The sequence below is a fragment of the Rhyacophila brunnea genome, unplaced genomic scaffold, assembly GCF_057557595.1.
Source record: "Rhyacophila brunnea isolate RB1 unplaced genomic scaffold, BYU_Rbru_1.0 scaffold_67, whole genome shotgun sequence".
NCBI classification, from domain to species: Eukaryota; Metazoa; Arthropoda; class Insecta; order Trichoptera; family Rhyacophilidae; genus Rhyacophila; species Rhyacophila brunnea.
Genome location: NW_028233336.1, coordinates 446,764 through 518,852, shown reverse-complemented (window position 1 = coordinate 518,852; position 72,089 = coordinate 446,764).

Genomic DNA, 72,089 nt, shown 5'->3' with positions numbered 1-72,089 from the left:
TAAACTTTTTTAAATACAGAAAAGATGTATTTTAACGATTTATCATGAAAATAAACAATAAATATTTATAATGCTTTATGATTTTTCATAATAACAATCAAATATTACAATATTTTCTAATTTTCATCATCCAAATTACACAATAGCTAAAAAATGATGAATATTTTTTATAGATAATATAAATAAAAATATGAATACATAAATTAGAAATTATTCTTTATATTATCTAGATTTACTATTTACGGTTTCAATAAAATTTGAGATAACAGGAGAATTTTATTTATTTATATGTTAATTCTTAGACCTTATTGCTGTACAAATCTTTTAAAATTGTAGATTTCGTTTTTTGGAATAAACAAATACCTTTTTCTTTTTTTCACTTTCAGATTTAAGCTTAGCGCATTCTTTACCAAAAGCAGAAATATAATTATTTATCTGGGCCTTTATTTCTTTGACATTACCAATTTCAAAAAGATATTTTCTCGTAAATTTTCTCTTTTTAGGATTATTAACTTCCATGTTTTCTTCTAGATTCATTGATTCTGTTTCTTTATATAAAATGTTTACATTATCTGCCAATTCTCCCGACATTGTTTCTCTAAGCATTTAATGCATATTACAGTGACCGGTAGGCCAGAATTTATGATTTCTGATATGTTTTTCTTATCCTTAGATTCTTTTCTATTTGTATAATTGTCTATTTTTTCGTTTGTACACTCGTTTTTATTGATTCCATTGTTATTTTGTAATTCATTCATGCAAGATATTCTGGTTTTCGATTATAGATATATATTGAAGAAAATTCAAACAAATTATAAATTCATGTATCATAACAAAAAATCACATGATTCCATTGGTCTTTTCGATTTAAGGTATGATTATTTCGGACTCTATGAATAATTTCGTTGCAAAGTTTCATTATATACCTGTGGATTCCCAAAATTACTAATCCATTATTTTTGACTACCAATAGAATATTATGCAGGAATGAATCTTACTACTCGAATAAATATATATGATTTATTGGAATTTACATGTTTGTGATAAATTAAAAATGTTGTGTTGAAAAAATGTAAATTATAATAAAAACATGGCTTTTTTTTCTTAAATATATTTCGTATGCTTTGTATATCTAAGGTTTCAATGAAAGAATAACCTGTCCAACACAATTATATATTTTTATGCCCCTCGAAACTTAATTTTTGAATATTTAATGAAAGAAAAACCTGTCCAACCCAATTATATATTTTTATGCCCCTCGAAACTTAATTTTTGAATATTTAATGAAAAATATAGTCAGTCCAACACAATTATATATTTTTACAACTTCAAAACTTAATTTTTCAATCTCTTAATGAAAGATATACTCTTTCCTACTTAATTTAAATATCTTTCTACCCTTCAAAACTTAATTTTTATTTATTAAACATTTCTATAACATTCCCTCATTTTAAAATTATATTCTATTAAAATAAACATTTTTACAAATATAAGAACATATATAAATATAAAAAGCAGATTCCAAACGCGACAATAAATAAATATATCATAAAATTTAAATACCGTTTTGTTAAAAAATCGTATATGTGATTTACAAAATTTTATTTGTATAATATCACAAAATCACGTCAGCAGATCAAATTATATTATGATATCGTTTAATGATATACTATATTACCAATTAGATAAGTGTTGATTTTTTAAGATATTTATTTTTTATGTGCATTTTCTCTGGCTGGTAAATTTAACCCATGGTAATATTTATTTTCGAGTTTTTTCTTATTTTTTTTGCGGTGAATGTATGTTTAAAGGACTATAGAAAAAATTAATGTTTTAAAACATTAATTTATCCAAACAATGTATATTTTTAAAATATATAATTATTTTTTGTCAGTGAAAGATCATAATAATATAAATAAAACAACTGTCTAATGGTAAAAAATAAAAAAACCTGGATTTATAATGTAAAATGAATTTATATAATGTTTATAAAACCCAGAGGATTAAAATATTATAAGATTTATGGCAATCAATTGAATTCTAGCATAATTCTTTAATCGAAAAAGTTAAAAATATTTTGATTACAGCCGATTTATTTATTTTTATTTTCGCTTTTTGCGTATATATTTAATTTTTTACATTTAGATGTATAGAAGGTGCACAATAGAATGAATTATCTTATTTATAAATAAAAATTTTTTTACTAAAAGTACCTTCATGACCACCATATAAAAATATATAGGGCTAAAATGGCTTCTAGTATCTAATTTTATGTCGTTTTATTTCTTCGAAACATTAAAATGAAAACTTACATAAAATAATAGAAAATTTGACTTGATACCTAAATCATTTTTTGGATTTATAACAGCAATGTAATTTATTATTTAGTTTAAGCTTCGTAAAAAGACAAAAAAAAGTTTTAGTTTAAACCTGTTTCATTTCTTTAAGATTATTTATTGTATTCCGCATATTTTTCTCATAATCCGTAATTGTAGTGGAATATTTGGGCTAATAGTAAAACTTATCATGTAATATGAAAGTAAAATACAAAAAAAATTAATTTACTTTAAATTATTATCAATAAATTTAATAATTGGTATAGTTATTGTAAAACCAAGCGAAAAAATATAAAAACATATATTTATTTTTTAAGTTAAAAACTTTAGAGAACGGCAGAAAAATTTATCGAAAAAATTATATGAGACTTTAATTAAAATTTAAAATGTTTATTAGATATCTTATGCATGTCATGGAGTAAGTTTTGAATATTTAATGCGTAAAACCTAGAAATATAAGGCATACAGTAAGATTAAAATTCCTATAGAAGACATGGAAATTAACAATTTAAGAAAATAATGAATGCTAATTATATAAAAATTAGATATTCTTTCTAGATAATTTTCGACTATTGTAAACACAAAATCAACATATAAGGGTTGTAAATCTGAATCGATACCAAAAATCACATATCTGAAATATCTTATGCACAAAAAATTTGAACTATAAATGTAAAATTTGAGTTTAGCTATAATTAATTATGAAATGACCTAGTAATCTATCTAGTCAGAACAAGTAACACGATAATCGGCTTAGATTTACAAAACCAATGGATTATCAATGACCTTATACAGTTTAAAAATTGCACAATCTAATAGCTCAATACAGACATTTGATCAATATAGTTTCTCTTTTTATTACTATGAATATGAAATCGAAAAAATTGCTGAATATGATATTTAAAAGTAGTATACTGAAAAATTCCGCGAACCAATTACGATTTACATGTGTGTTTAACAACAAATGTTTTAAAATATTTGAATATTTCTAGGTTATTCATAAAATTGTGCAAGTTTTCACTTTTATATTTGACACAATGGATTTTATAGTTGTTTCTTTTTTTTTAAATAATTGAATCAAAATTATTTATATGCTTAACAATCGGATTAATTGGAAAATAATTGTATTCTCAAAATTTTATCGTTCATTTTTGCATATAATTTTTCGTAAATTGTTTTATCAAATAGTTTAACTAAATAATCACAAAAGTAGATGTAACGGTCGATTCAATATTTTTTTATAAATGGTAAAATGAAAATTCATGCCGATCTTTTAATTAGGTATCAATAAATTGATCACAAAAGTAGATCTAACGTACATTCAATATTATTTAATAAATGAGTACAATAAAAATTCATGCATATCCTTTTAATATGGTATCAATATAATAATCCGAAAGTAGATGTAACGGCCGATTCAATATTATTTTATAAATGTGCTCAATAAAAATCCATGCAGATCCTTTTGAAATAAGGTATGAAATTTTGGAATGTTTGAAGTCCGAGTATATACACAGTTAATCGTTAAATTCAATTCTTCCTTTAAATCAAATAAAAATAGTAGCTCTTATTGGTAGATTTTAAATGCTTTATGTAGTATTGAAGCCATTTTATCGGTAAAAAAAATATTCGAATTATAATATATGATTTTGATTTCATTAATCCGATACAATCTAATCGCAAAATTTATTTATTAGATAATTTATCACTCGCAGAAGTATTTCACCAATAATTATCAAAATCACCGGCTATGAAATTTAATTAACATTCCTCCCTTACTGAAAATCCATAATCAACATAAAAAATATGAGAACTTTATAAAATACTATTTTTATTTAAAAACTGCATTAAATTTTGCATTTGTACCACAATGTCATATATTATTAAATAAATCAATCTAAAATCAAAAAATTAATGCCCATCTATTTCTAAACTGCCTTTTATTATTAATAAATGAAAAACATATACAGAAATTTAGTTCTGTTTAACTCAATGTATTATTATATGTAAAAATTGGCATTTCACTTTAACTAGGTTATATGGATCAAAAAAATAATATAGCCAGTAATTATTATTTATTTATTTCATTAAAAATAAGAAGATCATCACATCTCAATCTCCCACGTTAAGTATTGAGCAAATGCCCTAAAGCACTTAAGGCCTTTTCATACTTCAATTGAGTATCAAACTGAAATTCTGCGGAACCTTCACTAAAATAGAGTGTAACAGAATTTGTAACAAAACTTTTTTTCTTTTCCTTTGGAGTTATCGTATAATCAGAATTCGTAAGATCAATTTTTCCGACAAAATACCCACTTGATTCGTTATAAACCTTGATAAAATAGCCTTCCCACACAATAAATCTTCTTTTCCACAGATGTGTCGCCACACAACAATTTTCACCTCGAATATTAACAAAACCAACATACCACCTATTCAACGAGTTTTTTCTGTATCTAAGCCAATGCGAAAGGGATGAAATATCATAAGGAAGATTAGCGTTCACATATTTAAATTCTTCATCTGAAATATACGCCATATAGCATGTTGTATGACTTGCTGTTGGCAAATTTTTGGAAAAAATATCTTTGAATGCTTTTATCAAATTATTCGTTCTGTACTTATACCAATTGAACCCTCTTATCGCCAATGTATTGTGGCAGTTTTGTATAAAATCGTCGTTTATAGTCAATTTAGAAACAAGAATTTTTCTATATTTGCTTTTTTTAGGGGTTAAGATTCCTATGGAAGGATCTAAAAATTTAACAAACACATAAAATTTAAGTTTAGAACTAGCATGGTTCAGTTGAAAAGAAAAAAGTTTGTCTATCTCAATAGTAGCATTTGGCCTATAAAGTTTGGTGTCATAGACTTCCTTTCCATGTATGATTCTTAGACCAACACCAGCAATATCTTTTCTTTCTGAATAATATCCAGAAATAGTTCCTAGATAAATAAAAATTTTGCCTGGAAATCTATTTATGCTTATTCTCATATCATTGTGTTTTACTGCAAGCCCCTCTGATACCGATGGTTCATTATAGAAGGAAACTATTTCTTGTAAAGTCTCACGGTGATTAACATCTTCACTGTGCAAAGCTGAATTTATTTCCATCGAAACTGTGTTAGTGTCAATCTGTCTTTTCAAAATTGAATCAGATGCATCAAGTGCTTCAGGTCTACCGTCCAAAAAATCGCCCGAAATAAATCCCGGACTATGATTGCCTGAACTATCAGATATAAATGTGTTCACAGGCGAGTTGTTGATATTTTCACGGGTGAAATCTACTTTGAGTTCTTTCGAAGCTCTCACTCCTATTTTCGAGTCTGCGTTGGACCCTTTGACCTCTTCAGCCTCTTCTATAGATTTATTTATATTGCCGCCAATGTTCTGTATTTGAGAGGAAATGTATTCTTCATTAGAACAGGAATCATTTTTTATTGTTTCTAAGTTATTTTCTAGAGCTATCGAACTTGGCTCGGATAAGTTATTGCTTAAATTAGATGGGGGAATATAGTTGTTCTCCAATGTCGGTTCTCTTGTATCACAAACCCTGCGATTTGATTCAACCTCTTCATTTGCTTCTATTCGTGACCAATTTCTTAACAATTTTTTTGTGCGTACATTGGTACATAAATAATATGGGTGAACTCCCTTTTTGTTTTCACGAACATGAATGCCGTTTTCAAGTATCATCTTGGTTAAATCATAATCACCCACCACAGAACAATAATGCAAACAATTATTACCATCACTATCTTCGCTATTCAAAACCTCGAGACTAGCTTTCTTCATAATGATGACCAATGTTCTCCAGTATTCGTCTCTTAGATCAAGACACTCGCATATACTCATGGTACTGCCCAAAATCTCTTTCTCTTTATCTTCTTTTGAAGTTGGCAATTTATCCTCTTCGATGATTATCTTTCCCAATAGATATTGAACAGTATTAATATTCTTTACTGTTCCTATATTTGGAATGAAAATATCTTCCTCAAGTTTTTGGTTAAGAATAGACGTCACAATCTCTTTTTCCTTTGCTCTCTCAAGAAAAAGTATTAGCTTCTTGTGGTTTAATTCGTCCAACATACTGAATATCTCTTTCATCTGGATTTTTGATTTCGTTACTTGATTTATATTTATCTTGAGATATGAAACTATGAATGTGAAACAGTTCCCTTACAAATTAAAAAGTTTGCATCAGATTTTATGATTCTAATTTGTTTAGGTATTTTGAAACAACCAATTGTTATTACATTCTTCTGCATATATATACCAACCACACATCTATATCCCTTTTAACTACCAATCATTTAGAATATTGAGCCAATATAATTCGCTGTATTAATATCTATTAAATTAGCTTTGTTGATTTTGAGATACCAAATTTTATGAAATAGAAAGTTACATCATAATTTATTGGTTTTTAATCAGAAAGTTGTTCGTGTGTTTTCTTAGGATATCCAATACAAGCATTTATATTCAAAATAAAATTGTTCAATCTAATATTCATTAATAGAGATTTCATGTTAAATAATACATCAAACAATTCTAGTTAATCACATACAGAAAAAGAATGTATATAACATGTTATAGAATCTTCTTAGAAGAAAAACATAAAAATTTATCCAGCATTTGTGGGCAAATCCATTATGAGAGCATACATACATTTTAGAATTATATAATTTTATGAATATAACCCCTTCCGTTAGCCCTAAGTTTTGTCTTCAAGACAAATAATATCATAGTTTAGTTATCTTGATATAAGAATATAAATAAAACAAATACTATACCCATGATTCAATTATCAATAAATTCATAAAAGAAAATTCCATGCGAGAAATCGGACTTTTGGCCTAGATATAAATTACAAAAAAACCACTTTTAAGCAAGGTTTAAATATAGATAGCATATAACTTCAAAATAACGAATCTTATCTCATAAAAAATCAAAACAGGCTTTAAATGTGATTTAAAGAGCAAAAACACATCAACTTTTATTTGATAAATACATATTTATTTCTATATTATTGTAAAGAGAATAATTACAAACCTTTTATTTAGAGCCTATTAAAAACGTAATTATATCAAACTGTACATTAAAGAGCGTTGAAATTTAAAAACCAATATGCGATTAATTTATAAAATAAAAACCACATGTACCTTAAGTTCTTACTGGCTTATTTTAATTATAAATGTGGTATCACTTCTTACTTGTATTTTAAAATATGTGTCTTCTCAATATAACTATAGAACATAGGGTATTCGTTTTGACTGATGTCCCGAGCCAGTGTTATGGAAATCAAGCATTTACATTATTTTACCGATAATAACCTCAGAAAAAAGGTATTTTTTACAAATTAATTGTTTTTAACACTGCCTCTTGGTAACAAAGAACCAAATAAAACTAGTAAACATCAAATGTAAAGACACTGATTTTTAAACACTTTATTGGGGATTATAGGGCAGAAAATTTTGTGATTACAGTTAAAATGATTGAAACAGTGTATAATTGTGCGTTGAAGAGTTTTTTGTATATAAGTCAAAATATGGTTGAACTAGAAATTCCAATATACTTTCTGTTGAGACATAAATCAAGAGTGCTTACACGTATATTATAACCGTGGTAATTATTTAATGTTTAAAATATTTACACATCGGACTCCGTTTGTTAAAAATTTCATAATTAAAAAAAATTGCTGTAATTTTTTTTACTAAGTGTTGTAAATTCAATCTTATATGCTAAGGCCTAAAATTAATTTAATGGATAAGAAAGCCTAAACTATCTACTTGATTAAATAAAAAATATAATGGAATCGTTTCAAAAATAGATAAAAACATTAGATGTATTAGATTTCTAAAAACCATCATAAATAACCAATTAAAAAGCAAAATAGTAATTTTATAAGTTTCCAGGTGCTATATTACAGAGAATGTGACAAACTTTGAATTAACATATTATGATAGATAAAAAGAAAATATTGTATAAATGCATTTATAAAGTTTATTAAGAGCCTTAAAAAAAATTGATTTCTCATCAGATTCTCGGCTAATAAGGTGTAAATGCGTTTACAAACTTTTTTATACGATAAAATAGCAGAATATCATGTAGGCGTAGTTGTTTTAGTGGCCTTTTTGTAATTGTAAAGGGCTCGAGCTTCCTGATTCTTTTCCGTGGTTTTTTTGGTGCAATGTTCTTCAAGCTAGCATTTTAGATAGTTTTATCTTCATTCTATATTTTAATTTTTTCTTGATCGAATCTAGTTTGTATGGATATATTATCTTAGTGAAACACTTTTTATTGACATTCTGGTAAAAAAAACATTATTTTTTGAGTTAAAAATAATTAAACCATTATGAAAACAAAAAAAAAAGCGATTTTATGTAAATTGACAAAATCTGCTTTTATATAGAAAATTTTACCACCAAATTTGTGAGCAGAAATAAAAATCATATTCTAAAGCGAAAATATTAAGCAGAATTCAAAAAATGAATGCCTTTAAAAAATGTTTATTCGACTATCAACCAATAATATTTATTTTAACGGCATAAATTATTACATAGAGTATAAAAATCTGTTATGAACTTCAAGTTAAGCCGAATTATTTTATTAGATCTACAATATAAGATGATTCTGATTAACTATATAAATATCGGAACATAATTAATATTTTCTTTCGACTAGATCAATAAATACAAACTTACACCATTTAATACATAAAGTAGATTAATACCCAGACTTTATACAGAAGGAACATTATAAAGTTTTATTTTGCGGCGTTGAAAACATACCATTTTTTATTGCGACTTTATGGGTCAAAAAAAGCTGATAGCATTAATATGAAGATTATGCTCCCTAATTATATTATAAAAATTATATTTTTATTTGAGGCTAAATTTATGGTTATAGTTTCAGTTATTGTTCTCAAGCACACTTATATTTATTTTCCTGCACACATAGTGTATTTATAATTTAATCTCTTCTCTTCGAAATCTTTTTCAATACCTCTATTCTTTTCGAAGCCATCAATTCAAGGGTTTTTTAAATACAAAGTTTTAAAATAGGCTCGCTCTGGTTTGGACATCATCTTCTTTCTTGCGATCTTCAATATTAATATGTCATGGTCCTTTTTCAAGTTATAAATAATGGAATATTTTATGTATTGCACTTTTATATTAATGACAGCTCAGATGCTAGCAGATACATTATAAAAACATGAATAATATATTATTTGCGTGCTCTTAAGTATACTATTCCTATCCAAAAAAAATATAGGTAAATTTTTGGCGAATATCGAAAACTTTCAATTTTTTTTTATAATTTACTATTAGCGTTTATACTTTGAACATATAAAGAATATAGCTGTCTATATGAAAACAGGAATCTCTGAAAAATTATGAGCACTATTATATAAAAAAAGGATTTGTAAGCATTAGACTATAATAATAGTAATTTTGTTTAAATCATATTTTTTGCATTAAGTTTGATCTTTTTATTTTTAACTCACAAACAAATTAATTAAAAAATCAATCATCATAAAAGTTTATTGGTATTGTTTGTTGTTAAAAGATGTGATTCTTATTTATCGAATGTCTTTTTCAAAATATACCGTGAATAAATCCTAGATATTTTTGCTTTAGGTTTGTTCGTTTGACTCATTCAAAGATTGGCTACTACCTATTCTATTATAAAGTTCTCGTGCATTAATTTTAGTTTTTACTAAAGTATTATATTTTCTGTAGATCTATAAAAGCATAAATAGGCTCTTTGGAGGAATGCAAGGCCATGTATTTAAGATTAATCGCATATATTGGTTTTTATATGATCAAAATAGTAAAGTATTTATAAGATAAATGCATTTATACGAATTCAAAGCGTATATTCTCATATATATACCGTATAAATAAATAAGAATGCAAAAATAACCATAAATTACATCCTGTAAAATTTCAACTCATTATTGATCAACCTCATTTGGGCTAGAGCTATTTTGTTTGTTGAATTTAGAATGCCAGTCTAAATGCTTAAATGCACATGAAAAAATTTTAATGAAAAAAAAGGTTCTGTTTTGAATTTCATTAGACTCATCTACCAAGCATAAATATATACAGGCCGAATAGATTTTATTATATCATGTAGATATTTCAACATGAATTTATTTGAAAAGACTCGGGTTCAAATAATAATTTCAAGAAAATGATCGAAATATTTGAACCCGAGTCTTTTCAAATAAATGTAATTTTATCTGAATTTTTTTATACTTCGAATTTTTATGCCAAATAAAATTGTCAAAAGTGTAATTAAATGGTTTTTTAGTCATTATTTTAACATAAAAAAATAAATTAACAAGATTAATATATTTAAATTCCCACACAATAATTTTAAAAATAATTTATAAAAATATATAAGATGAATACCACCATTTGAGTTTCCTATATGAATCGTGAAGCTTTGAAATTTGCATCTCTTATAATTACACTTTCATTTATCTTTTTTTATAAATTCTAAATGCGAAACCAGCATAATTTTTTAGTTTTATGCTCTGATTTGAATCAAATATAAGGGGATAAAAAATTTGATATCATTGAATTTTGTATAAATAAAAACGAGTGCACGCTCTACGGTAAGAAAACATAATAAAATATATCTTCAGTTACAATACTTCAAGTGTTTTCGCTAAAATTTTTATAATATAAGATGTTTTATAATTTTTTTCTGGTTTATTCAATATTTATACCCAGATAATTTATTTATATCAACAATATTTGGCTGTTCTTTTTTTTTAATTCATCAGTATTATTATCAGTAAAATTTAATTAAAAATTATCTACATGATGGAAAATTTTTTTTTAAAGATTATGTATTTTATTAGGATAGATACATTAAATGAATATACTGTATATTTTTGTAAACGGACAAAATATCGAAATTTGTAAATTAAAAAGCCTTTTTGATTTTTGGAACACTGGTAAATAAAAAGTATAAAATCGATGTGATATCATTTAATAATCCCAAGTACATTTTTTATAATCATAAAAGTTTATAGAATAATGTGATTATTTAATATTTATCATATGGATATAAATATTTATTCTTCTTACTCTGTAATAAGAAACTGGTATCTCTCTAGAATCTAAAAATCACACTTTACATCTCAATGTAATCAACTTACAAGTACAAGATAAATCAGCAAATAAAAATAACTACATTCTTGGAAGAATTATAATATGTTTTCGCCTGAAATTAAATTCAAAATTACAAAAATTTATTTTATTTATTTAATATAGCTATGAGAAATTTGACGCTTTTTATGTGAGTTCATGTTCCAATATCAACAATGAGAAAAAAATAAATCACCATTTGTCATATTATTTTATATACATGTGATACAGTGATAAGATTGGCTAAAGGCTACATAGAGCAATTTTTAATGCCGTCAAAGGCTGGAACGTATAAAAAATAATATAATGATACAACTACTGTTTATTTGACAATTTATATAGGTAAAGCATGAAAAATTAAGATATGTGACAAAAAAATTCATATTAATGTGTTTAAACATTGAATTATAAAGTTCTGCTCTGGAGACTGTTATAAATTTTTTTATATTAGCGGTATAAATTTTTTATTCACAAAAATCATATATAAAGACCCAAATAAAGATGTATATTTTTATATATACCATGTAAAATATAATTTTTCTTCTTTAACGAATAATATACTTTCTTCAGATTGTTACGATAGATTTGCAGTTTATAAATTAGATTTTGCCAAATAAAAATTACAAATATTCTCAAAATTTGGGCTTAAGATACTATTTGCGCATTTAGTTTAAAGTTTTATTAAAATCGACTTTGTTATAAGGGTGTAATTTTAAATGAATACCTTCTAAAATATTATGCCTGTGGTAATTAAATGTGTATGAAAAAATATTATAATTTTTTGAAAAAAAAAAGTTCCATATTATAATCAAATCAAAATAGTTGAATTTGATTTTCGTGGCAAAATAAACTTCACCTTATTTAATTTAATTATATTTAAAATTTTACTAAAAATTTTCAATACATATAATATTTATAAAAAAACTACCTAATTACATCAAAAAAGTCTAGTCTATTTTATATTGTAGTTCTATACCGATAATTAGATAAAAAGATAAAAAACACATTTAATAACATATACTGACAAATAATTCTTGCTTTATTTTTATGTTTTTCACAATATTTCGTTAACACACGATATTTTTTGCCTTTAAAATTTGCCGCTTTTTTTTTATCAAAGCAAGAATTGCGTGTGCATTAAAATCTCCTTTTTTTTGTAAAAGTTATTCTACGGTGCAAAATTAGATCAAGATGGATCATGTAAACATTTTTACATACAATAATAAAATTTAATAGTGATGATGTTTCTATTTGCCCTTTTTACGCCTACTTTTGTTATTTTACAAAGATTCACCACTCGACATCTCTAAAATTGCATTTTTTTTCTGTCAAAAAATCAAGAGCTGATTCAAGTTCAGCAACAATTTTCATATATTCATTTATTTTTTCAGTCTTTTCTTGTTCTAAATAATCACAATATTGCTCTTTTTTTAGAAATTTCGTAGTGGTTTTATCCAAATTTTGTTCTAAAATCTTAGTTTTAGTTTTCATTTCATTAATTGACTTTTCTAACATCACGTTTTGCTCTTCTAAATGTTTGCAACTTTTTTGCGATAGTTTTTGACTTTCGACTAAATCTTTTTGCTTTACTTTCAATAATTCATAATTTTTTACGGTATTAGCATTTTCTGAATCTAAGCGCTCATAATCTTTTTGCAAAATGCTGAATTCTTTTTCAAGGTTAGCACAGTCTGAATTTTTCGTTTCAATATCTTTTTTATATTTTTCATTTTGATTTTTTAATAGGTTTCTTTCTTCAGCAATTGATTTACTCTCTTGTGTTAGACTTTCGTAATTTTTTTTTAGTTCTTCTTTTTCTTTTTTCAGTCCAATTTCTCTTTCTTCTGATTTTTTTTTGCTTTACTTTCAATGATTCATAATTTTTTACGGTATTAGTATTTTCTGAATCTAAGCGCTCATAATCTTTTTGCAAAAAGCTGAATTCTTTTTCAAGGTTAGCACAGTCTGAATTTGTAGTTTTTTTATCTTTTTTATATTTTTCATTTTGATTTTTTAATAGGTTTCTTTCTTCAGTAATTGATTTACTCTCTTGTGTTAGACTTTCGTAATTTTTTTTTAGTTGTTCTTGGTCCTTTTTCAGTTCATTTTGTCTTTCTTCTGATTTTTTTTGCTTTACTTTCAATGATTCATAATTTTTTACGGTATTAGTATTTTCTGAACCTAAGCGCTCAATATCTTTTTTATATTTTTCATTTTGATTTTTTAATAGGTTTCTTTCTTCAGCAATTGATTTACTCTCTTGTGTTAGACTTTCGTAATTTTTTTTTAGTTCTTCTTTTTCTTTTTTCAGTCCAATTTCTCTTTCTTCTGATTTTTTTTTGCTTTACTTTCAATGATTCATAATTTTTTACGGTATTAGTATTTTCTGAATCTAAGCGCTCATAATCTTTTTGCAAAATGCTGAATTCTTTTTCAAGGTTAGCACAGTCTGAATTTGTAGTTTTTTTATCTTTTTTATATTTTTCATTTTGATTTTTTAATAGGTTTCTTTCTTCAGTAATTGATTTACTCTCTTGTGTTAGACTTTCGTAATTTTTTTTTAGTTGTTCTTGGTCCTTTTTCAGTTCATTTTCTCTTTCTTCTGATTTTTTTTGCTTTACTTTCAATGATTCATAATTTTTTACGGTATTAGTATTTTCTGAACCTAAGCGCTCAATATCTTTTTTATATTTTTCATTTTGATTTTTTAATAGGTTTCTTTCTTCGGTAATTGATTTACTCTCTTGTGTTAGACTTTCGTAATTTTTTTTTAGTTGTTCTTTTTCCTGATTCAGTTCACTTTCTCTTTCCTCTGATTTTTTTTGCTTTACTTTCAATGATTCATAATTTTTTACGGTATTAGCATTTTCTGAATCTAAGCGCTCAATATCTTTTTTATATTTTTCATTTTGATTTTTTAATAGGTTTCTTTCTTCAGTAATTGATTTACTCTCTTGTGTTAGACTTTCGTAATTTTTTTTTAGTTTTTCTTGGTCCTTTTTCAGTTCATTTTCTCTTTCTTCTGATTTTTTTTGCTTTACTTTCAATGATTCATAATTTTTTACGGTATTAGCATTTTCTGAACCTAAGCGCTCAATATCTTTTTTATATTTTTCATTTTGATTTTTTAATAGGTTTCTTTCTTCAGTAATTGATTTACTCTCTTGTGTTAGACTTTCGTAATTTTTTTTTAGTTGTTCTTTTTCCTGATTCAGTTCATTTTCTCTTTCCTCTGATTTTTTTTGCTTTACTTTCAATAATTCATAACTTTTTACGGTATTAGCATTTTCTGAATCTAAGCGCTCAATATCTTTTTTATATTTTTCATTTTGATTTTTTAATAGGTTTCTTTCTTCAGTAATTGATTTACTCTCTTGTGTTAGACTTTCGTAATTTTTTTTAGTTGTTCTTGGTCCTTTTTCAGTTCATTTTCTCTTTCTTCTGATTTTTTTTGCTTTACTTTCAATGATTCATAACTTTTTACACTATTAGTATTTCTCATACATATATGTTTATTTTTGCTAAAACTTTGATAATTATGTGCATTGAAGAGATTACGTGCACTATTTAATGAGTTTAGTTTATTTTTGATATTTTCTGTAGTTTTTGTTATTTTCGTATCTTTATGAGGTTCTAATTTAGATCTAATCTGTTTAAAGGGATTTTTATTATTTAGTGTTACATATTTCATGTTATTAAATATGTTTACTATGGAACTACATGTTTGAATTTCATTGGACTTGCTAATAATGGTCGCTCGGGCTTTATCAAGATAATCTGGTGGTTTTGTTCTTATGTCTCTAAAAATAATAATCATGTTTTTTTTTGAAAAATTTTTCGGTGGCATTTTCAGTAAATATAAACTAATAAGATTCTTTTCATTGATATTAGTTGTCTTTAAAGCAGTATATACTGGATTTATTGTTTTCATTATACATGGCTTCCGGGTTTTTGCTTTTAATTTAAGTTCTTTGTCCATATTAAACAACAAATATTTTATTTTATTTAATAGATTTATGAAATTAATTTTCATATTTTTTTCTATTATATCTGATTTCTTTTCTAATTTTACTTTATTCTTAAGAAAATTGAGCCATTCGTATACAAGGAAAGCTTTTAACTCATCGTCATAGGAATTTTCTTGTGAAATAGGTTGTTCATGACAGGTATGAAAGTCCATCTTTCTTAGCATTCTAATTTTATTTGATGAAAATATATCACAAAATGGCGAGCACGGTTTATATATAGTCTTTATTCTTAATATTTTCTTATACATATTCATTTCTTCAAAATACCACTTAACTATGCACATTTCAATAAATTTTTTATAATTTTCTTCGTTATTTTTTATTTGATCTCTTGTCATTAAAAAATTATTGGCTTTAGAGAATTTTTGTGATAATAGTATGTTTGCATAATTTAAAAGTGCCTTTAGCCTTTTAATCTTTGATTCATTTGTTTCTATTACATATTTTTTTAAGATGCGAAACAAATTATTAAAATCTTTACAAGATCGGTGATTTGCAAACGCGTTATTTTCTTGAAATTTTTTCGGGGCTCTATTTTCACCATTGCACTTTATTTGTTCGGCTGCTTTTCTCTCTCCATACTTTTTACGTTCTAAGCTAGAAAATTTCCTATACAAGAAGGATGAAGGTATAGAGTAAGATTCATGGACTAGTAATGTATACATAAAAAGTGTCAACATATGATATTTTGTTTCTTTCTATTTAAATGTTTTGATTGATAAATTAAATTTTTATCTTTCATGCCCCAGTGATTAAATTGTTAATACACATTTAATCTTTATAAAATATAATTTGACCATTTTTACGATATTTGTCGATATAGACTATTATACTCAAGCTTTTTTTGCAGATCACACATTTAAATATTAGCATATATATAATATAATGTGAACTAAAATCCTCTTTGCTGCATTAAATCAATTGTTGATTTATAGTATTGAATTTTCGAGAGTTAAATTCTAATCACTTGTGCAATTTTAGTGCTAACTCTAGATTTAGTTATAAAATATGATGTAAAACCAGATAGTGACAAAAAAATAAATATTATCTGTATTTAAATTTTTTAGATGCAACACTATTTTTAATATAGCCATAAGAAATTCACAAATTACAATTGTGATATATTTTGGTGTTATTTGATTTGATAATTTTCTTAAGCTAAATTGTGATGTTTTAATTAGTTAGAATGCGTATAATTATGTATTTTCTTGTCATTTAATTTGTAATTATTCGCGATTGTACAATTGTGAAAAGACATTTATAATTACATATCTAATGATAAAAACAAAATAAAATTTAAAAATTTTCAGTACGGTACAATATATACAAAAATCAAAAAATATGTATTGAACTAATTAATTATTTGACTTTTGTTAGGCAAACCGATTATTCATAAATACAAAAACATTTATGAATTTTTCGGCGATACCACATTATTTTTACGATTCGGATGGTTAATTTTCTAAAGTCGATATAGGTTAAACATATGGTATTTTGAAAAAACATTATGGTTCGATAGGGAACCTTAAAAGAGTACTTCTAAACATGGCTGTGATCACATGCTTAATATAAATACTCTTAAAGACGGGTATAATTTTATTTGCAGCCACACGAATCATAGTTAAGAAAATACATGTGAAATAATAACCAAAAATAATAAAAATAATTTTTAATTTCTAAGACGCTGAGTGGGGATAGTACAAGAAAAATACTATTGGATTTGGCTTCTATATGATCTTATTTAGACTATAATATGCAACCTAAGTTGACAGCATTGACATCTTATTTATATGAAATAGATGTATCGATGACGTAAATAAGATAATTTCGTCTAATATTTATTAATTAAAATCTATTATTGATCTTAACATTTAAGCATGCTGTAAATATTGGCAGGTATCTGGGATAGAAAGATTAAAAACATTGGTATATATCTTGTTTAATAATAGTAGTTCTTTTCATATAAAGGAAAGTTTTGGTTATAGATATATAAATTTTTTGGATTACTAAATAAAGTTCATGATATCGCATCTGCAATTATGCTCAGTATAATTTATTATATATAATTTCTCTGAAAAATATTACAATATATTTAGCTAAATTAATATAAGAGAATGAAAAGCAGAAGAAAATATGTATTTTCATATTAGTTTCGCGTTTATTAAATGTTTCTAATGTGTATATTTAAATATATTTTAATCCCTTTTTCGCCTGTTTATTTTCTTTTCTGAATTTTTATAAAATTGTGCATTAAATTTGCTCAAAGAACATAAAATAAAAATTTATGTTGAATCATAAAATTTGCAAGAGTTGTTATTTTTAATGCAAGTTTTATTTTTTTATATTGTCAAATCTTTTAAAACCCCTTTTAGACACTACAATTGCATTATTTATACTTCTAGAAATAATAATGGAAAAAAAATTACTTAGCAATTTATGTAAGAACATAAAAAATTTTGATTCCTGGTGATACTTTGGAGCAAAAAAATCATATTCCTATTTAAATAATTAAAGTAACGCTAAAAAAATATAAATTTTCAAACACTAAGTCCGTAATTCAAATATAATAAAAACACTTAAGCATGAATATGTTTAGTTATTATACAACAAAAAAATAAATTCTTAAACCGAAGATTATTATCGTTGCAACTTAATAATTAAAGGAATATTTCTTGTAAAATAGTTTTCCATGGATCGAAGCTAGATATTCGACATACTTATGCATTTGTAGGGTCCATTTTAATTATTTTAATTTTTAAATGTTGGTTATTTTCCTTTATTTGCTTTCTGAAATTATATGGAAAAAAAGGCAAAAAATATAGCGTATTCTACTCAAACAAGCTACTATAATGCTAGTACATTTTTCAGTTAATACTCAGATACCTTTATTTTTTTAAATGTATATTTTCATACAGTAGTAAAGAATACCCTATTTATTTACATCTACCGTATTTTAATATCCGTTTTATCATAAATGTAATAGAAAAAATAAGAAAACTATTTTTTCATGCTTTATATGTTATCAAAGAGCTAGATGTTTATTTCCTGTCGTGAATTATTGAATAAAATGCTCTATATAAATATGATTTGGGCTGTTTCGGACTTTTTGTCCAAATATATATTGAGTATACATGCTTGCGTCTAAACTCCGCTGACTCATTCCAATACATTATTTTAGGTTGAAATACACCACTAAATAATAGTAAATACGCAAGTTCTTTGACTATAGCTTAAAAAAAAATTATTTAAACATATTTATTAAAATATATGTTATTATTTGGATCAGTTTTATTGACATAATTCATAGGGATTCCTTGATCTTATTTTAATTTCGTTCTCAAGACAATCAAACATACATATTTTTGATTAAGTATAAATTGGAGAAATAAAATTTCTATTAATTAAACAAAAACCATTATTTAAATTGTCACTTGCTATTAATCAGATAGCTCACAGAATTCTAACTTCGGTGATCTCACTAGACATATTTAATTTTTATAAATATGACCTTAGTTGACTACAATTCTTCAAATCATGCCATACAAAATTAGATTTCCCCCAAATAAGGTGAATATTATAGTCACGATGAATAAAAAATTTTAAATCAATAATGATACAGTTAGAGTTTGTCAGATGACGTTTGACTTGCATGCAATAATTTTATTGAACATTCTGAATTAAAATTCAAGATATGTGTTGATATTTATTGATAGATACCAACACAATCTATAATTATCCCTGTTCAAATTTTCCATTAATAATTAATGCAATAATCGTATTGATAAGGTTGATTAATAAATTAAGATCGTGACAGATTCGCGCATTAGAATCTATTTATAACGAAATGTTTAAACATATTTATTGTTGAATATACAGGTTTCAAAGATATATCGAGATTATATAATGGCTTAGCAACAAAATCCATTCAATTTTTGTTGATGCTCATAGGAAGTAGCCTGAAAATCCCGATTAATTCTTTTTTTATTTTGTGAATTCTGTATATAAGCTTTGATACCATCTTCTATATATTTATATCCTTGATAAATATTGTAGATCTATAAATCGTTTTCCATTATTGCATTAAGATTAGATAACTATTTTGTTTTAAAAAAAAATATCACTCTGCACTAATAAAAATTTAGAAATAAATTTAATTATTATCAACTTGATTATAATATAATTTGGCTTTGTACAGTTTTAATTTGTTCGTGAAATATTTTGTATTTTTCATAAATTGTTTTGGTATATTCCGCCTATCTTAATCACATATTTACACCTATTTTTTAGCATTTTCCCTTGTAATTACTTATAAATTCAATTCTTTTTGATATTGTGTTTGTTTGTGCGTATTTTTCTGGTTTGCTTGGTATTCTATAATACCCAATATATGACTTATGGTTTTTCGTGACTCCTATTTTTTATGCTATAAAGTATGTTACTTTTCATTGGCTGCATTTATAATCCATATAAAGTTTATTTTTTGATAAATCATATTTTTTTAAGCTTCGAATTCTGCAAAATAATGTGTTATATATACCCATATGCCTAGTATATTCATTAAATAAATTTTTTTATCATCGAAAATATATTATTTAATTATGCAATGATTTAATATTCATTTCTATTCTAACTTCTTATTTGTCACCAATAGCTTCTTTTATATTATTTCTTAGACTGTGTGTCTCTAATTTATATTGGTTTTTAAAGTTGTGTTTTCTTAAAAGATTAGAGTGTATATATCGCGTTAAACGTTATTTCACTGTGTGTATTTATGGACAAGCTTTTATTCACACCTCTTTCTAGGTTTCCTGCACGTTTATATGTCTCTCCACAGTGTTGGTAATTTGACAAACACCCGAAAAATTATTTCTAGCTTTGTGAAAATTCCAGTTTCTTATTTTGGCTTTATTTTAGTAGTTTTTAATCATATTAAAGATCCGTCATGTTAAAAACCGAGCTGCTGTTAGCTCATAACAATTTTAAATGCTGTTTTTATCATTTATTTTGCATATTTAATTTCTTTTTTTCTGCTCAAAGATTCGTTGAATGCAATTATGTGATTTCAAATAACGATAAAGTACTCATTTATAAGTTTCTGACAAAAATTTACAAATATTCGATTTTTAATATTACAAAATACTTATGATGCTTTTTTTATAACTTAATGATATTATTTTAACCCGAGAAACATATATTTTTTTAGATTCAATACGTTAAAACTCTTTCTATTTCTTATTTTTTTTTAATTCATAATCTTTGTTTTTCAGGCTGTAAATGTATAAGATTCTTCAGCTATTGCTGTCGCTTACAATCATGTATTATAAAAAATTTATATTTATTTGTTCAGTTACAACAATATGGAAATCTAAAGATGAGCATCCTTGTTGAATTTTTTGCATGGATTTTTAATCTAGAAATTTCTTCGCCTGGATCTGAAATTCTTTGGATTTTTTTATTTTATGTTTATGTCAAAGCTTAAATTGGTGATATTATATCGTTAAGGATGGGTTTTATGTCCATACATCTTCCCTTTCGATACATCCGACGTCATTTTTTGAAGATTTTGAGTTTTTAATTTTTCTTAAATATATAATCAAAAAACCATGATTTTTATTCCTTACATATTTAAGCTTTCTAAATCCTTTGAAACATGTTATAGATTGTCTAGGTATAGAAGTGACTCGTCCTATAAGAATTATCTAAGGCATAATTAATATTGGTATTTTGTTTGATAGATTTATTTTCAAATCAAAAGGAAATGATGAAATAACTTTACTTTGCATTAAAAACTTGTAAATATATGTAAATTTTTTTTCGTTGTTATGCTATTCCAAAATAAGCATCCCCTTTTTGTCACACATATAAAATTATTTACATATTCGGCGTTTAATTTTTCCTATTACCACATAAGTTAATTATTTTAATATTAATAATACACATTCTCTCATAATTTAATTTAATTAGTTTAAGTTCATGTTTATATCTATTAAATCTTTTTCTGTGGCTTTTTTATTCGGCAAATGTTACCGGTTTGGATTTCTATTCCGAAAATTTGTTTTTATGAAGTCAATCGTAATATATTCTGGCTTCGCTAGATTGGATTATTTCAAATATGATTCATAAAAATCAAAGGTCTAAATCCTCTTATATTTTAGAATCCTTTTTGCTATGTGTTATTAGTGGCTCTGTGCAATCAAAGGTCTCAATTGTACCTCATAATATAATATTGTTTATATTATCGGAAATTCAATTTCTTGGGCTAAGCATATTGTTAATAACTTTTTATATGTTACATTTGATCTAGCAGCCATCCACCAGACAAATATTCGATTTTTTCTATAAAGACACGAAATGTGCCAAAAAAATTCAGAGTTTTCTTCTCGAATTCGTACACATAGCTATTTTTAAAAACATATTTTCTCTGTCTTTATTCACGGAAAACCTTAATATCGTTTTAATTGGCTCTTAATGTGTATTTATTTTATTTTTATCGACTACAAAACCGTGTTCTTATATTTAACTGATGTCTTACTAGTTGAAACTATTATCTTTTGTTATTTTTTAGATATATATTCATTCTAATTTTTATTTTTATTTCTATACAGCTTTTAGTCACATTATTTTTAGCAGAGATTTTATTTTTTGTCTGATGTATTTTAGAATATTTAATTTTTTACATCATGGGCTTTTCTCTTAAGTTACTATACAGGGCCAAATCGCAATTTATTTCCAAAATTTTTAAGTTTTTTTAACTATAAGTTAATTATTTTATGGTGGCATACACATTTTTGTGAGCCCCTCATAAGTATATAGAGTTATTTGTAAAGTTTTGATTTTTTTTGTATTTAATATAGGTACAGTTTTCAAAATAATGTTTAGATCCTTTTAAATTTTTTTATTTATCAAGTAGGAAAGTATTCTATTTCTTTTTCATAAATTCTTATCTTTTTGTTCGTAAAATCTTAGTATTTTTTTATATAATACTTTAAAAGAGCAGTTTTCATTTTTATAAGTCGATGTTTAGATTTAAAATTTATTTGCTAGCGAATTTTTTTTTACTATTAAACGATCTCATTTCCAAACTTAATTTCTACCTCTTCTATATAAAAAGACGTTTTCTTGCTTTTTTATTTCATGTTAGAGCGTTTTATTTTACACCTTCATTTTCAAAAGGTTTATATTTTTGTCAATCTAGCTGGGGCATAGGTTTAAATACCAAGATACTTAATTCATACAAATTCTGGTTATGCATATTTTATGAATAAATGCATTTTATTTTTATTGTGTTCATTATGAGAGTTTTGCAGCATATTATATATTGTAACATAGTCAAACGTCTTTTTTATATTCTTTTTCTGTCTTTACATGATAAATTGGGGTGTTTTTGCTGTCGTTGTGTCTTTTTTTGATTTTCATGTCATACTAATAATTTACACATTTATGTTTTACATCTTTATAAATATCGCTTATTAGCACTGAAATTATTTCTTAACTGAAAATCTTCAGCTTTGCTCATCCGAAAAGGCTTTCTGACTATATTAATGCAAATTTAAATCTTTCTAAAAAGAATCTGTTATTATTAGAGAAAAAAAATGTATTTCTACTGGATTTTTCATGATTATATGCCACATCTATACTTTATTTTCCTCTTTATTATTGCTGAACAGTGTAAATTATTTTTCATAATTGCGACATAGATGAAGAGCTACACATTAATGACTTATTTTCCATTGTAATATCAATATTATTAATTTATTTTTTTCTGCTTATTAAACGCCCCTTGTGGATATTTTTAATTTGGAGGAAAATATAATTTGGTGGGATTAATATCGAAGGTTACAGATAAAACCGTCAAAATAAGATTTTAATAATTATAATATTTATTCTTAACAATAATATTTTCAGTTTAAGTAAAATTATATACATAACACTAAAAATAGAATAAATGTACCATAAAACTTAAATATTTAAAAATACGGGCAAATGATCATTAAAAATCAATTATTCCTTCGTTGGATCACAGATCACTTGATTCAATGAAATTCATACTTTTTAATATAGATCATTTGATTTTGATCTATAAACTAGTACAAACAGATGGTGGTTTAATATTTAAACTAATTTGGTGGTTTTTTTGTACACAAGTAATTTTTTTATTTACTAAATTTAGTTAAAGCTTAAACCATGACTTATCGAGTGATTTTGTCTATTTATATAAAATAAAAAATGATTCTTGTGAAATCTGTGATTTTAAGAATGATATAAATGTTAAGGTATCATATTCTTGATACAATTATTATTATTTTTGATATTTTTATTTAAAAAAGATTCATAAATTTGATTAGATTGTTGTGTTTGTGATTGTATATAGAAAACCATCAATCATACCTAAAATTCGATTAAAAAACATCATCTATCTATATTTATCACAATTCTGATAAATTACATCAAATATTTCGGGGATAAAATTCAGCACAAAGGTTTGTTATTGAAACATATATAATCAGATCTGTTGTAAACTAGTGTCTTTCGTAGACAGAAACGAGTAATAGAAGCCAGCAAATTCTGTTTTGACTGTATTTGTTTTAAACTGGTTTTTCTGGATCTAAAGAATTGATCTAAAATGCATTTCATATTTGAAAATAAATTTTAAAATTTAATATCGAAAAAATCATGGTAACTAAAATTTGATAATCAATAATTTGAGATCGAATCGTATCTTAAATCAAAAATCCCATAGAAAAATAAATAAAACTTTATCCATCCTGAATTAATTTCTATATATACTAAGTAAACATGCCATCTACAAAGTTATAGTTTTACGTGTGAAATCTTAAGTGATTTAGGCTCTTCGAATCATATTCACGTGTTGATAATATCAAATAAAAATTACTCGATTATCGTATTATAATGCTAATATGGGTAATATTACATTTTAAATCATTCATTTTTTGGATATATTTAATTACTAAGGGTGCTAAATTTTTTGAAGATCAAGCAATAAATATTGTTCTCTTTCTTTGCATAATTCTCTTCACAATGAAATTTGTGGCTTTAGGTTATCAGAATTCCATCTTGTTTTTTAATATAGATCTGATTTTTATTAATATTTTACCATTATTTAATCAAAGGAATCGCATAAACATATTATTTTTCTTGTAAAAAAACACATTAATATAGTTTATTATAACATTTCGTATTAGTTTAAATAATATTAAAATTTTTTGAAACATCTATATTAACAATTATGATACAATCTATAATCAAAAACGAGATTAATGTAGTAATAAGGTCGCTTTATCTTTTTCTTAAAAAACTAGTCGATAAAATTCATATTGTGTCTATAATACGTAAATTCACGAATAAAAAAAATTACTATTATTCTAATCTTAATTTCTTCAATAAAATATTCTTCATGATTATTATAATGTTAATTGATTTTTTTATTTATGGGTTAATTTTAGTACTGTTATTGTATATATTCTGTTGGATCATAGCTTAATTTATTTTTTTAATTGGCATCATATTTATAATCTTGGTTATACTCTCTTCTATTTCCTTTTCCTAGAATTATCTTCTCTTTCAAGAATTTCTATTCAAGGGTTTTCCCAAATCCTATAATTTAGATATATTCCGTAATCTGGTTTTTTTACTTAAGTTCTTTCTGGTCACTCTTCTAATATTGCATTACCACACCATTCCATGCATTAAGTGAACCTATATTTTACAACTATAAATAGATTAGAATAATCTAGAGGAAAACAAATTTGATTCAAATAAAAGAATGCGCGATCATAAATAAAAAATATTTTTATAAAGAATTTGCATAAGTATTTCTATCTATATACTATTTAATAAAGCAAGCCTAATCATTAAAAACTTGTTATTGATTAGACATTATCGAAGATGGCTATCAATAAAACATACGGAAAGAGATTGATTTTGTCAAAATCGATAATTTTTACAAATAAGCATTTAAATATATCATAAAAATTAGATAGACTAAATCTATAAATTCTATCTACTCGATAAAAGCATGATATTAATGATGCGGGTACCCGAATAAACCCAAAAAAAAAGGTGAATTAACTAAATTATATTCGTTTCTTGCAAAAAATAATAATGAAAACACATTAAAAATTCTGAATCTATTTGGAATCTCGATTCTATAAATTACACACAAAAATAAAAATAGATTTAAGAATGTGTAGTATAAGCAAGCTAAGAAAATAAGAATTGTAGAAGTATTCTCTGTGCCTTTAATAAATTTGACTGATAGAATGTTAGTCACAACTTAATTTAAGGTTTAAACTCACTGGGTTCGATTACTAAAAATATTATACATTTACTTAAATATATAAGTTTTGCCCATGTTACATAATTGTTAATTTTGTATTGTTTTCTAAGGCATGGTGTGAATTGCCTTGATTAGATTGAATTAAAATAGTCTAGATTTTTTTTCAAAAACTCATTATATTATAGATGAATTTTACTAAATTTTTATTTTTATTACTTTATCCGTTTATTTATTTATTATATATAAATTTAGCCGATATAGTTTTCTGCATAATCTAATACGGGCCATAATATACTATTTCACCTAAAATCAGGCAAAAAGAAAAATAATAAAAGGTATGTTTTCGCTAGATGTCAAAAATATTTTTTTATAAACACATGAATTGATTATTTGTATATAAGATTCTATATAAATAATACATTTTATTTAAGATTTATTATAAAATTATTTCAATTTTTTTTTCGTATAACATATTTTTCGAAATAAGTATTTGATAAATTAATACTTTATGGATGCGCGAAATAATCATTTTAAAATTATACCAGAATCAAATCTAGAATCACCCCGCTGATGTGATTAACTATAGATCAGATATTTTTTGATTATTGTAATTTCGTTATCATTTTATCACATCGTAGACGTATCTGTAAATATATTTTTATAAAGACATTCAATTATTTTTAAAATGAAAAATTGAAAAAAAAATAATAAGTAATTCAATTCTTTGAAAAGATGGTCTTTGAATCATATCCTTTTTTTTATTTTGCTGAAAAACTAAATGATTTTCTTTATGGAATGATTCTATGTAATACAGCCTATCCGCTAAAAATTAAAAAAAAGACAGAAAATACCTTTATAATCTTGGTATTTCTTTTATCGACAAGAGCAGAAAAAAATAAATAAACCTTGTTTATGTTGCAGAAACATAGTTCGAAAAATATCAAAGTTCTATAAACATGTAACATAAATTGTAATTAGAATTTATACAAGTTTTTTTATACCTAGAAACTCTATAAAGAAATAGCATAATCATATTTTGACAATTTTTATAAGGGTTTAAAAAATTTTAAAAGGCTTTGGTATGCATAGTTTTTATACCTTTTACGTTTTTTTTGGGTTACTATCCAATAGAATAACGTGTACTTATCAAAAAATGGTATTATTCTGCAAACTTCGAGAAAATTTACCCAAAGTTCTAATATTTTGGAATTAATCTATAAAAATATGAGTTTGCACGAATATAAAATATAATTTTACAATTTAAAGCAAATTATATTAGATTGCTATTGTTTTTACGATATATAAAATATCATATTCTATTGAATTGAAGTTTATTTGCAAAATATGCTACTGAAAATAGTTTTTTTAAACTGGGATATTTAATTGCTTTTTTTTATAATCAAGATGCAAATTAATATCTAATAATACTAAATGTACAGTTTTTTGTAATTTTTTTACGTAGTTAAAGTGAAAAAACGGCCTTGATCGATCATTTAAAGACATTGGGAATAACAGTTGAATTTACATATAATATTTAAGCCAAATACATATAATAATTAAAACCCTGAGCTTTAAACAAACAAGAATATGATTTCCTATTCACAATCGCAAATACCAAAAGGTGACAGAAAAAGAATCTTAGATATAATTGTATATATTATGCAGGTTTTATTGATTTCATAAGATTTATAATATGAGACATCACAATTCTTAACCTAAATTTCCTTTAAATAAAAAAGTGCGCATTATTTAGAATAAATGCAAAGATCTTAATTGTTTACTAACATTTTTGCAAAGGTTTCGAAATTTTATCCAAATTTATGAATTTTTTTTAAGCATTATGGTTGATAGTATTGAAAACTAATATGAAAATATATTGTTTTTAATTTTATACTATTTTGAATCTTATACTATGTTGAATTTTATACTAGTTTGAATTTTATAGTATGTTGAATTTTATACTAGTTATAATTTTATAAATTTTTAATCATATAATATGTTGAATCCTTTTAGTAAATTGAATCTTATTCTATTTTTAACCTTTTATTATGTTGAATTTTATATTATTTTTAATCTTATGTTATTTTTAATCTTATGTTATTTTTAATCATATATTATGTTGAATCTTATACCGTTTTGAGTTTATTCTTTTTTAAAATTATAGTATGTTGAATTTTATAATATTTTGAATTTTATATGTGGCTTACATGTTTTAGTCGCGCCTCAAAAAGCATTTTCCTTCCAAGGGTTATGTTTCTACCTTTGTCTACTACTATAAAGCTAAAGTTATAAGTTTAGGTAGAATAGTTTAAATATGTCTATATTTGTTAAAATTTCAGTAAAAAAAATTTTTTATTAGGTTTTTAGTCGTTTTGTATATAAATAAATATTGCATGAGTTCTACTTGATTCTTAAAATACGATTTGAAACAATTTTTTGCAATCATTATATTTCACTATACTTTTAATCATATTAATCTACTATTTATTCTCGAGTAAGTTTTTGGATTATAGGCTATCTGGTATTACCTTGAAATATAACACCTGAAAATTCACTCCTTAGCAAAGTGGTTAAGATTGTGTGGTTCAAATTCTATTATGGTATCTTCAATTTTAATTATTAATAGTTACAACCCGTTTCAAGCAAGGATGTGTATATTGTAAAGAGGTAATTACGTTGCATAAATGGAAGCTATACACAAACATTGCCGGTCCGGCTCACGGTAAAAGTAAGATATTGATTTTTACATAAATTCAGTTGTGTCGCTGTAACAATTTGACACGATTCCCGGGCCCAAATGCAAGCAATCAAAGCTATTATCGGTAAGTCGATGTTTTCCAGAAGTGGTGAATGATTGATATGGTCGAATTGAAAAAATTAAATAAAACTGCACAAATATGCAAGTTCAAATAAAATATCCATTCTCAACAAAGAAATATTGATCAATTGTAACTTAACATCTTATTAAACAAATATGTATCCAACGTTTATATCACAAAAATATTTTATTTAGGGATATTTTAATGAATATAAGATATAATGCGTTAATAAATTTTAATTTTACCTTTATTATTGATATATAATCTTATTAATCCTCAAAATTTTCTTAGTTCAATATTAGGATGCGTGGCTTTTTATCTTTAAAGGGGGCATATTTAGCGTAGATTTAAAAAATTTAAATACATTATCCGGTTTAATTAATGTGTTAAAATTTATACGTTTTATTTTTTCTTGATTTCATGTTTGGTTTTTTTTCTGCACGAATATTTATAGGGTCTAATATCATGACTATATTTTTACTTAATATCCTTTTATATAATGTTTATGTTGCATAATTTATTTATGAATAGCTTAGTTTACATATTTTCGCAATTTCATTATTGCTACAGTTTTTATCTATGCATTGTTCAATTATAATTTTATTATATTGTATTTTTTTATTTTCGCAATATTACAATTTCTAAAGTTTTTATCTATGCATTGTTTATTGATTTTTATTTATGGTTTAGTTTGATTTTTAGCTTTTATAGTTGTTAAAGCAAATGTTGAGATTATTCTATAGAACGGATTTAACAGATAAATCTTTTCGCCTCATCATCTTATCAATCATGCTTGTGCATACTATTCGTTATTGTGTCTTCCTCAATCCTATTGCTTGTGTGTGCATTGCTTAATTAATATTATTTGAATTTTTTATTTATATATTCTTGCAATATCATTATTGGGTTGGTTTTTATCCATGAATATTTTAATATTATATTTTCAATTTATTAACCTTTTATTCATGGATAATTTTTATTTATATCATTATTGGTTTATTTTTTATCCATGAATATTTTAATATTATATTTTTAATTTATTAACCTTTTATTTATTTATATTTTTGAAATATCATTATTGGTTTATTTTTTATCCATGAATATTTTAATATTATATTTTCAATTTATTAACCTTTTATTCATGGATATTTTCATTTATATAGTAATGGATATTTTAATTTATGTATAAAGTATTTTTTTTTATTCAAGGGCTATATTTATAGTTGTAATTTTAGTTTTTGTTCTCAGACACAGCTTGCTTGATTGTCTGTACACACAGCGTATTTATACTTTCGGCTATCTTCACCTCTCCATAGTCTTCTTCAATACCCCTCCTTCTTTCGAGACCTATTAATTCTAGGGTTTTTCTCAATCCCAAGGTTTGAATATATGCCTCAACCTGGTTCGTGACATCTAGTTCCTTCAGGTACCTTCTATGATATCGTGTCACCACACCGTCCCATGTTATAACATATGGAATAATTTTTGTCTTGCATTTGTATATTAATGATAGTTCAGATGCTAGCAGGTCATATTTTCTCAATTTTTCGTTTTCAGCTATGTTTATGTTGTCAATACTTGTCACGCCAATTTCGATCAGAGTGATGCAGTTCTTCTTTTTGTCATATACAAAAATATCAGGTCTGTCATTCGATAACTTGATGTCTGTTTTAATTCTTGTATCTACTTTGATCTCTGCGAATTCGTTTTCCATTATTTCTTGTACAGAGTGTCTGCGGATTTTTTTAGTTTTTTTGAAATTGTATTTTCTTGCCAACATAAAGTGAAGACATCTTACAATCTCGTTGTGTCTTCTTGTATAGTCATGACCAAGCATTTTTTTACATCTGCTTGCTAAGTGGTCAACAGTTTTAATTGAGTCGTTACAGTGCGGGCACCTTGATCTATCTCCAAAGAATACGTTTCTATCATGAATAAAGCAGAATCTCGCCTCTTCTAATGGTCTGATATTTCCATATTGTAGCCACATTGAGGATCCTAATATTTCAAGCGTTGGATTTTTATGAACATCGAAGAGTTTTTGATGTAGTGTTTTTTGATGTATTTTACACAATAAACTCTCTTTTTGTTTTAATTCAAGCGCAGGAAGGTCTATGTCAACGAGACCATATTTTGTTCTAAGGAATTCATTTATTACGGATAGGTGTGTTGTGTTTTCATTTTCAAATTTAAATATTGCGGCTTTTCTGGGTGATTGTCCTTTTTCTTGGTTTAGAGTTTTATATAGTTGGTTGTGTATTCTTTCGGATTTAAACTCAATATTTTCCAATCCACGTCCTAGTTCATTTCTTTTAAGATATAATCTTTCTTTATTGGTTAATTTATGTATAATGGATATTTTAATTTATATATTAATGTATTAGATTTTTTATTATTTGCTATATTTTCTCTTATTCAGGCTTAACTTAATTATTTCCTTGTGATCACATTTTATTTGTAGTTTCGACTATAACTTTTTTATTATATTATGATTTCAAATTAAATTTATAATTTTTTTAACCCCATATATGACAGTAGCTTTAGAACCGAACGCCTGCCTCCACGGCCACAAACAGCGAATCACTTCAATCTCTGTTCCCGAAGATTCTCCGGATACGTTTTACACTTCTTCACGGGATAAAAAGATTCTAAGATGGAAAGTTACCCATTCCGATGGTTTTGCCATGGTCAAAAAAGCTTTTGAAGGCTCGACCCATTTTGTTAATACAATTGCAGTGACTCGAAGTGATAAAGTTATTGGTGGAAGTGCAGACGGTGTTACCCGAATTTATGATGTTGATTCAGGTGAAGTTACTGCATTAAAAGATCATGCCCGAGATGTCACTTGTGTTTGCATAAACCATAATGATAATAAGATAGTGACAGGAAGTCTTGATGCAAGTATAGTTTTATGGAATACAAGTGGAGAAATGATAGCTAAGTTTGGAAGAAATCACCCTAATGGGCATCAAGATTGGGTTACCTGTGCAGCTTTTATACCAGGAAAGGATTCTGTTGTTAGTGGTTGTTTTGATGGTTCTTTAAAGGTTTGGGATATTAACACTGGTGATGTTCTTAGTACTTTTTATCGTGGAGGCCTTAAAATGATTTCTGAATGTGGAGGTGTCACTTGTTTGAGTATTACTCCTGATGGAACTTATTGTGCTTATGCTGGAAGAGATTCTGAAGTATATATTATGCATCTGGAACGTGGAGAATGCATAAGAACCTTTAAGACTGAATCTATTGTTTATGCATGCTCGTTTGCATTGACAGAACCTATTATAGCACTTGCATCGAGATCTCAAATTACTTTATGGGACATTCTCGATGACAAGGTTCTTACCAAAATAAATATTGCTGATTTTGACAAATCATCATTCTGCACCTCAGTTGCATGGTTCAAAAACAGTCTTCTCGTAGGACTCGATAACGGAAAACTTATGGTATTCAACTATAACAGAGAAACACTCTAAAACAGTTTAATTTAAATAAATGACCAACGAGTAAATCCATCCAGGCTTCTAAAATTACAATATTTGAATATGGTCAATAGATTTAAAATATCTTTAACATTCTTCATCATCGTTAGTTAATAGTCTATTTATATTATCAGCGATTTATAAAATTCTGAACATTTAATGGTATATTTATATTATTAGCGATCTTATAAGATTCTGAACATTTAATAGTCTATTTATAATATTAGCGATCTTTAAGATTCTGAACATTTAATAGTCTATTTATATTTTTTAGCGATCTTATAAAATTCTGAACATTTACTTATCTATTTTTATTATTAATAATCTACTATATTCCAAAATGTCTTTATATATTTATTTAAGGTTTAATTTTGCTATTAAATTTTCATGTTTATCGCGCAAAACTTTAGATTGCTCTATATTATTTAAAATTTGCTTTATATTTAAGATTTGCTCTATGTTTAAGATTTGCTGTACACTCTTTTCAAACACATTGCCCCAAAGTCTTCTTCAATACACATTATACACTCAATACATTTTCATTCAAGTTTTTTTTTCAATGCTATTGTATGACCATAAGCTTCCACTTCCGTTGGTTTCCACTTTCTTAATATCTGACTCATGGTATTAAAACTAAAATTTATGGTCCAACATTCAAAATTCAAAGACTTAAAAAATTCCAATACCTTAAAATTTTTTATATTTATAGCCTAACTTAACAAATTAAAGATAGTATAAAATTCAAATATCTAGACATTTATTTATATGCTATTCTATATATTTCTGACAATCTAATATCTTAAAAGTCCTTATTTATAGGTTTTATACTTCTAAGCACAGAAACTTGCAGCGTTTGATTTCAAATAAAATTGACATAACAAATTTTATTTATTTTGGGTCTATATTATTCGTTATAATTTTAGTTTTTGTTCTCAAGCACAGCTTGCATGATCTCTTGTGCGCATGGTGTATTTATACTTTCGGCTATTTTATCCTCTTTGATGTAAATAAACAAAAAATATATATGGGTTAATTTTAGTTTTAAATATATATTATTCGTTATAATTTTAGTTTTTGTTCTCAAGCACAACTTGCATGATCTCTCATGCGCATTGCGTATTTATACTTTCGGCTATTTTCTCCCTTTTGATATAAATAAACAAATATATATGGGTTAATCTAATTTTTAGACATATATTATTCGTTATAATTTTAGTTTTTGTTCTCAAGCACAGCTTGCATGATCTCTCGTGCGCATTGCGTATTTATACTTTCGGCTATTTTCTCCTCTTTGATATAAATAAACAAAATATATATATGGGTTAATCTAATTTTTAAATATATATTATTCGTTATAATTTTAGTTTTTGTTCACAAGCACAACTTGCATGATCTCTTGTGCGGATTACGTATTTATACTTTCGGTTATTTTCTCCTCTTTGATATAAATAAACAAAAAATATATATGGGTTAACTTAATTTTTAAATATATATTATTCGTTATAATTTTAGTTTTTGTTCACAAGCACAACTTGCATGATCTCTCGTGCGCATTACGTATTTATACTTTCGGTTATTTTCTCCTCTTTGATATAATAAACAAAAAATATACATGGGTTAATTTAATTTTTAGATACATAATCGTATTAAAGCAAAACTTTAGAATATCCAAAATTTAAGATCTGACTAGTACATTTTCAACATCGTCTTCATTACAATCTTCCTCAAAACATCTTCTTCTTTCAAGCATTATTGATCCAACAGAATTAGTCTGCTCATATTTATAGTCCTTTCAATTTTCGCATCTTTTGAAACCTTCTTTATGCAGTTATCCTTTCAAGACGTACTAATTATAGTATATTCTTCAATCCTATTGTTTCCCCCTTGTTCTTATATTAATATCCTCAAAATTTAACATTTGATTTATGGTATCGGCCCTTCTCTCATACTTTATGATGGCTTTGTTTAGAAGGTCATTTTTAATAAAATACCAACAATACTTTAAAAAGCGGAAAAGCATATAAAACAGAAGACTAAATGCCAATTACACAAAAGCAATGTTTTATAATGAAAATACACGGTGACATAGCGAAGTGGTATGATGTATACACTTTATGATAGTGAGGAAATTCAATTTAAAAAAATAAAGAAAATTTGTAGAAAGGAAGAAATAAAAGATGTCGGGGTGAAAAGAAAAATTAAATAAATCAGTATAATTAATAGCATTAAAGAAGAAAGTAAAGATGTCGGGTGAAAATAAAAATTATTAAATCACTAAAATAATATTAAAGAAGAAAGTAAAGATGTCGGGGTAAAATATAGATAGTCTAAATCAGTAGCTAATAGCATTTAAGAAATTTTTTCATTGACAACAATAATAGCTAAAATCAAATTAACCCACAAATAAAATTATACTCTACAAAATAAAATAAATACAGTGTGATAAGACGCTTGATCAATAAATAGTAAAAGTAATTTTTAATATATAATTAAAGCACTAGCTTTTATAAAATATTAATTTATTAGAAAAAAGTAATTTTTAATATATAATTAAAGCATTAGCTTTTATAAAATATTAATTTATTAGATAATAGCACTTGCCTGCGAACTAATCTTAGGCCACATTTCACTAACCTCACGAGGAACAGGTCCTGCAATCTGTGTTCCTTTAATATCACCATTAGGCAAAATAACAATTCCTGCATTATCTTCAAACCCAATATGGATTCCTTCCCTTCGCCTAAAAACCTTCTTCTGACGAATAAGAACTACCGGAACTACTTTTTTACGCATTTCTGGCTTTCCTTTCTTAATAGTGCAAATCAATATATCTCCAGGGCTTCCTGATGGTAATCTGTTGAGTCGACCTTGTATACCACTAGCTGCTATTACTTTTCCTGTCTTCGCTCCAGTATTGTCTGCTATGTTAATTACTGCACCAACTTGGATTCCTCGCGTCATTTTTTGACGATTTACTTTTTTATCTTTCTTATTCTTTCCTCCTGCTGCCATTTTATTGAGGGCATGAAAAAATTAAATTAGGAGGCTTCTAAAAAATGATATAAATATAATTTTTGGTATTTATACATTATTTGATTTTGAAATGCTTTTTTTTGTTTGAAATATTAAATTATTTGTATATTATCAATTAATATAATATAGAAAGACTACAACAATTATTTATAAATTATTCTTTTGTTTATATAATCTTAAAGGTAGCATTATAAGAATTAAAAATTATATCTAAACTTATTTTTGTGTGTGTATTTTAATGACCGAAAAAGAATTATAATTTCTGAGTTAAAGATCATATAAAAACACCAGGTTATAAATTAAATAAACATGCATTATTTTAGTTGTTCTGTCTTTTTCATCTTTTATAACCACATTTTAAATTATTTCAACTAATTATATTTTCAGTGGATAATAAAAATCCATATTATAAATTAAATAAACATGATTATTTTAGTTGTTCTGTCTTTTTCATCTTTTATAACCAGATTTTAAATTATTTCAACTAATTATATTTTCAGTGGATAATAAAAATCCATGTTATAAATTAAATAAACATGCATTATTTTAGTTTTTCTGTCTTTTTCATCTTTTATAACCACATTTTAAATTGCTGCAGCTTATTATATTTTCAGTGGATAATAGGGCTGAGCATCTTTAAAACATTGCAATAATAAACATTATTTGAAAATTCATCAATAATCCACTTTATATTTATTAAGAGACCAAAAAAATAAATATTTATCTAATTTGTCAATTCGAGGTTTGTTTTGGCATTATTGCATGCATTAAATCTTAAATCTAAATTCAGAAACCAAATGAAGGGTCAGATAATTAAAAATGTGTCGTTTTTTTATAAAAATACAAACCTGACTAATTGACATACAGAAAACTAAATTTTTAGTAGATAGGTAAAGCTTATTGTGATTGTTAAATTCATTATTCCAAAATTACTGTTGATTTTTGTCATTGTTAATCTTAATATTTTTTTTCTAAAATAAAGATTGTAAAAATGTCTTATAATTGCACAATAACTATTTGTTTATATATAAACTAGTTTTTAGGCTAAATTATCTATATCTCCTGTGATTTTTATAATGAAGATACATACTATTGTTTTGAATCCTTTAAAGAAACTTGTTGTATTATTACAACTATTCCAAAATAAAAAGGTACATTTCTAATATTTTATATATGTCAGACATTTTTTTACCTTTTTCATGAAAATGATCACCATAAATAGCAAGAATTAAATTTTAATGACTTTTCGAACTGTATATATTTAATTACAATAAGGTTTCATAAAATATCATTCTCTACATATTTTTATAAGTTATTATACGTAAAAATACCCTTACATGGGTGATTTTAAAATTCTATAAACTTTGTTTTTCATTTTTTTATTTATTTATAGGTTATTTTTATTACATTTAATCTTTTCAACTAAGTAAAATTTAAGATGGCTCCTTATTGAAAGCATATTAAACAAATTTATACATTAAATTATCAATTTTATTTATTCATATATTGATTTTATAACATTTCTGTTTTCAACTAAGTAAAATTTTAGATTGCTCTTTATTGAAAGCATATTATATAAATTTATCATATAATTATCAATTTTATTTATTCATATATTGATTTAAGAACATTTCAGATTTCAACTAAGCAAAATTTTAGATGGTTCCATATTGAAAGCATATTAAACAAATTTATACATTAAATTATCAATTTTATTTATTCATAGATTGATTTTATAACATTTCTGTTTTCAACTAAGCAAAATTTTAGATTGCTCTTCATTGAAAGCATATTATATAAATTTATTATATAATTATCAATTTTATTTCTTTATGAATGATTCCAACGAAAGCCGAAGCCTATTCTAAAAAAATAGTATCATATAAAACACTTGAATCTATAAGTCTAGAGCGTAGAAAATATCTTGGAAGATTATAAGGATGATAAGATTAAAAATTATAACACAAAAACCAGTAATATATAGTAACTATAGTTTGCACAAGGAAACACGATTATTCAAACGAAATTGTGGCCCCAAATAAATAAAAAGGAGTTGGGTCATAAATTATTTGTGCATCATTTCTCTTCTTAAACAAAGAAATACTTTCTGTGGCTGTATCGAGCATAAAATCACGGGTATGCAATATAAAAAAATATTAAAATCCATCTGTGTGTTAGTTATATCACATTATATTTTAAATAAATAAACCGTTTATATAGTTTTATGAGAAGCAACATTCGTAAATTTTTCAGTCTGTTGACAAAATATTGCATAATTTTCTATTTTTAAAAAATCATAATTTGTGTGTCTTACTTAACCTTGTTATTTTTATATATACATCAGCTTTTTAGCATCCCTAACAGCTTAACATACTATTTTAAAAAATCATGCACTGCATAAAATAGTATTTAAAGGATAAATTTTTTGTATAGAAAGTGTTTAAATTAAGAATAATAAATAAAATTATAAAATATAGGGTAGATAAATAACTACTAGGGTCAATGCCCCTAACTAGAATGAAATTTGACTATTTTCGGATCCTTAATATTATTTGTAACAAATATTTAGTGCTATGGCTAAATTATTTGAATAATAACTAGCCATAGAACATGAAGTTATATTTTTTTTTGCAAAAAAAATTCATATTTAACTTATTATTTCTAAACATTAGCACAAAAAATTGAAACTTATTATACGAATAGCATCACAATATGAAAATAATTTATTTTGATAAACAATTGTATATATTCCTTGCTTATTGGAGGAAGAAATACAAATATGATTTTTGTTTAACAATTCATTTCTTTTCAATAAAGCGATCAACATATTATAAATATTCTTATTTTCAAAATATAATAATATTTACATGAAATGTTTTTATTATAAAATTTTCGAATATATAGATAAACATTTTCTTACAAAAAAAGTCTATTTATAATGAATCTATCAACCTAAAATATTATTTTGCTTTAGTGATCTCGAAAAATATCATATCAAGCTAATAATAAGTAATTTTATACCTTTATATATTACTTTATTCATATTAGGTGTATTTTGGAAATGTGACATACGATAAGTTATTAATATATGCTTAAATCAGATAGATTCGACAATAAGTAGACTACCCAAAATTCAGATAAAAATAAGCATGTGTTCGGTATTTTAGATTATAATTTAGTTTTAAAGTATGTTTATTTATTACTTGACGTTTAGTAACATCCAATCTAAAATTATATCAATAATTATATGAACTTTCATCTAGCGACACCTCCCAAACTCTATAAAAAATGTAAAAATAACCATATCGAAAAATACCAATTTAAAAAAGCAATAATAATTTTTTCAGCTGCTTTCTTATTTTTAATGGCAGGAAATAGCCTGAAACTATATAAATTTTTCTATTTTATACTGGGAAAGTGCGTTTTAATGTATTTTTCCAAATTATAATTGGTTATAATTCACCTTATTTATTTTCTTTAGCATCTTTTAAATTGATTTCCTCTTATTTAAAATGTGAATTCTGCATGATTATAATCATTTTCTTTTTGATAAAATATAAAACCTAATGATCATAGCTTGCAGCGAACTAATAAAATCCATAAAAGAAAATGAAGATTTATCTGTTGGAATGAACTAGACATTCAAAGTAATAAAAGAAATAAGTTAATGCAAGAGAAAGCAAATATAATTATCATAAGGCATGACTTCACAATGAAGACATATATGTATCTAAATTCTGTAAGTCTCATATTTAGCTGCTATATTCCATAATTGTTCTATAAAAAACAATCTTTAATAGATTTCACCTTAATCAATTTTCCAAATTTCTTTCTTTTTTTATTTGAATCGGTAACTTGTTATTTTATGACACAAAATGTTTAGTGCTAAATTGTGCAGTTTTTTAAAACAAGTAATTATCGAGAATTGACCCGAAAAAGCACTCTTAAAACTCAAAATAATTGTATAGCTTCTTATCTAATGATTATACTTTTTAAAGCCTCTTACTGGTTTTTTTATTGTAATAAGCTTTCTATATTTTTATCCTTATCTAAAGAATCACGACAAATATATTAGTAGGCAGTACACTCGTGCAGAAAGAACAATGTTCGTTGTTTTCACGATCGTTTTCAGAGCGCGTGAGACTTTGGTTTATAATTTGCCCCTTTTAATCTTTCATATAGTATTGCAAAAACCAAACATTCTCAAATATTTGTAATTAAAAAATTTGGACAATAAAATATTAACATGCAATCGTCGAACTTTTTTGTGCTAATTGTTAACCAAGTCAAATATACATGGTTTTTTAGGTTATATCCCAATCAAAAGGTACTTAATGAATTTGTAAATTTATTGCGTGAGATGAATCATAACCCTTTTTCTTGCAGGCATTAATTTAATGGTAAAGATACAGATGGCATATTTATATACTCATAACTATTTTTTTTCTGATATTTATTTAATTTCATCGCTGATGATTTGCAGAGAAGTAGACATGTAAAATATGATCAGATTCTAATATACAGTGTTTTAAAAACAAATAAATGTTCATGGCTAGTCGGATTTAATATTTCGTTTTAAATTTATTCATTTTATGATCTATGAATTTATTACTTTGTAGATTTAAAAATGTATGTAATATTATTAAATATAGTGTGAAAAATGTAAATTTCTGGCATTGTATTATTATTTTTTGTATTAGATCTTTTTTTTTAATTGTAATCGATCAAGCATTAATTGTTTAAAATAGCTTGTAAACCCCATCCACAGCATATTATTTCCTGTTAAAACTATATTTATACAAGTTTACCTAGAAACATTTTATTATATGGTTTGCATTATCCATAAATATTGCGAAAGTTATCAATTATTTAAAAAGCTTAAAAAATCTAATGATGTCATCATTTATATTATATGGTGTGATTCAAGAAGACCGTCTTTAAGCTTCAATCATTTCATTAAAATACTAAGTATAAAATACGCTAATGATCAATTTTTTCAAAAGGAAGACACTTTTTTAAATTTGATATTATGAGATAAACACACCTTTTGTGTATAAGAGCGTTAACAGCAAACAAAAACACCTTTGTTTTTTTACTTTCTCTTTTTTTCAAGTGAATATGTGCTTCTAGAAATATTTTCGGAATAAACCTTTGCCGGGCGATGTGAATGATAGAAATACAGAAAGGTTAAAATATTGTTAAAAATAAATCGGGAATTTAATTTCAATTGGAAAACTAAACATATCGAATCGAAGCAAAAAATTCTCTTACCCTTTTACTATATAAATAGGTGATAAGTTTATCACAATTTAAACTAAATCATATTTTTTCTCTATAAAAACTGATGGGAATTATAATACCCTCCTATTTATATAATATTAGAATTTATTATATTAAGTTATTTAGATGTGTTTAAAATCGTATTTTTGGAATATATATCTTTTATTTCTTCTAGGTCTATTTATTAAAGCGCTGTTTTTTTCGAGCCGAATATGACGTAGTTTTGCACGCAAATATAATTCAATAATTTTTTTATGCTTCTTTAGAAATAGATACAAACTTTTTTATCAATGTATTTAATTTGCTTATTTAATATTTATTATTTATTATTTATAGTTGCTTATAGTTGAACAAAAAATATCATATGTTGCGCTAGTATATGTTTATATCAAATAATGTGGATGTTATATTGTCTTTTACTTTCTTACTTTTATCTAAATCAATGCTTTTTTTAAGAAATATTAAGACTTAATAATATAATTTGATTTTATTGATATTATCCGTAAAATAGGGAAAAAATGATCTATAAAACTATCGATTCTCTTCAAAAAAACGTTAGGTCGTTTGGGACGAGTATTTTGATGCAAGACCCACATGGATATTTTCCATTCATGATTACATAAACTATAATTACATCCTACTTGCATTTAAATCAGTAAATATATTGAGATATCATAAAAAATTATAAATTAATTAATAGAAAAAGTAAATTTTTGATTATTAAGTACACGGCAAGGAAATAAAAAAATAGGAATAAATTTTTATGCAATCAGTACTATTTTTGTATTTATTTATTTGCCTAGTTTTTCATTCCGATTTTTTCTTGTATCAAACCTTAAATTGCAATAAAAAAAATTAACATTGAAGACTAAAATTTTTGCTGAAAATAACCACAATTCAAATTATTTTTATGTTAAAATATTTTTTGTTGGATTTTATACATTTTTTTTACTAGGTTGCTTTTTTATGCTCAATATATGGAAGCTTTGTTATTTTATACACTTTTGTCAATTTTTTTTAGGTAACTGTGCAAGTTTTTATGGTAAATATATGGTATGGTACATCGTAATCATTAAACATGTTTTAAATTATAAGTGCCCGGCATATATTGCTCATTTAGATATTGATTTTTGGCTAAAAGTGTAAGAAACTAATCAATTTTCAATGAAATAATACGCGATCAAGTTTCTATACACGTTTACTGCAACCAAAAGGATGCTGCAAATATTACCTTTTATCAGCACTCTATCATTTAATGCTTGAATTCATCAAAATAACTATAATTGCATCTTCTGGAGCAATACATTGATATTTTATTGGAAAAAAGGGATTCTCTATTCTTGACATGAGATTGCGTATCCAACCTTTAGTAAATAATCCACAGAAATTTTTTTATAGCATTTTATGTGCAATTTACCCATCAAAACCATCCCAAATAAATAAAAAATTACAAAAAAACACCCAAATACGTGCAGTAATTTAGTATGAAGATTTTTATATTCAACTCCACTGAAACAAAGCATATTTTAAATTGATTAGTGTTATTATATAAACAATATATTGATAAACCGGCAGCAATCAGATTAAATTAAATGATAGATTAAAATATTCAGTTAATAAAATGATATGCATATTAGTTTAAATATAAAATGATTTTATTTCTAATGATAGATTAATGGATCAGTTAAATTAATTTTTAAGATTACTTTATTCCATCAAAATTTCAGATATAGTGATAGATCACTTACTGAAAGATTTAATTAAAATTTAAACGATAGAATTAAAAAATCCGCGTAATTTTTATCAAATTCAAAACAAAAACATAACATAAATATTGAAAGCAATATCTTTATCCTATCTAACAATTTTATCAGTCTATTAAATTTCAATAACAAAAAAATCAAACTAAGTGAGCACTATGCTTCAAAGCAAGAATGGGTAAATGTTAAATTTGATACGTAAATTTTTTTTAGTCATTCAAGAGCGCTATGGGATATAAAAATTTTAATTCTGATCTAAAAAAACTGAATTTTATCTGATCGAAAAAAGTTGGAAGTCAAATAAGATGACAAAATTTTCTGAAAGATAAGATAAAATAAAATGATCAAAGATAAAATATAATAGGAAAAAAACCATATGATAATTAGGAATATCATATCTGATCAGTTTTTTATTCAATTACATTTCGGTAAGTTATAATTTGCATTATCTCATCATGAATTTAGAACCCGAAAAGGATAAAGTTTTTGTACATAAATTAGACAATATATATTTAAGAAAACCGCGCTGACTTTTGACATAAAATTTATAATATTGTTTTCGAATATAAAAGCAGGCTTTTCACATGACAAAATACAATGCACACTTCCTATTCGAAGAGAAGAGATTATTTATAGCATTTGTGTATGTATTTGAAGATTTTTTAATTTCTGGTAATAGATGTTGATAAAAAAAGCGAAGAAGGTTTTAGAGGAATTAAAGATGAACCGGTTGTAAAATCATCATAAACAAATCATAAAAATTTCGACTAATGAAAAATCTATAAAAAATAGAGAAAATGTTGAAAACACACAAAAATTATAATATTCGGGTGCTTGAAGCGTCTTAAATCAGATAATTAAAAAATAATATAAATAACTATAACATTCGAAAACTAACAGTATTTATAGGTTCTTTAGTAAGTTTCGCAGAAAAAAATACCAAATATTATAATAATTTTAATTTAGAAAAAAAAGTTGAGGGCTATACTCTTGTTTAACGGGTTAGGTATTATTGGAAGAAATATAGCCGGAGTTTTTCTTATTTAACACAGAGTATTTACTTAAACAAGAGAATAATATTTATACTCAGAAAGATTTCTTTTTGCGGAATAATAACCTGAGATGATACATCAGGTCTATATCATCTATACAATTTTTATGGTAAAAAAAGAGATAAATAGTCTAGTTTACTCAATACTACTGTTTTTTTATTCATATAGATAATAATTTTATTCTTATGGGCTGGTGACAAAGGGGACAGATAAAACCTTTTATTTACAATAAAAAAATAAACCTTTTATCAGACTATTAAGTGAGTATTAATTTTCTTTCGATAATTATCATATTTCATTGCAGGATTGTGATTTTTTTTTTGTGAATAAATGATTTTTAGAAAATTGACTAAGTTCGAAAACAGTAGCAATAAAAGTTTATGAATTTATAGACCACTTCATTTTATTATTTACATTCTTACATCATAATTGCACTGAAAGTCGAAAAACAAGAATTAAAGAACCTGCTATTTTAATTCTTTAAATGCTATGCATTTTGATTCTCTTAATCACAAAAATTTTATATGGAGATAACAACCCAACGTAAAGATCTTAAATTGGAAATATCTTATATATCCAGATATAAGGAAAATAATGCATGGTGATTTTCAATTATTTATTATTAAAACAAAAAATTTTATATTCAAATATAAATTTTTTAAGTTCACCAAAATGATCACACTAAATAAGCTCTAAAAATAAATAATTTCTAAGTAATTGCGAAGGATTCGATATGAGTCGTTGAATAATATAATATGTATAAAAAACCTAAAAATAGTAAAAAAAGCTATTTTTTTTGTAAAAAAATAAGTATCCCAATAAGTTATCGATTATAAACAAAACAGTAAACATATAAATAAAAAAACAGCAACAGCATAATTTTGAAAAAAGTGGATTGTAGATAATAATTGTAAAAATAGAAATAAACACAAGTATTTATCTATAATATTGCCGAGCTTATCTAATTTTCTCGAAAACTGTAAGTTTTATTGTTTTTCATTATTGTTTTCAATATATTCCCTTAAACGTTTTGTTTAAATTATATTTTTAAATAGTATGAATTTAAAAATCAATATGTCGACCTTTAAAAAATGTGATATGTTTAATGTGGTGCAAAATTCAGATTTAGAATGTATCTACTTTGGTTAAAATATTTATATTCAGAGTTGCATAGTACTCGAACTTAGTATATCATTTTATTTTTGATTCATTTTTCACTAGCTTTTAAAATCTTTAATTTACCACGTAGTGCATAAATATTTCAAAAAGCATCATATATTCAAATTTAAAGTGTCAGGAATGTTATTTTGCACGAAATCAAGAATCCGAAATTTCCAAACCCTAGAAATTCAAAAAAATCAAAGATAAGCATTTCTTCTAAATAATTGCATTGAAAATATAAATTTAGAGAAAACATAAGTATATTTATAATACTAAAATCTGTGAAATTAATATGAAAAAAATGTATTTTAGCGTGGGAATTATAATGATAAAAAAACGATTTGAGTCAAAATATACAGTTCAAAGGTAACATTTAGATGCCCATAAATGGAATTGTCTTGAAAAATAGTATGAACAACATAGTTTTAGAAGATAAGTCCCTGATTTGAAATTAGAAAAGTTATAATAATAATGATCAGCATGGCGCTAGGAAATTATAAATTATAAAAATAATACATAGTATATCAAATTAGGAAATAGAAATAATGGAATATAAAAACTTCAAGGCATATGAAATATTTGAAAGATTGTATAAAACACACAATAATTATAGTATTCGCACATAAAAGCATACCAATTCAACAAGTAACATATAGAATACACAAAAATATTTAGGATACTATATAAGATTATATAAATATAGCTTCAAAGGTAAATCAAAAAAAACTTTAACGCTATAGTTCAAAATGTGTTTTTATCATTCCAATTTTCTAAATAATGAAAAACTTGTACTACGATTGTTCCCTTTAATTTTTACAGTTTATTCGATAATTGCAACCTCCAGTTTTGCACATTATATTCCATATACTAGGGTTTTAATATAAATTGTTTTATGTAAAAAATATTTTTGCATATTTTTTTATTTATATACTCTTCAAAGGTATTCCAAATGAATAACAAGTTGAAATTTCGTTCGGTGTTAAATCATTATTCAAAACAATTATGCATTTCATTTTATTCATGTGTATTGATCGATTTCTACCTATGAAATTTAAAATGTAATACATTATTCAAAAGAAACTATAATGAAAGGCCTTTATTTTCTAATGTTACATCATATTACTAACTTCATCCTTATTACATTAAAATGTATTTATTCACCTATTGCATTTTACTTTCTAATTTTAAATCATAACTCAGATTTGATATTCATTATAACTAATTATAGTTCATTTTAATACTTAGATTTATTTTATTTTTATGACTTCATAGGTTAGATTCCTGATCTTTAAATATTCCCAATATTTGCTTTTAATGTGTTATTTGATTTTAAAATAAAAGAAAATTCAAGATACAGCGCTTTACCAATGATTATATTTTCCTTTTCTAATCCAAAATTACATGTCTACATAATACTCATAAACAAATAAAATGTTTTTATTTATTTATGGGCTTATAAAAATATTATTGTGAATTTACCTCCAAACATCACTTGTTTATTTATTCTGAAAACGTAATATGTATACTTTTACATATCTATCCTCGAATCCGTTTTATAAACTTTCTTTTTTATATATATTTTAGTACATGGGCTTTACCCAGTTCATGGTTGTGATCAATTTAAAACATTATTTCATATATAGACTTTAAGAGTATAATTTGATTTTTTATGCATACATCAAATTACAAATTTCCTACACAATAACAATTCGCTTTTATTCTAAATTTTAATCAGAATTTTTATTTTTTTCAATTTGAATATTTATATTAAATGCTTATTCAAACATAAGTCAAAAGTTGAAAATACATGAAAGCACACACATAAACAATGGGATTACGGAAAAAACTTAATCAATATGCTTTAAAGTGAATATTTAGGAAAGGTTAGTGATATAACGAGATGAAATAAGTATGAATATGTCCTATTCTATAGACCTATCAAGGTTTTTTTGGTTGAAAAGAAGTAAAAGCATGATATTATAAAGCAAATATAAATAAATTCAATTTTAAGATTTGTTGTAGTTAATTTTGAGTTTTCTATATTTCAAATACTATAAAATTTATTAGCGCAAGTTTATAAGACTTTTGAACATTAACTTTGGACCTAAATATATGACTTTTTAGAATTATGCACCGTGAAGAGATTAAAATCGGAGGTAAAGTTCCATAGACAAAACATTAAATTATTTTGTATGTTCCAGAACTATAATCCGCACCGTATGCGAATAAAATTTGAAATTGAATCCATATTAGCTTGTATAATTTGTGTAAACTTTTAGGGTTCTTATAAATCTGAGTTTCTTGATCAAGTTTTTTTATAGGCACAGAAAATGGCATATTAAATGAATTGTCAGCAGAATAAGTGAATTTTGAAAATTAAATGGCACATTTTTTATCAATATGTATGCATTCGATAGGTTTTTAAAGAACCATGAATAATTTATAAATTTAAATTAAATTCAGATGGTTTTATTTTAAATTGCAAAATTTGAGGTAAGTTTTAAGATCTAAAATGGTGAATAAATAACCAAAACCACTTAATTGGCATTTTTTCTGCCACTAAACTGTAAAAAAATACCAAAAGATCCACAGAAGAACAATAAGATCAATAGATTTGCTTTTACAAATACAATTCAAATCGAAAGTTAAGTGCGATTTTGGCTAATAAAATGTTTTCATCCTTTATTTACATGGAACATAGAAAACTAACGCATGTGCAAATTATAAATTTTATTGTTAAAAACGAAGAACACAAAGAAAAAATTTTAAATACTGTTGTGGTGAAGTCAAAATGAGGCGGAGTGACTGAAACAAAGTAGTTCATCTTTTAGAGCCTGCAAAAACAATATAATATTTGAGATGAAAATATTCTTTAAAAGCCTGAGTTTTCAAAATGTGCATCGTTAGAATAATTAAATTATGGATGAGAAATTCTATAAAGAAATATCATAACATATGAAATATAAATTGATGAATAAGCAGTACGAATAATATTGATGTAATAAAAAAATACAGTATTTCAGAAGTATTATGTAAAATTAGCTCAGATGGGCAGTTAAGAAATTGTGGTTGGAATAGATGAGTTTAAGTTTGGAAAGCGTTAAAAGGGCATTCAAATGCTTAATTGAAGTATTGGAGACGGCTGATAACAAAAGAATCAAGTTTGTTGTGATCGAAAATAGAATAATAAAATAAAGCTTAAATAAGAAGTGAATCATGGCATTTAGAAGAACACAATAATCCTTAACTTACTGCTGGGAAGGAAAATATACAGCCAATAAAATTTCTCTGAAAATAAACTTTAATCCATAAAACAGATTTATAGGATCACAAGATGGGCTGCCATGAGCACTCGATTATAGGATGTTAAGCAAATATGATAATTCATCTTTAATTCAAAGGAAGAACAAAAAAAGAAGATCAAGTTATTTTTGGTAAGCACATGATCTTAAAAAACTAGATAAAACATCCAGGTACATAATATTTGCGGTAAATTTTCTAATTTTTCAATTTATGATTTGGGAAAAGACAGCATTAAGCCCAGTGTTCACAATTAAAATAAGCTTTTTTTTGAGCTGTATATAATATTATTTAAATTCTAATATCTCAATGCCACAAAAAATCTCGAAATACGTAAAAACTCGTTTGTTAGTTTACAAGACAGATTTTATGGCATTTTAGAAAACATAAATGTTCATTCTAATTTTAAAACAGAAAGTTTGAAAATAATATAATCCTTTAAAACTTGATTAAGTCTTTTTGCAACTTGTTTTGATTCTTTTGAAATTAAGTTTAATTGATTCTTATTTTAATTTAATTCATAATCATTTATAAAATATAAAAATAAAGCTAAGAGAATATGAAATAGAAATCACTTTAATTATCGATTTGATATATAAGATACCTCTTCTTATTCCTTGATAGCATATGCACATGCATGATATTAAAGTGGATTCCAACGTCATATTACACAAAATCATTCATTGATTCTTTTACTGCAGTTAGAATCACATTTTTTATTATATACTTGTAGAAATAATCAAGGTTTTTTACTATGATTATATCGCTTCAATCGGATTCGATTATCGGCTATAATGAAGCAAGAAAACCAATTAATGTATGGACCTATCTATTATATATTTAAGTTCTCTTGTTTAGGTATACAAAAATTTTTTTACAATTATTTTCATTTCATGCATGTTATTGATCTAAAATACATTATTAGGCCTTTAACGAATGTTTCGAACGATATTGGTTGTACCAGAATTCCTGTATCTTATATAAATAAATTTTATTTTGCACATGGCAGCGATTACACTTTGAATTTTAGATTTTATGCTTCTAGCTGCTTTAATGGGAGTAGTATCCACAAAGCTTCTGCAATATTTTGTCTCGTTGTAACACTGATAACGAATTTATCTAAAAAAATTATCATAATCGACATTAAGAATATTCTTACAGCATTCGAATATTTTCTAGATATTGTTCACACAATTTATCTGTATCGGAGCCAATTATATTCTAAAAAAGGATAATTCAAGTACCAATTGAATCATTTATCGTAGATTAACAAACATTGATATACTGCGTTTTATGGTTCTTGATCTAAAGGGTTCGAAGTGCCGAATAATCATCCCAAGTCTCTCTATATATTAGTTCCATGGTTTTGGTGTCTTTGTTTCTCCTTAGTCCTTCGTCGGGCGATTTTCCCAATTCTTTCTGTATTTTTATACAAATTTGTGATTTAGAAGAATTTTTTTATATACAAGCTCTCTGGTTATTTATATAGACTTTTTTAATCTTAATACTTTTCAATAATCAAGTTTCTTTCGCCATTAGATGCCTTTCTATGGCTTAATATTTCTATAATAAGGAGATTAAAGTCCGACTTTTTTAAAATTACTTATTATATTTGAATTACATTTTAAACTAAGAAATTTTTTTTATTTCTAGTGATCTTAATGGATTAAATTGAATTTCGAAAGAATTAAATTTCAAAGGTATTTAGTAATAAGAAAAAGACTAAATTAAGTTAAAAACTATGTAACAGAAATAGGGTGATTCTATCATGGTATGTATGCCTGTGAATAGACTAAACTTCATTCAACCCATCTAAACTCACAGTCAAATTTATCCGAAACCACAACCATGTTTTTAATTATCTTACGTCATTTACCATTATAAAATCTTATCATGATTAATTTTTAATTCTATTTATGTGTTAATTTTTCATTTGACATTTGAATTTCTCAAGAAGATTGTGTGATACAATTCTTGGTGCAAACTATATCAATGCTTTTTACTATCTCTTCCTCTGCTATATCCCCATCTATACACCTTCTTTGCTCAAGACTCATCAGTTCAATGATCTTTCCCAATCCTATGGTTTGCACTTATGCCTCGAATTCATTGAAAATTACAAGTTCTTTCAAATATTTCTTGTGAAAATATGTAACCACCCATCTTTATCATGATTATCAATATTCTAACGAAATGACCAATAAGATTTTTAATGATAAAAATTTTGTATATATTAATACGCCATTCTTATTGAATTAGAAATAAAATGTCGTTAAAAACATCAAGTGTGGTCAAATCGATAGTTTTATTATGTTTATCTTTCATGCCAATCTCTGGAAAGAAGAGAAAAAACATAGAAAAATCGAAATCATCATTTGAGAAGATAAACAAAATGGAAGGATGTACGTCACATAAAGTCGGTGAAAATAATATAGTGTCGAAAAATCCAGGTGCATTTTTAAAAATGTTAAAATCGAAAAAATATATTAAAAAAAATACAAAAGATGGAACAATTATTAAAAAAAATATAAAAGGTGGAACAATTATCAAAGAAAATACAAAAGGTGGAACAATTATCAAAGAAAATACAAAAGGGGGAACAATTATCAAAGAAAATACAAAAGGTGGAACAATTATCAAAGAAAATACAAAAGGTGGAACAATTATTAGAGAATCAGATTTTAAATATTCTAGCTATATAATATACCATGGAACAAATGGTCAAGATTACAACAAAAAAACAAACTATTCGGACATTTACAAAAAAATTATATCGAATAAAAATAGACACGTCACTATTTCTAAATTTTACAAGTTAGCCATTAGATCTCGAAAGGAACTTAAGGCATTCCTTTCTACTTATAAAAACAAAGAAAAATCACATTATAACGCAATACACCTACAAAAAATCGAACATATTGAAAAAGAATTCAAATTTTGTACAGATAAAATTAAAGAAATATTTTTTAAATCCAAAGATAACTGTTCAAATGGTAAAGAAAAGGTTAAAACCAACAATTTGATAATAAGAGATTTTTTTGTGCCTTTGTGTGTATTATGTCCAGATTTTATGATCTTAATAAATCGATTTTTAGATGAATGCAACTGGGAAACATTTAAAAAAAAACTTTATCTGAATCAAACAACTTATAATTCAAAAAATAAAACATCTGCGGCAGCAACTGATGAAAATAAAAATAAGAGAGAAAACCCAGATTCAAATGCTGATGAAAGCTACAGAAGAAATACGCCTGAAATCAGCATAAATGAATTGGAAATGTCAAATAACAAATATATTAGCAATCTAGAGAAAATGAATGTGAGATTAGAACAATTCCTTTCAAGATACTCAATTTTTTTAAAAAAAATTTATAGGGGAGGTGAGTATCTGTGTAAAGCTAATTTAAACCATCCGAAAAAAATATTAGATATTTATTGTGTTCTTTCGATTAAAACAAGAAGGTATTATGATTATTTGATAAGTATGTCTGAATTTTATGAATATATAGGCGAATTATTTTTGCCTATTATTAATCTAAATTGTTATGGCCGATGTATATCATACTTAAAATCAGTCAGGCGAAACCAATTGCAAATTGCATCTTGTCGCGGGGGCAGTCAGAATTTATCCATTCATACGCATACAAGTTTTTGCATAGCATTTCTCTTGAATGAAAATGAATTAAAGGAATTTGAAAGTAATGATGCAGGTGAAATATGCTTGATTAGAAAGGAAAGATATCGATTCGGCGTTCTTTATCAATACGCATTTTCCAAAAAACAATTTGACATCTTTATGAAAAGCCTCCGCAAATTTTATGCTCAACATGAAAGATTTACAAGATATAGTATGAAGCATAATAAAAATAATGTTTTAAAAACATTTAAACCACGAAAAAAACAACTTAAAATGTATTTATTAAAAGAAATGAAAAATGGAGACAAAATTTTTGTCAGATTCGAAACTGTGTTGAGGGTTCTTTTTGATGTCATTAATTACGAAATGCTTATAATCATGTGCAAGAATAGAAATCAATCAAAATGAATTACATTCATGAGATAAATGAATCATTAAGATAAAATAAATTTTTTATTAGTGGTAATTTTATTTTTTTATGTCGTAAAATACGCGTTATTTTTAACAAGAAAATCTATTGTGTTTCTTAAATACATTCATAATTTATAATATAAACAATATAAAAGTAATCCTTGCTGTTAAAAAAACAAGAGACGTCGTTTATTGTTGCAAAAAGCCTCTTTATATATTCACCTCTCTGATTACCTTATGAAATTATAAATTCGGTATAAACCATTCCAATGAAAAAAGGAATGAAATTTTTTTAAATTAAAATTATGTGGCAATTTTAGTCAGAAAAGTGCTATATTATAATTTTGAAAGCTTTATTTATAGTTTATATGTGGATATACAAAAATTAAATTGTTTCGAATACAAATACCATACATTTTGGCTTATAGACCAAAAAAATAAATTTTAGAATTCCCTATTTTATTAATATTATTATGGTATTCTTTCATGTATTGAATTATGATTTCAGATCTCAACTTGAAATTTTTAGAATAAATAAAACTGTGCCGCTCGAAATACACTTAGATAATAGTTTAAATTCTACATTAAAATACCTGTACAGAAAAATATTGAATATAAAAAAAATAAGAATGATGAAAATACTTGGAAGAAAAATTTGTTTTGTGATAAATACAAAGTAATAGAGTCACGCTAAATTTAACTTAAATCCCATTTAAGTATATTTGCAAAGAAGAGTCACACTTGATGGCGATTTGCTGCTAAAAGCGATGAAGAAAAATGAAAAATTCATTAAATCTATTTTTTTCAATTTTAAAATTATAAAATGGTCTAATGTCGGAAAATCACATTAATTTGATTTTGTTTAATATACGGTTTAGCAAAATCCCATGAAGCATTTTAATTTTAGGCATTAAAAACAGCAACTGAATTTGCACTTAATGGGTATTCAATATGAAGAAGGAAAGATCAGATAAAAAGGTTTATTCTCCAAAAAAAAATTTATATATTAAACCTTCATGTTCGAAATATACTTTTTATATTTTTTTTTCAATCTATAAATTTATTTAGATGATTATATTTTGTGTGTTAAATGCTTATTTTCGAAACTGTATTCTAGTATTGTTATGCTTTTCTATATTTTTTCGTAATATAAAAGTTTAGGCATATCCCTTAATTTATCTGTGGTAGTTTAATAATATAATATATTTTCTATTCCATTTTTATAAATTAATTCTTTTAAATCGGAATATTAGCAATTAAGGTTTTTTTATCTTAAGAATTTTAAAATAAAAAAGAAAATATGAATTTGATAAAAACGACTTTAAATCTAGCGAGATATGACGCCCTAATCATCCTCAAATAAAATTATAAGAATAATAGGACATTAACATATCAATTATATTATCCTAAATTGAAATAACACTATATACATGCATGAAACAGGTCGCAATTTAAAATTATGATTTAATTATATGGATCGAAAAATAATGAATTATTCGGTGTGTTTATAGATACATATAAAACCATATATTTTGTTAAAAAAAAATTGTTTCTCATAAAGAATCAAATCCATATATGCAATTTTTTTATCTACAAAACCTTCTATTCTCATCAGAGTATCTTTATGTCTGAAACGGGTAATGGAAATTAATTTAACTACATCAAGTGTCTAAAATAATGTTTAAATTACAAAAACATATAGAAATGGGATTTAGCTACTATAAATTGAAATACTCTAAAGAAAGCTATTTTCGCATATATTGTTGTGTGTGAAAAGTATGATCAAAAAGAAAAGCAGTTTGAATAGCTAAGGAACACAAATCAATGATTTTTAGGGACTAATATGAATATTAGTAACTATATTTACCTTTGTAATCTTTTTTTAAGCATATATAATTCGTTTGAATATTTGTTTTAAGTGTAAAAAATATTCTGTCTCTATATCTAATGTTTTTATAAGTAGATTGGGCTTATAAAACATAAGTTATAATATATAAAGTGTGATTTAGAATATCTTAAAGTAATTAGGTAATCCTCGAAATAACTTCAAGGTAAAATAAGCTAAAAGATGGAACATGAATACAGGCTTCGCACTGAAATAATATTTTGCTGCATATAATTAATTTATCTAGAAAGAATTATAAATCAAATACTGTAAATATTAGATTAAAATGATTATTTTTCTTAAACTATGTATCATCCACATTGGTTTAAAATATATTTTATAAAAGATAAATAAATGCTCCAAAGACACGTAAACCAGATATAAATGACGTTATTTATTTAGAAGAAAAATAAAAGAGGTCTCAGATTTTAGTCAACAGTAATGCAACAGTGGATTGGTGTGCATGTTCGTATAAAAATCTTATATTTAGATGATTGATGGTTCGAATACAGGCCACGAAAGAGTATTATTAAATTACTAAATAGGTAATTACACCTGCCCGGCTGGAAGGAATGTAAAAAGCACTAAAAGGTGAGCCAATGGTGAAAGAAATCTTATATGTTTAATATAAACTTCATTTTGGTGCCAAAATAATTTGACTCGATTCCTAAAAGTAAGTGTAAATAATAAATCGATTAATTTTTTATTTATGGGCCATATTTATAGTCGTAATTTTAGTTTTTGTTCTCAGGCACAGCTTGCTTGATTCTCTGTACGTACAGCTTATTTATACTTTCGGTTATCTTCTCCTCTCCAAAATCTTCTTCAATACCCCTCCTTCTTTCGAGACCTATTAATTCAAGGGTTTTCCTCAATCCCAAGGTTTGGATATATGCCTCAACCTAGTTCGTGACATCTAGTGCCTTCAGGTACCTTCTATTATAATAATAAATCTTTAATTGATATTTTATTTAGTTTAACTCGTGGCAGTGACTTAGTTACCCTAATAAAATATATTTTTCATTTTTTTTATCGAATCACAAATTTTAATATTTACTACAATTTAAAGTGGTTTTTCTATATGTTCGATTTTATTTTAAAGGCATAAAAGCTAACTATTTGTATCTTCAAAATTTTCATGATTTCGAGATTAAAAACCTCAAAACCAAAATTACCGTGATATTTTAATTTTATTTTAGTTTAGGAGTAATTTATACTGATGTATTGTTCTCGTAAAAAGCTTCAATACTACATTGAAGTTTCCGCTCTATGCGTTTATTTTAAAATATACGAAAAATTCATGTAATTCTATATTACATATATAAACCAGAAAAAAGGTGAGAAAAATTTAAAATAGAATTCTGTCTGTTGCAAGACATTATTTATTCTTCTTGGAACCTTTTTATTATTATGTATCAATTAGATTTATATTCCAGAAATAGGATTTGAATAAGCATATTTAATCATGGAATAAGCTGTATCTGTTTACTGTCTGAAATTTAAAGTTAAAAATATGATTCTTAGTATGGATTATAATGTCTTTCATTATAATTCAAGATTCAAATCCTTATCTAGTTTCAAACTTTACTGAAAAAAACCATGATGTTTTTTTTCACATGAATTTGATGTATATTTAATATTTTTTTAGTGAAAAATATGATAAATTGCTCTGAAAAATGTTAAATTTAGTTTCATTAATTTTTTTCACGTGTATAGTAATCTAAAAAATTATTTTGTACAATGAAACAAATTTCAATTAAAATTTTTGTAATTTTGAAAATATTAGGTTGATGTTTATGTTTTTTTTTCATTTATTTATGGTGCATTTATTATGTGTATCGTAATAAAAAAGCAGATGGATATTTATTTAGGATTTTTAAAAATTATATCCAAAATATATAATATTGTAATATCAGGGTATAAAATTTCTTTAGCCTTTGTCAAATAAATGATAGATAAAAAAACCAAATCAAAAAATAAGACAAAAAAAGTAAAATTATCTTATAAAAAAAATACATGGCGTATTCGTTAAATAAATTAACTGGCAGATACTATTCATGTAGAGCATATGTATTTATTATACGAAAAATAAACCACTTTTAAATTATCAATAAATGATTTGGATATAAATAAAATTTTAGAGCTTATATGAGTTGATATTTTTTTTAAATTGTTATTGCCTATCTTTTAAGATTTTTAAAAATACATGTAATAAAATTAAAATATTATGCAGATAAATTATCATCTATTAAATATTTAAATATAAAAATTCCAATTTTTGACATAAATTTACACTATAAAAGAAATTTATAACACTGGGAGCCACAGCTCACTTTATATTTTCTATTGTTGTTAAGTTAATTTTCTTTATAAAATAATAGACATTGTCCCATTTAGAATGTTTCAAATAGATATTTGCATACTATCAAGTGATACGAAAGAAGGTATTCTGTATCATGTCCATCATTAATGTATAATTTGAATTTTATAAATTTATAATAGCTCAATATGGCGATATTTTTAACGATAATATAAAATATGTCTAAAAGATTTTATAACGAAAAAATTGTATGATTTTTTAAGCCTTTTTACTCAAATCGTTTCTTGCTGGTTTCTATGATATCTGAGATCTTATTCAAATCTTTTAATGCAATAATTGTATCTAAAAGAGTTTCTTTATATAAAAAAATCTATTAATTTATGCTTTCAAACTATATCTACATATAATTAGAATAATATGATGCTGTGCAATGGCAATTTTTCGATCATACAATTGGATTGATTTTCTCAAAATTTAAATTTTTGCAGGGATTTAGTTAAAATCGCTTTTTCGTTTTGAGAATATTCCCAGCAGTTTTTTTTTCTGGTTTGTTAAATAATAAATCTTTCGTATAATGGGATTTACTTCAGCAAATAAATATATGTGTAACAGAATATGATTGTGCCGATTGTCATCCGAAAAACAAAACTTATTGAATTTTACGCGTATCACAATAAGAGCGTATATTCGCTCTAATTTGCATGTTCATGCATTTTATACTGTCTGTTTTAATATTTATTTAAATTTCAATAACTGATCAAATGAATATAAAATCAAAATATATTTTCTTTCTGCCGAATGTTGTATTGATTTAGGGCATGAAATTGAATCTTTTATATTTTAAATTTGGTTTAAATGCTGACGACTCTTACTTCATTTTAATTTTTATTACAAACACCTTTGCAACTTGCATTTAAATCTTACATCTGAACACTTAAGTAGTTTAATCTAAATGATTCTGATTAGAAAGCAATTCAAATAGAAAATATGTTAAAATTTATAGGAAAGTATTTTAGTTTTTAAATAAGTAATGATGTTTTTAAAGATAACGCATTTTTTTGCATTCATTCATCCGTATATTTATTTTATTTTCAAATATTACTACTTCTGCTTCATTTGAATAATAGATTAAGCTTAGTGTAGAATAAAAAACCATTGATTAAAGTCCAAAAAAAACGTAATAAAGTGTCTTATTTTGAAGGATTTAGGGGATTTTAATTGTATACTATTCAGGAAAGCATCATAAAAATTGCCGGAAGTATATTTATCAAATAATATCGTATCTAAATGAATTTAAACTCGATTTGGTTTAAATATATAAGTTATGATATTCAAGTAAAAAATGCCGTGATTTTATAGATAATTAATTTTTGTATTGTAAAAAGGAAACTCCTATTTATATATTTGATTCCGCCATCTATTACTCGTCCATTGTCTCTCTGCCTTTATAAAACATAAATATAATGTGAAAAAAAAACATTCGTTATGAAGCTATATATATTTTATAACAAAATTGCTAATTTATCGAGTTTTATTGAATATTATAGATAATCTTTTTTTTAACAATGTAAAGCTGTATTCTATCGTTTTTAAATTACATATACATAAATTTTAATAATCTTTCTGCATAGATGAAGATAGATCAGGGGAAGGTGTCAAAAGATGCATCAAGAAGTTGTGCAATATTCCCAACACGCTGACCTCGTCTAAATAGATAAAATCGATAAAAACAAAATTAACCCATAAAGAAAAAATTTGTGATGTTTCCTTTAACAAATGAAGATAGATCAGGGCAAGGTTTTAAAAGATGTATCAAGGTGTTGTGCAATATTGCCACTCTGCTGACCACGTCTCAAAAGATGAGATTGCTATAAAGATACTTAACCAATAAATAAAAAAAATAAAAATTCCTTGAACTTACAAAGCTTGCTGCATATTACAGATTTTTTATATGCTCTTTTCAAGCATATCATACTTACATTTTTCTATATTACGTCTTCTTGCTCAAGAATTATACATTCAAGCTATTTTCTCTATACCATTAGACATGCATTTTATCGCATCCGTAGGTATCCTTTTTATTAACAAGACAAGGATAAAATTATGATTTATCTTAAAAGACTTAAATAATTTATATATCAATTTTACATATTCTCAAAGACGATTTTGTAGAAATCTTTAGTTATATTCACGTTATACTAATTTTATTATTGTATCTTTGAAAAAGCCGTAGTATTCAATGCTTATTCTGCAGTGCCAATACCCGGTGTACAGTTATCTGTCAAAAGATTAAAAATATTTACAGCATACAAAATTATTTCTCAAATCATCTTTTTTTTGTAAATAAATTTTATGCGGGTATTTCATTGTCCTTATTCACTAGGACATCTTTTTGGGGAATAAGGTATGATTAGTCTTGGGAATTAATTATTTCCTTAAAACAGGTTCATCTAATACTAAAAATAAAATATTATTTGAGTATATATATAATAGCGACAATAAAGCCTTGATCGAATCTAAACTAATATAAAAATTCAACCACCCTCATATTTAAAGGGCTATTTCTCAACTCTAAGTATATATATATTTTTATCCTTTGTAATTTTTGTTTTAAGATCTCTACGCTAAGATTGTAATATATGCTTTAAATAAAAGCCAGTTAAAATGCTATATATGTGCGCACCAAATTTTTTTTCTGCTCAATAAAAAAAAATCTTGCGTTTATTGACTATTTATTTTATAAATGCACTCCTTAAGCCGGTTTTAATATATATTTCAAAATAATATTCAAATCGGCATATTAAGTCATATATTTGGATGATTTTTCGTTAAAAAAGTAAGCTTGCATTAAATGTATTTTAGTTGATGAGCTTATAAAACATCCAATTTAAATAAATAATTTAACTTCAAATATATAATATAAACTATATGCGTTCGAAAATTTTGCATGCTACCATTGTGTTATTACGAGATAAGTATTATTCCTCTATCTATATTTTAGTAACTTTTATTCATTTTAATGCCTTTAAGTGAACGATATGGTAAAAAACGAATGTTTTTATACATTTTATTTTCAAATATACTGGATTTTTCATAATAAATAACATATTTCATCAAATAATTCTCTCTATAGATTATATTCAATCCAATGCTTTTATATGTGTAATATTCTAAAAACCCCGAGATTTCAAAGCAATTATCTACACATTTTATATTTTATTCTGCTTTGTATTTATATTAAATAATTTTTCGCTCTGTAATGACAACACTATAATTATATGTAAAAATTTATGTTTTTACATTTTTCGATATCATTTTTAATTTACATTCTAAAAGAGAGCTTAAGGCTTTGCATAGAGTCTTGATAAAAGCTGAATTTACATATACCAAATATTTATTTTTGTTCTTATATCATAAGCAACTATAGCAATTTTCAATTATTAAATAAGATATTTTCTGTATGCATTTTATTTTTAAAATATTAAAGAATCTCAATATAGCTTTCATGTAGTGTTTTACATAAATCAAATTCAATTTTGTATTTTTTTTATATTTTTATGGACCAAATAAAACCTACGTATGTAATTATGTAATTAAAAATATTTTTGGCCCATTAAATATTAATTATTGATCTAGCAAAAAATATATAACCATAAAACAATCCTTTATAAATTATTTATTTATGTATTTACAATTTTGCTTTTTCCCCATCCAATAATTCGTCAAAGGATAAACATATGAAATGGTAAATGGATTTACTCTTATTGGTAATTTAAAACAATAGATCTGTTTTTGTATAAAAATTCGTTTTTATTTCTTTATTTGGGTAAATTATGTCCTTAGATCAAATGAAATATTTTTTTCTATATTTGTGTCTGATCTTGCATTATATCGATCTCTTGCAGGAATGCATAATGTAAAAAGGTGTATTGGATTCAAAAGCGTGTGCTCTAGAATGTTGAGAATCTATATAAGAATGATGTTTTAGTTCTTTATAATGATTTATTATATAATTGATATTATAATAATATTTTTAACGAAACTGAAAAGTGGTGACAAAACATATGAAATGTTGCCATTAAGAATAATTTGGAGGGAAAATGATGACTGGAAAGCATATGAAGACATTAAGAAAATTGATGGTCTTTATGGAAAAAATCCTATGCTTGCAAATATTTCAATATTTGAAAAAAATAATAATATTGACGGATGGAAAGATGATGTCAAAGCAGAGGAGCAATGTACGAGTAAAACAAAAAAAGAAGATTGTAGAGAAAATGTGGGAAAAAACAATTACAATAGTACAAATAAAGAAACAAAGGAACACTTAACCATACCAGATAAAGGTATGAATAACAGAAAAAACATGATATGTATATTGCTGAGCGGCTATGGTATAGCCATTATATTTGGAATAGTGATAGTAGGCCCAAAAAGGGTTTTAATGTGCCTGAAAATTTTCTTCAGGAGCATTAAAGATTATCTGAAACCTGGGTCAGATTTAGAAGATACGCCACAGGCTCCGGCCAACAATGTTGTGGTTCAGATTATTGAATAAAAAAAATAAACATATTTTACAATTGAAAATTTTTAAACTATATAAACTTTTTGCTAGATAATTGAAAAAATTTTTATTATTAATAATAAATAAGTCAAAAAAACCTAGTTTTTCATGATTACAAGGAAGAAAGTATATCGCAATTATATGACTTGGCTATGGAAACAATCCTAAATAGCAACTTCTAATTTCATAGATAAAAAGAGTTTTTGTAATTGTTTTTATATATATTTTATTAAAAGTAGAAAAGGATAACAAAACACATCTTTCACTAATTGAAGGAAATCTAAAAAATAAATATCATGCCAATATCACCGATTCCGAGACACTGGGGAAAAAGCAGCGTGAAAGTCTATTGTGTAAAATAAAAGAAAAACCATTGCACTAAAAACTCTTTGAAGCCAAGAATAATGATATGGTTGATATTGTTGGATCATCAAGATGGATAAAAGATTGCAACATTTAACCAAGTGAAGAAGGGAAAATATTGTTTTATTCAAGATAGAAATGTGTTTTTCGGTAAGAGGATAAAATGCTCACACTGTAACGAAGCCATGAAAACAATCAAACACCTTGCAGCGAGATTCAAGAAAATGTATGGGCAAGATTACACCCGAAGATATAATGAAATCCTAAGATTACTTAATTTCCTCCTATCCAGATGATACAACTTTAAGAAAACCAAAAAAATCAGAACTCACTCAGTGAAAGATCATCGAAAACGAAAATGCAGAAATAAAGGTTGATACTAGAATAAAAACAGATATATTAATCAAACAAAATAGACCGAATATTTTATATACGATAAAGAAGAAAATGTTATTTAGTTGATTGAAATAGGTATAACGAGCCTTGAAAAGTAAACTAAAGGTTAGAATGAAAAATATAGGAAGTATGTCATCTTGGCAAATATTCTTAGTTTAATTTACAAATGCAAAACAAGAATAATACCATATGTGATGACTTGGGATGGTGTGTTTACAAAATTCCATAAAAAATATGTTAAGTAGTTAGAAATCCCGGACGAAGTAGAAGCACGCATGTAAGCTCTCACACTTTGCAAGACACTTGAACTCATCCCATTTGAGAGAAGAAGAGCAATTGATGAAGATGGATCCGACGAAGGTGATAAAAGATCTATCAAGGGGTCTCCAATATTACAAATATACTGACCGCGTCTAAATAGATAAAATAGATGAAAATGAAAATAATCTATAGATAAAAAAATTTACAACGCATTTGCAAATCTTAAAGAATTATAATAGCCTTTTTATGCGGATTTAATATTTTCTACGTAATTTTTTGTCAAATCCCTTAAAATATATGTAAGAAACCATTTATTTCCCTCTACCTTATTAGTGTTTGCTAAAAATAATCGTATAGTAATGGTGTTTTCATGCAGATTACATCTATTTTAACGCAAATCTTAGTTATATAATGTAACTTTATAATTATAATTAGTTCTTCTTCGAAAAATTTGTTAGTAAAATATTAGGAAACTGAAATAATTTTTTTTATGATAAAGGCCTAGATATGATCAAAAAGGTTATCTTTAAAATCAAAAGCAACGTCTTTGCACATATTAAATCTGATCAGAATATAATTTATTATATTGCAGTATTCTGAAATAGAAATAGTCTTAGTTTTCTATTTATTCAGATATAAGACCATAAAAACCTTCCATATTTAAGGTGAACAAAATTAGAATTTTTTTATGCTTGCAAATATCTGAGTTCTTGTTAAAAGTAAATCAGAATTTCATTTTTATATAAATTACGCGCAAATTTTTAACTTTTTTTAATTCAAGAAGCCTATAATTTCCATGTATTTAATTTTATTAGTATGCACACGAAAGACTGCTTTTTCTTATTAAAGATTTACCCCATTACCAAGATTTTCGTATTGTGACAATCAAAATGTAGTGATATATCCTTTTGATATACATGATAGGCATTTTCACGCATTAAAAAAATTGATTGTTTTCTACCTTTCCCAAATAACTAATTTGAATATTTTAGAAAGCCCAAGATTCTGTTTTTTTATTTTTATTGCAGCGGAATACAACATCATAAATCTTTTCTTAAATTTTTTTTCTGTTTGTTTTTATATTTTTTAGAATTTAAAAATACTCGAGGGCGAACTTTTCTTTAATAACAAGATGAATTATTGTTTCAAAAATGATAGTATATTTTATTAGAGTATAACAGAATTAAGCGTGTCAGCTATATCCTATAGCAAAATTACCAATATTAATTACCTTAATTATGGAAACCCATCTAATTATCACCAAAACAATTGAAAAAATAATTCATTTATTGCACATAATTAGATAAGTTTATAAAAAAAAGGGTTATTGATCATATTTTCATGTTAAAATCTATAATTTATCCCATCATTTATATAAAAAAATATTATAAATATTTCTTTTCGAGAAAATGTTAAAATTTTATACTAATTTTTATTGTTATAAAATGTTCCCGATATCAATTAATTAAAGAAAATTCCTGATATGTTATCATTAAATGTTAATATCATTTAAAAAAGATATGTAGCTCGGGATCTTACTCGTTTTTATATTCTAATAAAATCAAAATCTAATTTTTGAATAAATAGTTTTAATAATTATATAGCTAAGCATCAGTTAAATTGTGTATAATTCATTTCTTTATTAATAGGCCGGCCTAAAAAAAGTAACACAAATTATTTTATAATTCTAGTCAGGTTTTTATTTACATAAATCAAATGATTTTTATATAGATAGTATACTAACCTTAAAAATACAAAATTTTTAATATTTTTATTGATATAGTACATTCGTTATGCAAACGAAATTTGCACCATAAACAATAGTATTTTATTAAAAAACTTTATTGAACTGATAAAGACATTTAAATAAATAAAATTTTTTTGGGTGTTTTATGACGCTATTTTAGAAAATCGATATCCATCTTAGAGTATAAAAACTTTAGAAATAAAATATCTTAAATTTTTTTTTTGAGGACTATAATATGCAAAATATAATTTTACTACCGTTATTTATTTAAACATACAACAAAGTCGTTTTCTGTGTATTTTTATTTTTTTGTGTTAAAATATATTGAAGATACACACGCGAATATATTACAAAAACTGTTTTAAGTAAAATTTCAAAGGGTTAATTTGTATTATAGGTTATCAAACTTCTGGTTTTTTTTAATAAGTTGTGATTATTTCGTATTTCTTTCTAAAGAAACAATATCCATGTCTCTAGTGGCAGCTAAATTTTTGCATTTTGTTTACTCAAAACATAGTGCTTGGTATCGATCTCACAGTTTGAAAATAACAGTACATTGAAAGATCTTGATCATTCGTAGTATTTTTTAATCTAAAAAAATGATTTCATTCACCGAATAAATCTTAAAATATACAATTTTATTAACTACATACTAATTTTTACTCCCCTTTTAATAGCACATCAATTTTAGTTTATAGATTTTTATATTGATTAATATGAGTAGATTTTCTAATTTTATTCACCGCAATTAGTTTTATTACGGATGATTTACTTTCGAATAAAAAAATTTAAGTGGACATGTTATTTACCACCCTTTACTTTTATGTATATAATATCATCTAGCGCAAATAAATAATTTTATATGTTTTTAATAGGCTAGTAAAAATGTTATCACTGTGTTGTTGATATCTATGTTTGGTACATTTAGTCAGAAACCATAAGTAATTAGATAGACCCATAATACCGGATATTATTGGCGGGAATAGATTATTTATTTATCAAACATACAATCAAATAATATGGTAAAAAAATAATTTCTTTTATAAATTATTTTTCGATTCCAGGGTCACGAAATTGAAATACTAACATAAACACATTTCAATGCAAATTTCAATTATTTAATACCCTAAACGAATTTAATGGGATATATCAAGAAGCATAAAACCACCGATAAATCAGTCAATGATACGCATGGGTTAATATCACTTGATGCCATAGTATTAAAATCACTTGGAAATATAGAAATAGAAGAATCGAAAAATACGCCTCAAAAACGCGCTGTAAGAAAATCATCACTGCTATCTACAACCAATAAATTAATAGCGTTAAACCCAAAAGAAGTAAAAGCAAATTCTAAATTGAAGAGTGAACAAACTACACCTTATCAACAAGGAAAGAATCAACTCATAACTCCCAAACCAAAAGAAGTAAAGCTAAATTCTAAATTGAAGAGTGAACAAACCACACCTTATCAACAAGGAAAGAATAAACTCATAACTCCCAAACCAAAAGAAGTGAAAGCAAATTTTAAATATAAGAGTGAACAAACTACACCTTATCAACAAGGAAAGAATCAACTCATAACTCCCAAACCAAAAGAAGTAAAGCTAAATTCCAAATTAAAGAGTGAACAAACCACACCTTATCAACAAGGAAAGAATAAACTCATAACTCCCGAACCAAAAGAAGTAAAAGCAAATTATAAATTACAAAATATATCTTCCAAATCTAGTGCGGATAAATCGGTAACTCCCATACTAAAGGAATCTAAAACAAATTCTAAATTAAATACTGCCTTCAAAATATATAAGTTTATAGAACATGATATCAATAAAACAAAAAAACAAATGGAAAAAACAAATAATAAGCCTGTCAATAAGAAAAAGCAAAAATCGAAAGATACATCATTTTTAGACAAAAGTATGACTTTTGGTATTGATGAGACACAGGAATTATTATCAGAAAAGGATAATGTTGACAGTATTTATGAAAACCAGAGTGAACTTACTTTATCGATGATGATTGAAAACGATAGAAAACGAAGAAAAATGAATAGAAAAGGTTCTGAAAGGGGAAGCAAAAAGTTCGATCATTATGAAATTAATGCTAAGTCGGATGCTAGTATTGATAATCTTAGTTTTAATAATAAGCACTGTGTTAATAGAGGCAATAATAGCGACGATAATATTATTGACATAACTACCAATTATGAAGGCGGTAATAATAAACACTGTGTTGATAGAGGCAATAATAGCAAAGATAATATTATTGATATAAATACCAGTTTTGAAGGCGGTAATCATAAATACAGTGTTAATAGAAACAACAATAATAACAGTAATATTATTGATACAACTACCAATTTTGAATGCGGTAATAATAATCTTAGTGCCGATAGAAGTAATAATATTATCGATGCAAATACTAAGAATTATGGTTGTATTGATAATCTTGGCTGTAATAATAATCTAAACATCCATAAAAGGGATAAGGGCAACAATAACATTGAAAATTTCAGTAAAATTGGCGAGGAATCAAAAATACTAGAAAATAAAAAATATGAAACAAGAAAAAATTCAGTGCCAATTTTAAAAGAAAACATAGAAAATATCCTAGACAATTCACAAACAATAAAAAAACAAGAAAAATCACACTTTTTATATACAAAACCACCTCATAATCTAAAAAAATCAGTGCAAGAATTTTTAAATGGTGAGAAAACAATCGACTGCTCATTTTTTTCGAATGAAGATATGAAAAATATGATGGAATCTTATATAGAACAAAATAAAAATTCAAAAAATGGCGTAGATAATCGAATAGAAGAGATTTTTAAAATATTGAATGTACCTATTTGCAATGAAAAAATTATTGATGATGTTGATTTTATTGATAGATTATATGATCATTTAAAGGTTATTGAAAAAAATAAAGTTATCAAGTTTCTGTTTGATAATGTTTTGATGTTAAATGAAGAGAAACTAGAAATATTGCATCTTTTCTATATCAATGCTATAGAAGACAAACCAGACATAAAAACAAAATCGTTGCTAGAAAATTCATATGAAAAGATTTCAGATGTAGAAAAGATTTCAACGCAAGAAAATACTGAAAATTTTATAGGAAAAAATCCATTTATACAGCATAAATCCAATCACCTACAAAACATAATAGTAAAAAAAAATCAAGAAATAAAAAACATGGATTTTGAGAGAAAAAAGGAGAATGAACAAGCATTGAAAATCGAATATTCGCTTCGACAAGAAAATGCACAATTAAAATCAGCGTTAAAAGTCAAAGAAAAAATTATGGAAGCTCTACTTGAAGAAATTCGAGATCTTAAAAATATTATTGAAGAATTGAATGATAGAAAACCAATCGATGATGCGAAAGAAAAGGCGGAAAAATTAATTAACAATGTTAAATCTGGATATGAATCTATGATAAGTTCAAAAGAAGAGAAAATTTATGGGCTGAAACAGCTTAATTCTAGTTTGGTTCATAAAATATCCGATTTAGAAAATGTTGTAGATCTATTGACTGAAAAGATTAGACAAGAACGATCTAAAAATTCTGATAAAGTAAATATGGGACAATAAGATATTATAATAAATGTCATATACCCTTGTCATCTTGTTTTTTAAGGGGGGACGAATAAATAGAACAAAAACATAATAATATCCTCATATGAAGCAGATTAAATAAATATTAATCTATTTTTTCCTTTTCGACTTCTGAAAAATAAAAGACTTTCTTCTTAGTACCCATCAATTATAATCAACTTTAAAATTATATATAGCTGTTAAACCCAGTAAATTTATATTCAAAATCATTTTTTTGTCTATTATTTCTTTGGAATGTGGCAATTTCTCTTCCATGCATTTACCTGTTATAATTTACGATAATTATTATTTTCGGATGGGATTTTAATCTTAACTATTCATGAATTACGCTTATTTTGAAAAAAATAGAAATATCTTAAAAAAATGCAATTTGTATGATAAAAAGGGTATTTATTATTTTCGGTGGGTGTTTAATCTTAACAGTTCAAATGTATGTATAATCTGTCTAGAATGGGATATATCTCTTCCTTCTTTTTTCCTTTATATTTTAGGCTACGTGTTATTTTCAATGGGTGATTAATCCTAACATTTTATAACTGAGCCCATTTTGAATAAATAGGTTTCCCTACAAAGAATTAAATGTGTATGGCTACCCAATTTTTCCCTTATGAGAATTATATGCTATGAATACAATCATCTTGAATTATAGCTCTATTTGTGACTTAAATTTGCCTATGACATGTTGATTTTGTTAGATGATACCATCTTTGGGCTCTTTTAACGATATAAAATATGTTCTAAGATTTTTAAATCTATGCGGAAGGAAAAAAAATACATCTCAGAAGCACTTATGAAGTATTATAAGTAATTTCATAGTAAAATACGGATTTTTAGATAATTTTTACACAGAAAATTAAGAAAAAGTAGTTCATTAACTCCATAAAACTAAATATGTGAAACACTAAATTATAAATAATATATATTCCTTCTTTTATGATGAATTATCTATTCAAGATCATGTGATCTTTTCAAAAAAAATCATTAAACTTCCAAAGATATCTTTTAGATAGTGATCGAATTATTAAGTGTGATCAAAGTGTGCAATATCTTTTTCTGCTAGAATAAAAATGATGTGGCACGTACGATGTTCTGGCTTGATAAATAAAACGAAAATCTTGATTTTATTAAGTTCCTAAAGGGGTTGATATTTTGGGGCTGTCGCTCAAAATTGGTGCATAGGGTGTTTTGAAACGCTTAAATAGAGTATGCTTATAGGTACATAATTATATTAACATGCATAATTATTTCATCTGCTTATAAAGACTTGTCTTTCTTATTTTCTATAATAAAATATATCCCGTGCACGTTTCAAGGCTTGGTCGAAGCTTTCGGGCAATATAATGTTTTTTTAATCTTCTGAAATTATAAAATTTAAACGGCTATCTTTAGTAGATCTAAAGGCGATATAGTCACAAATGAACTTAAAAATGAGACAAAATTTCGATCCAATCTTGAAGAAACTTGACACGGGATATATTCGAAATATAATGAAAAATGGCATTGGCGTAAAAAAAAGATGTAGATATCTTAATATGCTAAGGTGCTTCATATTGACCGCTAATTCTTTTTTTTATCTGTATCTGAACTTCTATGCGTATAAAAATATTTTGAAGCTTGATGTTTGTATTCTTATGTCTTTATATATAATTATTTATTTATAAATGCTTAAAACAAGCTATATTATAATTATTGTCAAGCCATTCTATATTTTACAGAAAATCAGCTTGAGCATTTAATATTTTTCAAAATTTTTGTATCTTTTGATGGAAAATAAAAGGTAAAAACGATATCGTATCTAAAAATAGATCATTTTATTTATGTGTTTGATGGATTTATAAACAAAAATTATATATAAATAGAAAAAATCACAAGTAATGCCGCATTAAAGTATTGATTCGTGTATTTATTTATTCATTATAAAGCCAGAAAAAAATTGAACGTTTCTGTTTTAACACCCAAAATGGCACAAAAAAACACTATTCTTTTACATTAAAAGTACATAAATGGCAATAATACTTTAATGCTGATGATTCTTAGTATATTATCTAGAAGTATAAAGATTTATTGGGTATCCATCACATTGGAAAAAATTAAAAAATAACGTAAAAATGTATATAGATAAAGCCACCAAAAATATAAAGTTTTTTTTCTACTAAGGCTGATTATATATTTAGTATCACATTGGCGGATATAGTATCCTGTATAATTTATAAAAATGTTTCTAGGTGTTTCATTCACGGGTGCAATAATATAAAAATAAGGGAAGCATTATTTGTAAACTTTTGATTTGATATAAGAAAATTCTTCAGAATAAATTTATCTCCTTAATTTTATAACAAAATTCAACTGTCAATTTTATAATTTAGACATATTTGAAAAAATAAAACACGCTCTAAGTTACATTGGCTATTAGAGTATTTCATAGAAAACGCTTATCTACGTGTTTTTGTGCTAAAAATAACACGAAAAAAAGTCGAATCGCCTATTTAAGGACCCACTATGAACATAACTCATACAAAATTTCTAGGCTTTGGCCAGATAAATAGATTTGATTTTATCCCATACTTGTGCTACTAGTGCTATAAATTTATATTGAAATTTTTAATAATTGTTTGAAAAAAAATTAAAAATTTATTATACTAAATGATTTTACGCCCATTAATTCTTTTATTTAGAGAGTCTAATATAATTCATATAAGATATTTGTGACTGAAAGCTTATAATACGTAGACTCGCATTTAAATCGATATGGTGATAAGGCGATAAATCTGAGATATAGATACTGTTCTTGCAGCAGGATTATTATGTAAGAATTCTTATACAAACCTATTATATCTTTTAATTTTCCTCTGCACTCAAAAATAATTGCGGTTTTTAGAAGTTTAAATTAAATTTAGGCTATTGAAAGAAATAGGAGAGCTCTTTAATTATTTTAAATGGCTCAATTATGAAGTTTTTAGGCCATATTTTTAGTACAGAATATTTTAAATTTATCTAATCAAAAAAAAAAATTTATTCATGATTTTACTTGAAAAAAACGGGCTGATATACCTTTAAATTCTTTGGGGCTTGTTTAACTTATTCACATTCTATTGAAAATATCAAATGTTTATATCTCATAAATCTTTATTTATTGTCATGTTTATATAAATTAAATGGTATATTTCTTTCTAAAACTTTCTTATCATCGTATTTATAATTTTTTAGACCCTGAATTCATATTTTAAACTTGATATTGTAATTTTTTATCATGAAGTTAGGGGGAAAATAAAATGTAATATCAGTGAAAAAATAAAAAGTATGCTACAGCGTGAATATTTAGATGTATTTTTCTTTAAATAAAATAAATGAACAATTAATATTTATCAGATTTCTCCAATATATGAATACATTTTTAGAAAATAAAATTGGCTTAAACAAATATTATTCTTTTTTTTACGGAATTCTGTTAAAATTCTGTGATTAAAAGTATGTCTGATGAACAGGAATTATAAAGATAAGACTAGATCTGATTTAGAGGCTATGAAGGATTATTCTGTATTTTATAAAACATGAAGCGAAAAAAAGACATGCTGTATGTAATTGCGGGGGTTTATGGCATAAAACTTGGCGTTATAAATAAAAAAGAGGAAAGGAATCGAGAGGGGTTTGTATATCGTGGGAATAGAAAGAATTCAACAAAAAAAATACCTCTTACGGATGTAGATGAGATAATTATAATTTGACAAATAGCTTTACTAAAATCTATAATAAATATAGAATGATAGAAAACATATCCAAATATTTTTCGTAACTTAAAATTTCACAAAATTTATAAATTTACAGAAGAGCTTATATTATTCATACTCTATTTAAAACTAATACTGTATAGGAAGAATAAAGAGATTTAATTAGAAATACTTGTTTAGGAATAGACAAAAAAAAATAATTTATTTAAATGTGCATAAGAAAGTAAAACTATTGGTTTTTTTTGTGCTTTTGGTGTTTTTATTAAAAAAAAATCAAAATTCAGTAATTTTTTATTGAAAAGCTTTTGATTTTGATTTTTATAATTCATTTTTGAAAGTTTTTTAATCATATTTTAAAGCTTATGAACTCCAATTCTAGGATTTTAGTACTCTAAATTCTAATATCGAATACATATTATATGTGACATGAAAATCTCATCATAAAACTTTTGTTATATAATAGATTCTTGTAAAAAAAAAGCACCAGAAATTTATTGGTAAAATAAATATATTTTCAGCAAAAAAATAATTTATGACTACAGTATAATGCTATAATTTATAATAATGACCTGCATTATTATGCTCTTCCTATATAGTGTAAATTAAATTTTATTGTCTGGCAGAAACAAGGATGATCTCAGGTAGAATGGTACAAAAAATTTTGCTGAATAAAATTCAAAACGTTCTTTCTATTTTATTTCTTGTAGTTAAAGTTTCAGTCGATATATTTTAAAAATATAGATAAAAAAATGATTTTATGCAGAAAATCGTTGCAAAGCTGATTTTAAAACTAAAAAACAACAAATAATGGAAATACTAACATTTATAGGCACCTGCCCCTAAAACATTACATTTATGTTTAAAGTCGGACATTATGATGCTTATGCGACCAAAAAAATCTGTAATATACGTATGAATGGGGCATGTGTACTTGTTTTATTTTTTTGTGCATTATAAAAAAATTGCAAGGATTATCTTTTGAAGCATATATTTCCTAAAAGTAATCTACTTCTTAAATGGAAATTGAACATATAAATTATGCAGGTGCTGTTGTTGAAAAACTGTGGTATTTTTGCTAACATGTATAGAAAGCAGCATCCAATAACTTTTTCTGCCTTCGATTCTTCTTTTCAGATTTAAAAATCAAAGCCATTCATTGGTATTTTTTGCGATCCTTGTGCTAATATCGCAATCAGCATGCTAAAAAATACAAATTCTATTATTTTTAATCATCAAAGCATATAAAATAATAAAAATATTTTTATAGGCTTAAATATAGGAATTTTACACTTTAGAATTTTTAATTGTGGTAAATTTATATTTTTAATGTATTTTTAACTGAAATAAATGCAACGAAGAAAATTATATATAGACAATTTTTACTACAAAAAATTCTAATATGTATCAAATTTGCACTATTTATGTGCAAATATGGCCATTTTTA